This window comes from Cenococcum geophilum (assembly GCF_001692895.1).
Source record: "Cenococcum geophilum 1.58 unplaced genomic scaffold K441scaffold_17, whole genome shotgun sequence".
In the NCBI taxonomy this organism is placed as follows: domain Eukaryota; kingdom Fungi; phylum Ascomycota; class Dothideomycetes; order Gloniales; family Gloniaceae; genus Cenococcum; species Cenococcum geophilum.
In genome coordinates, this window is record NW_027137575.1 from 449,249 (window position 1) to 502,358 (window position 53,110).

Here is a 53,110-nt window from a genome sequence, read left to right on the forward strand (position 1 = left end):
CCAAATTNNNATANCTTAAAAACTACTAAACTATTTACTATGCAACTTTAATAGAAGCTGTAGAGTGTATATAAAAGTCTAAATCTAAATTATTAGAATTTATTATTAAGTGGTTGTTAAGATATTATATTATAATTTTTATAATTTTTGGTAGGGAAATAGACTTGCCGGCTCAATAGTTCTGCCGGCTTAATGGTGGAATACGTTATACTTTTACTAAGTAGTTAAGCGTTTCTTAAAGCAGAGAAATTGGATATTAGTTTTAAATAATACTTATATTTAGGGCTTAATAATTAATATAAAACCTTAAGCCTCCTTTAGGTTTCTTAATAAATAGTATAGCCCGCGAAGCCCTATTGCACGCGTTTACGTCGCCGCGGGTGGAAACATTATCTGGAATCCTATTCCTCTTAATAGCCAAGTGTAGAGGCGATAGTAGAGAGCCGTCGCAGCGCGTGTAGCGCTATCGTTCGACTCTATAGTAATAAGCCCGCGACGCGTGCAAAGCATCACCCTTAACAACACTAAAAGCCTTACTGCCTCCACTTAAAGCTCTTATTCTACCATCTAGGGAGGCCCATTAAGGGAAACTGGGATATAAAAACCACCTAATATATAACTACCTAGCTCGCAGCCAGGCCTAAAACTAGCCTTATTTAGCTAGTTAACGTAAACGCGTCCTAGGCGTATAATAGGACACCCTTAGGCTTATACTAGCTCTAAGATCGCGAAGTAAGCGTAATAAGGGCGTAGGGATCCTCCTTTTATAAGAACTTGTTAAGGTTAACGCGTCGTAAATACTTTATACAAAACTTATTAAGGCCCTAAGGCTACCACGAAGAACTTATTAAGGCCCTACCTAGAGAACTTATTAAGGCCCCTCTATAAGGGCCCATTTGGTATCTAGTACAATTAGGTAACTTAGAAGAGGGTCTTAATAGGCGTAGTGCGCGCAACCTGGGGGACGGTAACGCGACGGCGCTATAATAGCGACGTGACGGCAATCAGACGGCCTAATGAGGTGGAAATATAGGTAAAGCTCTAGGTAGGGAAACACAGGCCAGCTTTAATAGCCCTATAGCGTTTAACTTATAGTTGACTTATAGGCGACTCACAGGAGGGTTTTAATAGGCGTAGTGCATGCAACCTAATGCGTATATATATAAGGCGACTTATAGGAGGGTCTTAATAGGTATGGTGCACGCAACCCAATATATATATATAGGGGAGGCTATAAGGGAAACACAGGCCAGTTAGATAAGGACTTAATAGTTAGAGATATAGGCTAGCTTATAAAAGGGGGGGACATAAGCTTAGTTAATAGGAGAGGAGAGAGTAGGTTGTTTAGTATAGGACCTAGTATCTCTACAGCCCCTCTCCTATAAGATACGGTCGGCCTATTATAGGGAAACCCTTATAGGCAACGCAAAACGGGAGCTAGTAGTATAAAGGGTATTGCGCCCCTATATTACTACTAGCCTCCTATAAGGCGTAGTACGTAGTAGCTATTACTAGCTTTAGGGACCTTACCCCTTAGCTAGGCTCTAACCCCTAATGCACCTAGTATATAGGTAGGATTACGTCTTAGCCAGAGAAGATTACTATATAGCTTAAGAGAATGGATATGCGTGTTAGTATATTAATAGACAGAACCGTTCGCCTCTAAGGCGGCTTACTAGTAAGATATGCTTAAGGAGTAAATAGGAGTTACTTAGGTAGGGGAGGCTTTTTTAGTCTAGGCTTTAACTATAGAAGGTACCTAAGGCTTTTATATTACAGAATGCAGCTATAACACCCTTATAGGATTACGCCAGTAGGCACGTAAGAAGGGAGTTACGACCCCTAGAAACGGCAGCTTATGCCTATACCGGCGGAAATAATAAAGAAAGGCGTAAAACTAAAGGCTATAGAAGGCTCCTAAGCTGTACAAAAGCGTACTAACTCTAAGAGGAGACTCTTATATAGACCGCTAGGGGGCGGTCTAGTACTTAGGCTAATCCTATTATAAGATACCTAAAAGAATAGTGAAATTCCCTATTAATTAGTGGTGGCAGCTAACTGCTTATAGAAAGCCCTAGGCCCTTAGGCTTGGTAAAAGAAAGCTACTTAAAAACTAAGGTAGAGGCCTAGATAAGCAGGCATATTAAACTCTACTATATAACTACCTAATAATAGCAACACTCTTAAGAATAGGAATAATAGGACTAAAAGACTAGCTTTACTGGGTGGGTGTCCTAGTAGGTAGCCTAAGATGTAAATATAGCTGGCTAAGACAGACACTAAAACACGTAATACTGTTATGCCCCTTATACACCAACTAAAAAGTAATGCTCTTAGTAGCTAGTATAGAGAACTATAATATACTACTCTTAACACAAAAAGGCCTTAAGGCGGTTACCTAGTAGCTTATTAGCTAAAATATATTAAACCAGTTCCGGGTTATAAAGGAAATAGTAATAGAGGGCGGGGGGGCGAGCAACGGGCGCCCCCTAATAACTCTATAGTAGTAGAGTAAAGTTTACAATACTAGCACGTCCGTAGGCTTATTACGGCAGCAGTGGTTCCTAAAGAGGTTAAAAAGTAAGGTAGTAGAGCACTATAGGTAACTTGTAGGCGCCTTATAGGCGCCTTATAGGCGAGTCCTAAAAGGCAGGGAGATGGATTATAGGGTTTTCTTAAATAGAGTTTTCTCCCTATATATATATAAGGAGTAGTCCGCGTAGGCCTAATAGGGATCTAAATCGGACGTTAAGCAATGAATAATAATAATAATAATAATAATAAATAGTATAGGTAAGGTAAATAGTAATTAACTAGGGCAGATAAATTCTTTCTTTAGGTACTCTTTATGGTATTATTATATTATAAGCAGCTCTTTTCATAATATACTATATAATAGGCTAAACTTTAGCGTTATATTAGGTTTAAGTTCCATTTTAAAATCATGCTTATCTTAGTATAGGGGTAGTTAGTTTATAAATTGTTCCTTAAACATATTAATTAAATTATAGTATTCTTTAGGTATAAGAGGTTAGGGGTTAATATATTACTTTGGTTTTAACACCTTTTTAATATCTCCTAGTATTATAGTAAAGATCTTATAGTCTTATTTTCTTATTAATAAATAAAAGGGTGCGGCTTATACTATATAAAATTTAAGGGGTTTTAATATATTATCTTCGCATTCTTTACTATAATTAGTAGTTATAACTTTATTATATTAGTTTAAGGTTTATAGTAAGGGTAATTTATATTATATTAAATTTAAATAGTTATATATATATTTATAGGGTAAGTAGTATTTTAAGTAATAACTTTAGTAGTAAGTTATACGGAATTTTAGTATTTCTTTAACCTAGCTAATTAAAGGGTTATATTATTTTAGCTATTTATATCTAAGTATTACCTTATAATACTTTAAGAGTATTATAAATAAAGAAACGTATTTAAGGTATTCGCCTATCTATATCCTTATAAGAGCGTAGTATATTAATTTACTATATATTAAAGTCTTACTATTAAAGCCTTATAGGCCTTAGGGCTTATTAAGTTTCTTTAAATTTAAGCGTTAAGTTTTTAAGTAGTTTATATTAATAAAGCCTATATTAGTAGCTTTGCTATTTATAAGAATTTATACTTTCTTCTATTTTTTAAGTATTTAAATTTCGCTAAGTATATTAAGGGAGTTATGTTATATATTAGCGCTAAAAGAGCCTAGATACTTATACTCTTCCACTTCTTATTTTAAGCCGTAACTTAGCCCTAAAATAATTTATTTTCTAAATTAACTAAAGGTAAGATGCTTTATAGCGACTAAGTATAATTTATAAAATAAGTATAATTTAAGGACTAAGCGGAACTACATTAGACCTTTTAAAAAGGTAAGTTTAGTAATTTCTTTAAATATATCCCTTTTTACTACATGTAAAGCATTCTCTATTTATAGCTTATGTTCTTTATTTATTAGTTCTTAAGGGTATATAGGATTAAGTAGTATTAAGGTCTATAGGGTTATATATAAGGCTTTTTAGTTTTAAAAATAGACCGCGCTTTAAGGTATATACTAGGTTTATAAAGTTTTAAACGTAAGGTATAGTTAGCTTTAGGGAATAAGTTTATTTATTATATTAAAGGTCCTTATTAATTTATTAATACATTATAGCAAATTTAGGTAAATTCTTTAGCAGTTCTCTACCTACTAACTATACTCTAATTTTATCTAAAATAGCTTAACGGAGAGTAGTAACTCTAGCGGCTTTATTCTAATCTAGTTTACTAATAAAGCGTAAATTTTTTTAAAAAGAAGCTAGTAAAGTCTTAGTTCTATTATTATAGGTTTTTAAGTTTAGTAACAGCTATATATTTACAGCTAGCGTTATTATATATTTATTTTAATAGAGAGATAAAGATTTTTAAATTAATAAAGGTGCTATTATAGAAGAATAGGTCTATAGTTTATATAGCATCTTTACTTAAATAAGATATTCTATAGCTAATCTTACTAGCTTTAATAGGGTATTAGTTATAGTTTATTAAAAGTTTAAGATGGAGCTTAGTTAAAAAGGAATATAGGTTATTTTAATTTCTATTAAATATTAGAGGGTTAGGGAGCTTTTTAGATTTTATAGTAGGTATTAGGTTTATTATAGGTACGGATTAAGCTACCGTTACTAGTTTAGGGTTTATATTTAATAGATTAGTTTTATATATAGTTATTTTAATTTTATTTATAGGTATTACTATTAGGGTTTTTAATATAAGTGCTTTAAGGTTATAAAGTTCTTTATGGATTACTTCTATTAATTACTAGTACTAAGCTTCTAATATCGCTTGCTATTAGGCTAAAGCATCCGTAATGGACTGTTATATTATAGTTAACTATTCCCTAACTAGGGCTATAATGCTTATAGTTAACGCGAAGGGTTTAAGTTCGTTTACTATTTTAATAGTAGTTATTTTAATATAACGTAATATAAGGGCGTAAAGAGACTTTAGGAAGATTTAAAGGAATAATATAAATTCTATCTAAATCTAAGGGTATATAGCTCTTACTAAGAATAAGACGTTGCATAAAGAAGAGAAAGGAATAATAAGAGAATTATATAATTAAATAGTTAGGGGCTTAGTGGTCGATGCGTGCGCATATACGCACGCGGTCTTCGACGGACTTTAGTAAAATTTAATTAATCTGGCAGAATTTGGCAGAATTTAGTTAAAGCGTTGGAATTTATCTGTTAAGTGTTTTACCAAGACATTCCTACTATAACTAGGCTAGTCCCGTTACAATATAAAGTAAATACAAGAATATAGTATAAGAATAACTATAGTATATAAGAGCCATAATACTTTTAACCTTTTATATTTTCTTACTATCTAGGTAGAAGTAGTAAGAGTTATATCTAATAATATATTTATTAAGAGACTACCTAAAAAAGCTAATAAACGCCCTATTATCTAGTGTTATGGGAAGAATACTAGTATAAAGCCGGAAATTAGGAGTAGAAAGGCAAGTATAGTAATCCCGGTAACGACTAGAAAATCCTTATTAAAAATAGTTTTTAAAATATTTATATAGAATCTCTATAAGAATAAAGCCTAATTTTTAGTTAGTAATTTACCTTAAGAGGCTATACGTATAAACCGTAATAGCTAGTCTAGTATATTAAGACAGCTCTAATAACATATATAATAACTTAGCTAAAATAGGAGATATGTTTTTAAGCTAGTAATAAAAGAAGACTCTAAAAAATAGTTTAGAGAGGAAGGAAGTAAAAAAAAATTAAAAGCGGAAAGAATACTATAAGGTAGTTAGCAAACAAAGCTATAAAAGCACTACTTAACTTAGAATAAGTAAATAAATAAACTTAGCGCCAATAAATGCTATAATAGGAAGTTTATATATTATTTTAAAAAGTAGGGGTATCCTATTAATAAAGAGATTAACTAAAGTTAAAAGGGGTAAGAAAGCAATAAAGCGACAAGGTAATAGGGTAATAGGGTAATAGGGTAACAGGGCGGCTATAAGGCTAGGTTATAGCCTAATTCCCTCTAACTACCTTTATAGAATATTATGCCCCTTAATAGCAATCTCTTAGCAATCCTTTAGGAATCTTTTAGAACTCCTTTATAACTTCTTTAAAACTCCTATATAACTTATATAGAACTCCTTTAAAACTTCTATAGAACTCCTCTAAAACTTCTATAGAACTCCTCTAAAACTTCTATAGCGCCTTAAGAAACTAGCCTCCTTAAGCTAAAAAAAGGTAGCGAGAGTGGCTAGGGTCTTAAGATCAGTTTTAATAGCTGTATTTATAGTACCGCCTTCTTAGGCCTTAATATCTCTAAGTACCTCTTTTACTAAGGTATAGGCTTGTTTAGCACGCTTTCTATTTCTAGTACTCTCGCCCTAGCGGCTTATAATTCTCTATTTAATAAGCTTAACCTACAGCCTATATATAACATACTAACGTAATACGCATTATCTAGATTCTCGCTCTTATTCCTCCTAATATTTCCCTATTTTATAGTCTCGCTAATAATAAGCCTTAGTTTTACCTTCCTTAGTATCTATATAATAACTCCTCCAGTACCACAATTCCTCCTAATTATAGGTAGCCTCTTTACTTAGTAATAAAGCTTAGTAAAAAACTTTCACCACACATGCAACCTTACCAAAAGGAAGCGCCGCACTTTAAAACTTACGCATACCCATCTTACCACCAAAAACAATGGATTTTCCAACTTTCAAGACCCAATTCCTACTGCTTAGCGAGCTATAGGTGGATTTAATTGTCGTTTTACCCCCTTTCCCTAACGTAGTCTGCGGGCAAGTGGGCCATGCGGGCATGTAGGCCACCCCACTAAGTTACCGAGGGCAATATAGCGAATTAATCAACCACGAACAATTGTATTCGGTATAGCTATCTACTAACTAGTTGTCTAACGTCTAGGACATGTACGTGCCGTGTGTTCTAATGATTTGCACATGCTGCACTTGCGTGGTACTCGTTGCGGTCGCTCAGCCGCTACCTCTGCTGCCCCCCCCGCTGCACCTCCCTGGACAGCTTGTGCACGAGAGGCCCCTTCTGCTCCTAATAAAATACCCCCCCTAGCTATATACGTGCACTTCTTTGCCCTCTTCCTTTTCTGGCGCTAATTTTCTATACATAGCTTCTTATTTTCGCTTGCAAGTAGCACAGCACTTAACATTGCCATTTCGCATCCCTTAATAAGCTAGCTAAGAGCTTCTTCTATTGGACTTGGTGGGCTATATATACGCCGTTTAAAATAACGCCTAATTAGGGCTGTCTACTGTTGTAGGCCAGTGATATTATAAGGCGTTTCAGCTACCTAAGAGGCATTTAATGGCCAACGTTGCGGTAGTAGTGTCTAATATTCGGTATATAGTAGCGATAGTACGCGATCTGGATCGTATGGGACTAAGCTAGTAGCTGCGAATCCTACCTATATATTATTCCGATATAGTGCTACCTACCTAGCCTGCCTATATAGTGGTAGGAATTTGTATTTATTAATATAGTTAACACTATGGGCTATAATCTATTTAATAAGGTTTCCGTATAATTACTTAAGGACCAAGAAACAGCCTATATCTAGTGGCTGCAGTAGATATAATAAATGCGCTAGTATACAAAGGATAACTATTTAATGATCCAGGTAGAACTAATCAAATTCAGGTAATACGTGGCTATTGTGGCCATTTAGTACTAGCAGCCGATGCGTGCCAACAGTACAATCCTTTGTATACTTATAGAATAGATTTAGCTAGGCTAGGCCAATCTTATTTATTATTTAGCCATTATTACTAACACCAATTAACCAGTTATATGGTATAATATTATCCTTATACCAGGCTGCCTAGTATATTACTACCTTAAAGATAATAAGTAGTGGAATTATAACCCCTAGGGCATTAATAGCTTTAATAATTGTAACCTATTCTCAATTGCCTAGCTGTACTAATCTAGGCCGGCTAGCCCTATTAGTTCCAGTAATAACTTTCGCAGTTATAATAATACCTATTTAGAAGCTAGTCTTATTAAAATTCTAGGTATCTTTATTAAGAATCCTATATTATATTTTTATGTCTTAAATGCGTTTAAACCATCCCCGAATAAGTATAGGATCCTTATATTTAGTACGCTAGTAGTTATACTTGCGATTTTATTTAGGTTAAAGGTTGTCGTGGCGCTTAATAAATTTATATACCCATTGTTACGGACGCTTTAAGTACGATGTTATAACTACTTGGAGAAGAGACGGAAGAAGCTAGTTGGTTAATTTAGGCACGGTCTAGGATGGAGCCGATAGAACTATATGACGAGGAATGGTAGCCAAGGTTATATAATGTGCTATATATTAAACGAGAGGAATAAGAGGAACTTACGTACCTTACGTATAAGACGTATATTACGTATAAGAAGGATTTTATAGGAGTACGGTTATATATTTAAGGACCCTTAGTCCCTACCTAGATAGTTCCTTCCTTATAGTAATTCTTAGAATATAATTAGAGTTAATCTATTAGGCAACCACTCCACCAGTTATTATTACGTTGTTAACTTTTATACTTACATTTCCTATATACCTAGCCCATTAACGAACCCGTTGTAGTTCTTGCTACGAGGTTCCGTTATATAATTACTACCTAGTTACGGTATTAATATAAGAAGTTAAACAACATACTACTAAAAGCAGCCACTACGACGCTATTAACGGCAGCAACTACTTTAAGGACAGGAGGTGATACCAGTATAGCGGATACTAACTTACAGCAACCTATGACGGTCGGATAGCTACAGGAAATAGTTAACTAGCTAACAGCTAATAATATAGTATTAGAAGAAAGACTTAACGGGATAGGAGCAGTAAAGATTAAGCTACTATTAATTAAGAGATTTATAGGAGAGAGGTTAAAGCTTAAAGGATTCCTTATATAGATGCACTTTAAGGTCTTATAGGAGGGAGCAAAGTTACCTATACCTGTGGATCGGATAGCCTATACAGGACTATTCTTATTAGGAAAAGCACTTAAATAGTTTAAACTTTACCTTACGGAGATACAGGCAAACGGAATAATAACCACTAACTAAAACGTGCGATTTATATTCTTAAGTTGGGAAGGATTTATAGAACGACTAATATAGATATTTAGAGACCTAGAAGAAACAACTATAGCGGAAAGAAAACTCTAGAACCTTATATAACGAACTTTAGTAATTAAGTATATAATATAGTTCCAGATACTAGCAATATAAGTAGAGTGGAATAATAGGGCGCTTATAGTATAGTATAAATAAGGACTTAAGGCTAAAGTCTAGGACGCGATTATCCTAATAGAAGATGCGGATACCCTAAGGGATCTAATAGATTAGGTAATTAAGATTAATAATTGGATCTACTAAAGGGAATAGGCTAAAAAAGGCTAGGATAGAGTTCTATAGTTATATAAGGCGCAGAGTACGCAATAACAAAAGCTAAGTTAGAAATTATGGTATAGCGCAGAGCTAATAGACCTAAGTGGTACTAAAGAAGCCTATAAGAGATGGAGCAAACTATGGAAACCTAGAGGATAAGGATTAAGTAATTAAAGGTCTAAGGAGTAGAGGCTGAATTAGGGATCTTAATAGCAGAAGACATTTAGGCGGACTCCATAATAAGAAAAATGGTTTAAAGAAGGAGCTTATATAAATTGCGGAAAACAGGGTTATTACGTTAAAAACTATAGAAGTAGGTAGAGTTACTACGTAGTAAAAGGTATAAGACTAGTAGACGACATATACGTATAAAGGGACGATAATATACTGCAAGGAATAAAAGAGTGTTTAATTAGAAGTTTTGCGTTTTGTTATAATAATACATGCTAAATTTATAAGGACGCTAAGTATGGCGCAAGCTATTAGCTATAAGAGCTAGCACCTATAGGATATAGAGGAACTAACGAACTAGTTTATAGATTAGATATTAAGGACGATAAATTTAACCTAGGCGAAATATTCTATAACAATAAGGTAATAAGGGCCGCTTACTAGGAGCGAGTAGACCTTAGAGATATTATACCAGAGGTAGAGGATAATTCTATTATAGAATAAGGAACATTAGTAGGGATCAAAACCCCACTAGATACGATGTCTATCGCTTTGTAAGACGTAAGAGAAGTAAAATAGCAAACTACTTTAGCACTTGATAAAGGCAAAAGGCTAAAGGCTTAAGATTCTTAAGATGAGATAAGAGACGACTAAGATTCTTAAGATGAGATAAGATAAGCTTAAGGACCCATAATAGACAGAAACCGATAGAGTAGAGCAGTAGCTTAGTTTAAGGACATATAAATAAGCTTAGGATAAGAATTCCTAACGGTATAAGATTTTTAAGATAAAATAAGTAAGATTTAGAACTCTTAAGACGAGATAAGGACACTAGTTAAGCCTAGTTAGACTAAGGTAGGGGCTAAGCTTAGGTTAGAAGCAAGCTCGGGATTAAAGAACCCAAGGGGTTAAGAATTTGGAGTATAAATTAGAACACCTATAGACCAGAGGTAAAGAGCTTCTTTATAAATTAGAGAATCTGCGGTATAAATAGTAATTAGACTAGGAGACAGATATATAAACCTAGAGGATTTACTAGTTAAACAAAGTGTTCGGACTAAAGATTAAAAAATTAATACTAGGATTAAGAAGTAAGACAACTTTAAAAATTAGAGCGTAAGGCGCAAACTAAAAAAAACCATAGAAGAGTTTAGGTAAAGAATTATTATATAGCAAGAACAGAAACTAGACAAGAGATCTAGCACATTAGGACGTATAAAGGACAGAGTACTAGTATAAAGAATTACTAATAGGCTAAAAGTAAGTATACTAAGAGCTAAGTGGCTTACCGAACTAGAATAAGAAGAGGATTTAGGGATTCCTACTAGGTTTAAGAAACGATATACTAAAGGCTATTACAACATAGTAATAAAGAGATATTTCCTTATAGATAGACCATATATACTCTAGTAGCTATACCAAAAGTGGTATAGACAACGACGCAATAATAAGTGGGAAGATTTCTATATATAGTTAGATAAAAAAGTTATCTAGGACCACCCAATTATAGAGAAGGCCATAACGCATATTAAAGGAGCCTTAATTATAACGTTAAAGGATCTAGAGGAATATTTAGAGGACTAGAGAAGTAAGAGGCGTATCTTAGTACCTACAAATAAAGTTATAATGTTTAGATTAGCATAATAAAGGTTTAAACTTAGGGATGAAGATAAGCTAAGAGTTGACCTAAAGCACCCTATACACTATATATTATTATAGATTGCGTATATAGACAATATGTGCGAAATACATAAGAATCTAAAAGAAAAAAATTAGAAATACCCTATAGGGATGTACTGGATAACGGATAAGTAATAGTATAGGAATACTAAATATATGCATAGATGGCATCCAATAAAAATCTAAGAGGAAGGAAGTTTAGTACTTTAACCAGAAAGATTCTTTATAGAAGAATGCTTAGATGGACAATAGTGGTGGGAATGCCTAGAAAACACGTGTCTATAGTATATTAAAAATAAAAAGCGAATTAGGTATTGGCTAAAGAGTAAGCTAAGTGCACTAAGATTAAGTAGCTAATAGTTAGGAAAAGTAGAGGCCCATAGAACTAAAGGGAGCTAGTAGTAAAGCCTTAGACCCTTAAAGGAATTTAAGAATAACACCTAAATTTATAGATTAATTAGTAAGATTAGTAGTTTAAAGCGCTAATAAATAGTAAAGCAACGCGAAACCATATTTTACTAGTAGCAGTTAAGAGAATAGGGCTACCTTATAGATAAAAGGAGTAACCTTATCTATTAGTTATAATTTTAGGAGATCTAATAACCTATAAAGGAGGGATTATTAATCTTAAAATAGGACCTATTTAAATAACTATTAAAGGAAGATAAATTAAGATATCTTTTGATATCCTACTATTAGGACGGGATAAGGTAGTATTAGGTATACCTTAGTTATAGGAATATAATCTAAGGATTAATTAGATTATAGGTTAGGTTAATATTAGAGATACTTAACGCCGTAGGATGTAATAATAAGCTAAGTTGGTATAGTACTAAGTAGAAGCAACCTATAAAGAAACAGAAAAAGGACTAAGTTATATACTAAAGAGATACTATAAGTACGGCAAGAAACTATAGTCACTAGAAAGTAAGAAGCTGTTAGAATATATAGTATAGGACTATAAGATAGAGTTAAAACTAGAAATAAGTCTAAAGTTCTTTCTAATCTATAAGCTTATTAAAGAAAAGGGTAGAGCGTTAAAAGAGTTTGTCTAGGAAAATCTATAAAAGGGATATATTAGACTATTGTAGTTATTAGCGGGTTATCTAGTACTATTCGTACTAAAGAAGAATGGTAAACTAAGGCTGTGTATTAACTATAGATAGTTAAATAGTATTACTAGGAAGGATAGGTATCTTTTACCCTTAATTAGCGAAATCTAAGATAGGATAGGNAATNNNNAAATCTTTANNAAGATAGATCTAANATNGGNGTACNATTAGATTNGNATTAANNAAGGNNANAAATNNAAGGCAGCCTTTAGGTTAAAGGAAGGACTATATAAACTATTAGTTATGCAATTCGGGCTTATAAACGCACTAGCAACGTTTTAGAAGCGTATTAACAATATATTAGAAGAATATTTAGATAAATTTATTATAGTATACCTCAACGATATTATTATCTACTTAATAACTAAGGAAGAATACGGGGAATATATTAAATAGGTTTTAAAGAGACTATAAAAAGAACAGATGCTAGTAGTAATTAAGAAATACGAGTTCTTTACTAGGAAGACTAATTTTATTGGATTTATTATTAAACTAGGCCAACTTAGTATAGATCCAAAGAAGATTAAGGCTATAGTGAATTAGTAGGAACTAGAGAACGTTATATAGTTAAGATTATTTCTAGGGTTTTGTAATTACTATAGAAGGTTTATAGCGCAGTGGTTAAAGGATATTAAGCTATTTACGCGGTTAATAAAGAAAGAAGAACTATGGGTATAGGGAGAAGAGTAAAGAGAACTCTTTAAAAAAGTTAAAGAGTTATTTACCTAGGAGCTAGTTTTTAAGATCTATTAACTAGGACTAGAGACGGTTATAGAAACGGATGTATTAGACTATATATTAGGGGCGTGCTTTATATAAAGGTATTAAAATAGATAGCACCTAGTGGCATACTACAGTTGGAAGATAATACCACTAAAGTTAAACTATAACATCTATAATAAGGAGTTGTTAGGTATAGTTATAGTATTAAAGGAATAGAGAGTATTCTTATAAGGTATAGAGAAACTATTTATAGTTAAAACGGATTATAAGAACTTAATAGGATTCCTAATAACAAAGGAACTTAACTAAAGATAGGTTAGATAGGTAGAGATGCTTATAGAATACTATTTTAAGATTTAGTATACTAAAGGTATAAATAATATGCAGGTAGATGCTCTGAGCCGTAAAGCTAAACTATAAAATAAGGAAAAGCTATTAGGGGCTTTATTGCGAAAAGATATAGACGGATTAATTAGGTATAATTATCCAAAAATTATAGTAACTTAAGAAGATAATAAACTAGAGAAAGTCTATGAGATACTAAAAAGCTTTTAGGTATAAAGAATTCTAGAAGTATAGCTAGAAGATTTATAGACGGATATATACGAAAATTAAGAAGTAAAGTATATCCTAAAAAGTATAGTAGAGCAATTTATGGAAGACTTCTATAAGGGACTAACCTAAGGATATAATGGAGCTACGGGCTTAGTATTAAGACTTTAGGAGGAGTACATTATTGACGGAATCTAGAGGATAGCTAGAAAAGTTATAAAAGAATATTTAGATTACTAAAGGAATAAACCGACGAGGTATAAGCTATATGGAAGGCTATAACCTATCAAAATACTAGAGAGACCATAGGAGGTTATATTATAGGACTTTATTATTAAGTTACCAAAATTAAAAGACCCTATTACTGGATAAGATTATAACGCGATCTTAGTAATAGTAGATAAGCTTATAAAGTGGGGATACTTTATAGTATACACAGAAGAAATCTTAGTAGAAGATGTCGCTAGAATCTACGTTAAAGAAGTATTTATAAGACATAGAGTACTAAGTAAAATTATATTGGATAGAGATCTAAGATTTGTAATAGTATTCTAGGAAGTGTTCTTAGCGGAGCAAGGAGTTTAAGCAGTAATTTTTACCGTATATTATCTATAGACAGACAGTTAAACGGAAAGGTTAAATTAGACGCTAGAGTAGTATCTAAGGTATTATATTAATTATGCACAAAATAATTGGGTATCGCTATTACTAGTTACGCAATTCGCATATAATGTAACACCTTAAGAAGGAATAGGTATATTACTATTTAAGGTAAATTACAGATATAAGCTAAGAATATTGTTATTACTACGGCAAGTAAAGAAAATAAGTAGTATAGCTAAAGAGAGAATAAAGATATTAATAAATCTTTATATAGACCTTACGGAATTAGCAAAGAAAGTATAAGAGAGAATAAAAAAGTACTATAATGCTAAGAGATCTAAGGGACCAGATCTTAAGGAGGGAGATAAAGTATAGCTACTATACAAAAATTTTAAGAGTTGACGACTAAGTAAGAAATTGGACTACGTTAGACTAGGACCTTTTAAAATTATATAGAGGATTTTACCGGTTACGTTTAAGTTAAACCTACTAGCCAAAATAAAGATCTACCCTATATAGCATATCGCAATGCTAGAGCTAATATATAGGAATATTAAGCCACTGGTTTATAAAGCAGACATATATAGAGGATAAGAAGAAGACAAATGGTAAGTATTGAAGATTGTTAATTATAAGAATATTAACAATAAGATATAGTACGAGGTTAAGTAGATAGGCTACACTAAGACTACCTAAGAGCCACTAAAGAATTTAAAGAACGCTATAGGAAAGGTATAGGAGTATTGGAAGAGATTAGGTTAGGCAGTATTAATAAAAAAGGATCGCTAAAGAATAAGTCACCTAAGGGGGACTTAAGAAGAGCAGTTGCCGAACTACTTAGATCTATTTCCTTCTCTATTAGAAGAGAATCCGTTCTTTTATTACCTAGTTCCTGTAAACCTTATTCTATAAGTTTCTACTCCTTAAAATAAACCTTCTTACAAACCTTCTTAAGATAAAGTAGATAAGTAAACGCCGCAATTTAAGTATCTAGGGCCTTCTGTTCCGCGTTATAGGAATGTTCTAACTTAGTAAGGGCTTATAATAGTTTACTATCTAGTTATATAGCAGCAGATTAAATATAAGACCCTAAGATAAATTAATTAGGGAACTAGATGACTATTAAGAGTAATAGGTCGCGTATATTTAGCATTAGAAGTAGAGCGAATATTATAGGACGAACGAATATTCGCTTTAGTACACTTTAAGTAAGAGGATGGTTGTTACGAAGATGGGTTCGCCAACGTAATATAAACTAACCCCTCTTTTAAATAACGAGAATATGGAGATGGTATGATCTTACTAAGAGATAATATTACAGTAATAGTGCGAGCACGATGTTGGGCGTATAAAGAAGAAATTGCTTTAGGTATAATAAGCAATAATATTAACTAAATTGATTAGATGGATATTATACCTCTAGTAAATAACTTAGAGATGTTTTAAATCTTTAAGGACGAAGATAAAGAGGAGGGAGATAGTATTACGGACGCTTTAAGTATAATGTTATAACTACTTAGAGAAGAGACGGAAGAAGCTAGTTAGTTAATTTAGGTATAGTCTAGGATAGAGCCGATAGAACTATGTAACGAGGAATAGTAGCTAAGGTTATATAATGTGCTATATATTAAACAAGAGGAATAAGAGGAACTTATGTACCTTATATATAAAATATATATTACGTATAAGAAGGATTTTATAGGAGTACGGTTGTGTATTTAAGGACCCTTAGTCCCTACCTAGATAGTTCCTTCCTTATAGTGATTCTTAGAATATAATTGGTGTTAATCTATTAGGCAACCACTCCACTAGTTGTTATTACGTTGTTGACTTTTGTACTTACATTTCCTATATACCTAGCCTATTGACAACCCTATTGTAGTTCTTGCTATAAGGTTTCGTTACACCCATCGCTCGCCAACTGGTTGTAATCCGACGTGCTAGGTAGCTAAAAGGCTAGCCATCTCTTGCACGGTAGTAGCCCTAGGTGGCATACCGCGTTAATCTATTAATAGGATCTACTGCTTAAGGCTCTCTTCTTATACTAGTATAAGACGGCGATTTAAGGCAATAGAACCGCGTTTTGCTTTAATGCCTTTGTCGCGTCGCTAGGCTATAGTTCGGGGCACATCGTATGTGCTAATAGCAGCTCGGAAGCTTTGAAATTGGCCTTACTTATAGGCATTAATAGCTAGAATAAGTCTACCCTCTTAAAAAAGAGGATTTTGTTGTTGTGGTGTAGCCATTAAGGTAATAGTTAAGTAACGCGTCGCGTTTTTCACGATATTTTAATGGGGTGGCCTATATGCCCGCATGGCCCACTTGCCCGCAGACTACGTTAATAGAAAATTCTTCTTAGGGGTGGTCCTAGCTTGTAAGCGAGGCACGGACAGGAATACTAAAACTACTACTACTACTACCACCACCAATACCAGGGGTCTAGGATTACTACTACCTTTAAACCTAATCTCCCCAGAAATCCTCTAGTAGGATTAGTAAGGAAAAAGGGTATAAGGATAGTAAAAACTAGAAAACTCCCCCTGTAAGATGCCAAGGCCTACTAAGCCTAAAAAGAAACCTCCTATAGAGATAAGTGACGACAACGAGTCTATAGGCGAAACCCCTATAGAAAGAAATAATAATAGATTTCTATTTTTATCTTCTTTTCTTTCTCCTCCTAGCTTATCTAAGAAGGGAGAGAAAAAAGAACATCCTTAAACTTCTCCTAAAAAAGAAAACCAAAAACCTACAAAAAAGAAACTAATAACTACTACGGATGGCACACCTAGTATACTTATACCTTTTCCTCCCCTTTTTCTAGAATAATACCTACAAAAAGCTCTAGAAAGCCTAACCCAGGCATATAAAGGGCTAGAAGAAGAAGAAAAAAAAGAACAAGTTAAATAGCTAGAGGACTATATAAGGAGTATCCTAGTAGGAGAAAATCCCTTTATAAAAGGAAAAGAAAAGGAAAAAGATGTCCTAAAAGGGCTAGTAGAAGAAGTAAGGGCTCTCCGTAAGGAGGTAGCCCCTACTAAGGAAACTTACGTAAAAAGACTAAGGAAGAACCTCTCTTCCTCGTCCTCCCTACCCCCCTTACTACTACCTCCTTCTAGTAGGAGTCCTCCTACTTCTACTAGAAGTAAGAAAAAGCAGTTATAAGAAAGGAAGCTAGTCCTAATTATAGATGAAAAGGACTAACCTCTAGATATCTTCTTAATACGAAACAAAGTCAATTAACTATTTACATCAAAACCGCAAGTAGAAAAACCAGTACTAGCGTCTATAGCTAGAACTAGAGGAAAATAAAATATTCTCCTTACTACTACAGAGGAGTATAATGCAGATTTCCTAGTTAAATATAAGGAGATCTGGNATAACTGCTTTACCTTCTAAANAGAACAAAAACTAGAACTATGGGTTTAANTTATAGCCNATNGGGTTCCTACCCTACCTTTCCTAGGAGAAGGAGGCTCTAAGCTTCTAAAAGAAGAAATTGAGACCTTTAATCCTATAAAGATACAAGGACTACCTAGATGGATNTTATCTAGCGAAAAAAGACANAATCTACAGACCAGATTTGGCTCTATAGTTTTTACTATAGAGAACGAAAAAAAAAGATAAGAAATCCTTAAGCAAAAAGAGATATCAATTGCAGGTACAGCTACTAAGGTAGTAAAATACCTCGAAGTCTCTCCTACTACGCAGTGCACGAGTTGCCAAAAAATTTGGCCATATAGGAGACAGGTGCTCTACTAGGGCCTGCAGATACTGTACGGCTGCATTTATCTAAAGACTATTCCTGTTCTACCTATATAAAATAACAGGTAAGCCTTACCAGCATACCACCCCTCTTTGCATTAATTGTAAAGAAAAACACTTTGCTAATAGTAAAGACTGCGAGACTCTTAAAGCTGCTAAACTAGTACGCGAAAGAGATTCTATGGAAGAATAAAACAGATAGGATTCTAGAAGGAGGCAACTCCTACTAGACTCTTAAAAAGATATTAGAGAGTAAAAGAATAGAAATAAATTGCAAAAGGANANNGANAGGGGTTAGGATTTCTNATAGTTTTTCTTACCATTTTCTTATTCCCTAGTAGTTGTAGTATCTTAGTGTTTTACTAGGAAACTATAAACTACTAGGATATAGCTACTAGTACATATTAAGCTGCCTAGAAAGGATTTATATATATAGAACTATAGCGCTATAGCCCAAGGCTGCATGCGCAGTATTGTATATAGTATAATATAATAGATATAAAAAAAATTAAAAAAAAAGCTTAGTAAAGTCCGTAACCTTAGAGATTTACGCTAATTCCCCTATAGTACCTAGCGGCTTCCTATATAAATAATAAGTATTTATTATTAACTACAGTAGGGATAGTTTAAGGCCTTCGGTCCCCTATATAGCAGGAACTATAAATATCTCTCCTATACTATATAGAATACGTATTTAAAGGTGTAAAAAATTATAAGTAATAGAACCTATCTAATCTCTACCTACTAAAACTTAAGAATCTAGTATAACCCTATATATTGTAATACCTTTAATACAAAAACGCGGTTACTCTATAATCTCTAAACCTTACTAAAGTAAGCGGAATATTAGGTATTATCGGACTAAGAATAATATATAAGCTATAGATTATATATTATCTCTTAAAAATGAGAGAGAGCCTTTAAAGAAATTTCTATATCTATTCTACACCCGCTATTTTAGTAAGTTATATAATATCTAAAAATATATAAGGAAGTTCTATAAAGAAAAGAGTTATCTAGATAAATACTGCTATATATATAAATAAGAGTTCTAAAAACTGTTAAGTTTTACCCGGTATATAAATATTTATAAATATAAGGTAATGCCCTCTAGTTCTTAAGTAGAGTTTAAGTAATTAGTATTATAGCCACGCAGAAAGCTATTTAGGCGCACGTTAAGTATAGCACCCTTAAGTTCTTTAGCGGAACCAATATAGCTACCTAATTAGAACACGTTTAATACTACGCCCTTTAATTATAATTGGGACACATTTAATACTATACCCTTTAATAATTTACCAGAGCTAATGTAGCCGCTATCCTTCTAGGGTAATTTAAGCTCGTTAAGTATAGTAGCTACTAATTCTTTAGCGGAGTAAGTATGGTTATTTTATTAGAACACGTTTAATACTACTCCCTTTAACGATCTATAAGAGCTAATGTAGTAGCCGCCCTTATAGGATAACTAAAACACTTTAAATATAATAAGGTAAGTATAGTTATTTCGCTAGAATATATTTAATACTACGTCCTTTAATAATTTACTAGAACTAATACAGCTGCTATTCTTTTAGGATAATTTAACTCTATTAAATATAGCACCCTCTAATTGTCCAGTAGAAGTATAGTTGTTTTATTAAAACACGTTTTAACGCAATACCCTTTAACCTTCTATTAAAGTTAATATAGCAGTTATTCTCCCTAGAGGGTCCTAGTATAATAAATATATTACTCTCTAATTTAGACTTAAATATTATAGGCCTGGCGGAAGCCTTTTAAAATCCCCGCTATAGCCTAGCACTAACTAAAGCGTATTAGCGTAACTTATAGAACCGCCTCCTAAGCTTACTAAATCGCCCCCCTTCTAAACTAAATCTACTTTTAATTATATACTACTAGTTCTCGTCTAGGCTTAAAGTAATATTTAATACTTTAGTAGAGGGATATATAGGAGGATCTGTAGCTAGCTATAAGCGATGATTTTTATTCCTTTTATATACCACTTAATATAGTTACCGCTTCTAAACTATATATTTACCACTTCTAGAGTAATTATTTCTAAACTGCTCTAGAATCTTATTACTAGTTTAATTATTTAGTACTCCATGTCTAGGACACCCGGTCTATATATATAAAACTATAATCGCGTATACTAGAGAATGTAGTTCATTCTTAAGAAAAGGTCTTAATTATAATAGCTAGTAATAGTAAATAAAGCTAGAGGGAGTTTAGTAAATACGAAAATATTTATAGGGTTTAAGAGTATATATATATATTACCTCCATTAGCCTTAACATCTACTATTTTCCTAGTAGCTACTCTATAAGAATATACATTAACCTAAAATATCCATATAACATTTTAATCTCCTCCTAAATAATAGTATATAGCCCCTATAAGATCTTTAGTAGAAGCTATTTTTTCCTATTTATAATCGCGCCCTAACTCTTTATAGGTTAGAGCAGGTTTAGATAAAAGGTAAGCAGTAATATAAAAGCTATTATCTTAAGCTAAGAAAAGTATTGTTTTAACAGCCTAGAGGGATATTAGTCTTACTTATAAACTTTAAAAATAGCTTACCTTATTTAAAATAATCTCCCTTTTAATAAAGCTTAATAACTCTAATAACTCCACTAAAGGGGGCTTAATGCTTATAGCTCTTTTAAGAATAAGAAACCCGTCTTCTATAAAAGCTTATAAAGCCTTACTAAGATCTGCTTTTATAAAGAGCCCTTGCCTACTGCGTTTAACAACTTTAATATCTATATACTTATTACTTAGTCGTTTTACCATTAGTTTAAGGTTATTATTATTTTACTACTTAAAATTTAAGCTATGTAGGGTAGGTTTAGTGGGGTATAGCTATAATCTAAAGCCTCTAGTATACGTAATGCTTTGCCTAGTAAGATTAATAAGTATTATTGTATATTGACTTTAATAACTAACTATTAATATTTAATATCTCTGGCTTAAATATATATAAGCTTATTTTATTACCCCTTTAGGTAATACTTACTATATCTAACTACTTTAGGCTAAAATTAAAGAAGACTTAAGCTTAAGCTTAAGCTAAAATAACATCCTTAGGGAAGTATTTAAATTCTTATATATCGCGAAATACTAGTAGTAAAATTTAGAGAAGCGTGCTAGTTATAAAGTAAGGGCTATAAAATTGATTCCTTAATTAGACTAGGGGCAACTAAAGGTCTAATAGGTATTAAACTCTTAGTTTAAAAATAAAGAAAGTTAGGTTTAGAGGGGAAATAACCTTATTTAGGTGCTAACGTCTATCCTCTAAAATGACAAGTAGATTTTAGAGATAGAGGTCTTAGGGATTACCGTAGAATCGCTAGGGGATTCCTATAGGGGTTTTAAAGAAGTCCTATAGGAGTCTTATAAAAGTCTTATAAGGTTATTATAGGGCTATAATAGAATTACTAAGAGATTACTAAGGGATTGTAAGAGGAGTTAATACAAAAGGTAAATTTTTAAAGGTTTAGACTTATAAAATATACCCTAATATAAAAATATCTAGCTAGTTTAAATAATTTCCTTATAATACCTTGTAGCTAAATTATATCCTCTACTCTATCTATAATTTTAATTAACAGTCTGCTATACGTTTTAATAAGCTAACCGCCTAATCTTTTTAGCTGCTTTAAAGCTTACGGCAGTTTCTATCTAGGTAGTTATCTCTAAATTACACCATAAGTAATAACCCTAAATTAGATTAGAAGGTCTCTATACTTATATCCCTATAATATTAAAAGGACATAGTTTATAGGTCTCTTAGTATTTTAGGCACTACGTTTTTACTATATTAATAAAATAGCCGCATTTAAGCGTTATTTAAATATAGTCGCACATTTTATAAGGTAATAATAACGATTTTCCGTCTAGGTAAAGTATAGGCAGACTTTACCGCACATATAACCTTACTAAAAGGTAGCGCTACACTCTAAAACTTATTTATACCCATCTTACCATTAAAAACAATTGATTTTCTAACTTTTAAGACCTAATTCCTACTGCCTAGCAAGCTAGAGGTGGATTTATTTGTCATTTTACCCCCTTTTCCTAATAGAAAATTTTCTTTAAGGGTGGCCTTAGCTTATAAGCGAGGCACGGACAGGAATACTAAAACTACTACTACTACTATTATGGAGGTCCTTAATAAAAGTTCTTACACCTTCCTAATTAGGAAGTTTGGCTTACCGCCCACTAACTACCCTAAAAATTCTGATGGTAGAATAACTTCTATAGCCTTATTAACTTTATTACCAATACTAACGCCACTAGGTCCCCTTAATGCTTTCTAAAATTACTTAATAACTCCTTTAGCTTAAGTATTGCATTGCTAATTATGGGCTTTTATTAGCTCGTAACTAGGGCTTAGGCCCTAGCTATAAAGGCTATAAAAGTAACCCTTTAATATATTAAATATATTACTGAAATTAAGCGCCGAATACTATAATATATCTTTAAAAGGGCCTATAGTTATAGCTAGGACCCTTTCTCTTATCCTTTTATTCTTAACGGCTATATTATTAATACTCCTTACACTAAATTAAAGGTTAAAATTACCCGCGAGTTTAAACAGCGAATTCTTAAGAAAGTTACTACTAATTAATTTGGTAGAGAGAAGTCCTATATTAGGTAAAAACCTAAGTAAATAGTTATATAGCTGTGAGGCACAGGCGACTCGCATATAACTCGCCTATAAGGTATATGCGCTACACATACCTAGGGAAATCCCTTCCTTACCTTACACCTTAGACTCCTCCTTTCCCTTAAGGATTTGTCTACTGTACAATATACCCTATTATTCTATTATTAGACTCCCTATCTATATCCTTACCTTATATTTAAATCCTTACCAATCCCTTTAGAATGATAGCTAGTTTAATTCTTCCACTATAATGCCTTTTGTCACGGCACTGACCTAACGCGTTGTTATGGCTATGCGTATGCATAAGCACGGACCTGACCCTTAAGCGACGTATATATATACCACCTTACCTCCTACATAAATCCTCATATAACATCGTTTGTTAATTATATATAGTTACCTCGTACATCGTACCTTAACAGTCTGTACGTACTATAACACCTCCGAAGACAAGATTGACGCCTACGCTTAACGGTAACATGCCTACAATATAACCACAAAACGCCTTAGGATCTAGTGCTAAAAGTATACTAGCAGAATCTACGCAACCTTCCAAACCTTAAGACGATTAGACATCTATAAACGCTAAAAACTAGTTTAACTTATATACCTAGGCCTAATAGGAGCTTAGTAAGGTTACTAGCGTCCTACTAAATACTACTAACCTAAAGGAGCTAGACAAGCTAGCTAATAAAATAGCTAACTTATAGAGCATTATTAATTTAATAAAGCCCTCCTATTACCTCTCTAGTAATAAGTATAAGTCGCGTATTAAACGTATATAATAAACAAATCTCGACGCCCTGGTTAAGAAGTTACCACCTAATATTAGTAGCACTACTTAACAGAAGTTTAACTAGTGGATTGCTGCAATTAAGAATCGATTTAAGATCTATAACACTAACTATAACTATAAGCAACGTACGCGCTAGGCCATTAAAGGTTTTATAAAAGAGAAGACAGTCGCCTAACTAGTACATCGCCGCCTAGGTGCTAAAGATAAAGGCCCTTTACTATAGGATAAACTTAAGACTATAGTATAAGACCAGATTAAGAACCCTATAGTAAGACGCTTTAAAAATGCTACTATATACTATATAACTATAATAAAGGAGAACTAGAAGTTTAACACCTTCTTAGCCCGTATATGTAGCTTAAAGGACCTCTTCTTATACACCCCTTTTATTAACCCTAATTAACAGGTAGGCTTTTAGTTCTTATACCTCCTAACCTACCTATAAGCAGAGCTCTTCCGCCAGAACTTTGCTGTACAGGTAAGAACCGCTAAGAACCTCTTTGTAGAAATCTACTATATAGAGTAACTACTTAACACTATAAAGCTTACGGAAGATTACGTAGTTAGTAGTAGTAAATCCTTATGTTTAAAGCGCGGTTATACTTAAGCTCCGTAGGATTAGGTTTAAAGGACAGAACTTTAAAAAGGTAACGCTTTCCTAACCAAACTCCAGAAGAGACTACTTAACAGCTAGATAGCTTAAAGGACCCCTTAGACGCTAGCGCTATAAATATAAGTTACTAAATAAACGTAAGTAGCTACTGTAAAGAGGATTAGGATACTGTATACCCTAAATATATATTATATATAGGTATATTATAACCTAACGTTAGAGAATAGGGCTAGGATACTATATACCCTAAATATATATTATACGTAGGTATATCGCGACATAATGTTAGAGAATAGGATTAGGATACTATATATCCTAAACATATATTATACGTAGGATATCGCGACCTAACGTTAGATTTGGATAACGTATACCCCTAAACATATATTATATGTAAAATATCGTAACCCGACGTCAGAATAGGACTAGAATAACATATACCCTAAACGTATATTATACGCAAGATATCGCAACCTAACATCAGATTTAGATACCGTATACCCCTAAATATACACCTTATATAGGCGTATCGCAACCTAATGCTAGATAGGGAGAAAAGGAACATATTATAGTATATATTACGATAAATACGCCCTAGGGTAAAGTTCGCCTACGTATTTAATATAATAATAGGTACTAAATTAACCTTTAATGCTATATAAAAGTTGCGGGTTATAGACCTTATAGGCGGTCTTAGTGCTATTATACTAATAACCTAGCGCTAGCGGACTAGAGTATTCTGTTATTCTTACTAAAACTTTAACTAACCTAATGGCGCTAGACCCTTAGCCTAGGTAATAGTCCCCTATAATAACCCTATAAGTAACCTACATATTATATATTATTTTACTAGCACTGGCTTTACGCAGAGCCTTATACTACGGTAAGTAGTAGTAGTAGCTACCTTAGCTAAAATGGTTTATAGAATACCCCTAAGTTACTAGTCTATCTATAGAGTATAAGGGACGCCTTTATATACTCTATACGTGACTATCTAGGGGCGGGCTCTTACTAGCAACACCTAAGGACTCCTAAGGTACAATAAGGTCCGGCCTTACTAAAGACCTTCGTAAATACCTAGGTACTATAATACCTACTAACGCTTAAATCGCGCCGCTATATACCTTATAGTAAGCTATAGCCCCTAAGGCCCCTATATAAGCCTAGCGGTATTACTTACTTAACTATTACGGATTTCTCTAAGGCTAAGACACCTCCTTATCCTTATAGACCGTTTTATAAAACTAGTATACTACTACTTAGCTTTATAGCTAAAGCGTAAGCAAAAAGTAAGTACTGCTGCTAAGATATAGCCTATATTAAAGAAAGGCAGAGGACGTTTTAAGGGATTAAGGAGTAAGCTAACGCTTATAGTAAGAGTTGCGGTATATATATGGGGTGAAGCTTAATTTATTAATATCCTATATAGGCTATACTTTAACGCAACCTAGCTATACTAGTAACTTATAGGCAACTCGTAGGCGACTTATAGGCGACTTATAGGCGCACTACTAGTAACCCTAAAGTAATTAAAAGTACTCTCTCTAGACCTAGTCCGTTACTCTATACTACCTTTATAGACTATTTATACGTTAGGTAATAGGTCCGTCTATAACTAAGGTCCTTTAACTAGGGTCTTTAACCTACTAGTAACCTACTAGTAGTAATATATACTAATAATTTATACTAAATAGGTCCGTTTATAACTAGGGTCCTTTAACTAGGGTCTTTAATCCACTAGTAACCTACTAATAATAACCTATACTAATAACTTATACTATTCCACGCATATACTATACAGATAACGCATAAGGCTAAAGTATAGGTTAGCGGCGGGTTTAACGGGTATATAGCTTTACTATCCTAAACTGGCTGTATATAAGTAACCTATAACCTACTTATAAAGTATATATAGCACTACGCCTATATAGCGCAAGGCTAAAGTAAGGGTTAATGGCGGGTTTAATAGGTATATAGCCTTACCGTCCTAAATCTGGCTATATATAAGTAACCTATAACCTACCTATAAGGTACTAGCAACCTACCTATATAAGCAAGCTTTTAGAATATTTCTTATCTACTAAATTTAGGCGATAGTATTAAGCTACTAGCTCTACCTATTAAATGGACTAATTAGGATTTTCTATACTAGGCATATAAATCGCTATTAGCTTAGTAAAATGCAGGGAAGTTTTAGCAAGCCAAATCTAACTAATTAGACAACTTTGACCGGCGGTCGAAGTTCCTTAATATCTTCGCGCCGTAAGTATACTACCTATCTCTCTATGCGCAAAATTAAGACGCTCTTTCCCCTCCAAATTTTTTCCTTATTAAGGTTTTTTATGGGGTTTTATTAAGGCTTAAGTATATAAAGGATCGGGGACGACCCTTTTTAAAGGGGGGGGCATTATTAGGTGAAAACCTAAGTAGATAGTTATATAGCTGCGAGGCACAGGCGACTCGTATACGACTCGCTTATAAGGTATATACGCTACACGTACCTAGGGAAATCCCTTCCTTACCTCGCACCTCAGACGCCTCCTTTCCCTTAAGGATTCGTCTACTGTACAATATACCCTATTATTCTATCATTAGACTCCCTATCTATATCCTTATTTTATATCCTACGCCTATATTACTACAGAGTGTAGCTACTCTACTTAAACTATCTAGCGGGTTCTTTAACGCCATAGATATTAAAAGACGAAACCTATAAGGAAGCCTTGCCTTTTATAAGAGATAAAGGAAGCTCGCCTATAGTTTACCTTACAATATAAGCATTAAACAATTAATAATTAGAAGGCTGTTATCTGGAGCAACGAAACTAACGTTATTTTAGGCTATAGAAGAGGTGGATATAAGCTCTAGTGTTTAGCTAAAGAGAAGGTAAATAAAAAGGCAATTTAACCTCGATTTCCTAAAGCTACTAAGTTTATATTTTAGGGCGCGTTCTTATATAATTAGAAGGCTCCCTATTATATATAGAGGCCTAAAACTATATAAGAAAAGAAGGCTTTAAAGATTAAGCTTTAAAAGATTAATAAAGTAATTAAGCTAGAGCTTCGCGTGGCTTAGTAGCTTACTACTAGTATACAACGACTTAGGCTTCGCAATAAGCTAGGTAGAAAGCCTTAATTCCGCATAACTAAGGAGAATAGCGCTTTCTAGAGAAACGGGAAGAAAGGGGGCATTAATTAGTATCGCTACCTTACTACTATCCTCCTTCCTATTCTTATTCCTTTTAGTATTAAGTGCTAGATTAATAGCCTAGATACTCTTATTTAAGAGGATAAAGCTCCATCTTATATATCGCATTATTAATAGATCTACTTTAATACAGTAGGCCTCTAGCGCCTTCTTTAGCCCAGTAATTTACCTAATTTAAATATAATCAAACTAGCTTAGGCTTATTTTAAACAAGTTACTATATAAAAGGGAGCACTAAAAACTAGAGTAGAAGCTAAGCGAGCATAGTAAAAGGCTTAGGAGGAGCTTAAGCAGTAGCGAATTTAAGCTTAGATTAAACGAATTCCACGTTATATTAAAGAGGTTATTCGCTATAAAGGAGGCAACGACTATTGTAAAGGCGCTGCTAACTATTAACGCGATTAGAAGGCGCTTAAACGTATAGATTAATATTAGCGCTAGGCTATTACTTATATGCGACAGCAGGTGCTTTTAAGCCTTAATTAAGTTAATTTAATAAAGCCTTTACTAAGTAAGCCTAAGCCGCTAGAGCTTCCGGAGCGTATAAAAATAGGACCTTAACTACCGCACGACCTTTTAGATCCGGAGCCCCCACACAGCAATTACAACCCAAAGTAGCGTCGCTAATATCGACCTAAATGGGCCCTCTAGCTACCTACTTAATTAAAACCTCCCTCTAATAAGCCTCCCCTTAAGCCTCTGCTACCCGTTAAGCCTTCTTCTTCTTCTTAGCCGCTTAATCTTTAGAACCGACTGAATATAAAGGGTAGAAATGCAAAGACGGTAACGTTTAAAGTTAGCTTTATAGAGCCTTAGCGGTAAAAGTAGCAGCGGCAGGAGCAACAGGTTCTAGATAGGTAGGAGGATCAACACTAATTAGTAGATATTAGGTGGCGTATAGTTAATTAAACTACAAGGAAGTGGGTAAGGAAGAAGGACCCTACTACTACCTCTATAGAGGCTGTAGGTAACTATATAGCCTCCGCCGTAGACGTTAGAGGAAGGTTTTTAGAGCCGCCCGTAGATCGTCCTTTAGAGCCTCTAAAACACTAAGCGTCTATATAAACGATTAACAAAAAAGCAGAAAGAAGGCAGTAATAAAAGGTTGCTACTTAACTAGAGGACCTTATAGAGTCGGTAGAGGAGCTAGTATAGAGTAGGAACCTACGGTCGCGTAAAGCCCGTAACCTTAAAAACACCTAGCTTATTAATTAATCAATTAATTACCTATATATTGCCTTTTATTTAAAGCTTTAAATGCAAGTTTTAAGCCTCTAGTAACAAAATTTATAATATTTTAGTAGGAGGTGAGCCAAACTTCCTAATTAGGAAGGTGTAAGAACTTTTATTAGGGACCTCCGTACTATAGAAGGGTACGACCTCTTTAAGATAGGAAAGTTATAGTGCTATCTGTCTATCTGTCTATTCGTCAGTTGGTTAGTTAATTAGTTAGTTATAATTAGTTAGTAAAATAGTTAGTAAAAAAGGAAGAAAAGAGTGTATTTTTAATAACTAATAAGGTCGTAATATGTATATAATAGAGGGAAGAAGAAAGGAAGCTGAAGGCTCTATAAATATAGGAAAATGCTAAGATAGTAGGCGACGTCTAATCTATACTACTACACTACTAATACTAAAACTATAAAATAGGAGCTAGTTTTTCTACTACCTTTTAGCCTAATCTCCCCAGAAATCTTCTAGTAGGATTAGTAAGGAGAAAGGGTATAAGGATAGTAAAAACTAGGAAACCCCCCTATCCCTTACACCGATAACTCTGTCCGTAAAGTGGTGGCTCGTGCGCAACCAACCAGAAAGCTTTCTTTATAGGCGGTTGGCGTTCTGCTAGGAACACCAAAATAAATCTCGGAGGGGCTCTTATAGATAGGCCAAACTTTAGATATTAAATATAGCACTAAGATAGTGCGGAATCGCAAATCTAATAATAAGGACTTTGTTGCATAGATTTAATACCCTAAATAGACGATATATAGGCGAAGAAGAAGCCTCCTAAGCCGTTAGCACAGCTTTAATACTTATGCATCTTGATTTTGGTGTTCTCTTATACAGACCACCTTCTTACGGACCTTATTGGTGCAAGGGATAAGATACAAAATGCTAAGGCCTAATAGGTTAAAAAAAAGAAACCCCCTATAGAAATAAGTGATAAAGAGTCTATATTTACCTTTTCTCCTCCTTCTCCTCCTCCTAGCCTGTTTAGGACAGGAAAAAAAAGAGGATATCCTTAGTCGTCTCCTGAAAAAGAAAACTAAAAACCTATAAAAAAGATAATAAAACTAACAACTACTACGGATAGTACGGCTAATATACCTTCCTATTCCATTTCTCCAGAATAACATCTAAGCTTTACTTTAGAAAGCCTAAACCAGGCCTATAAAGGGCTAGAAGAAAAAGAAGAAGAAAGAGAAGAAATAAAAGAATAAGTTAAACAGCTAGTGTACTATACACGAAGTATCCTATTAGGAGAAAATCCCTTTACACAAGAAGAAGAAGAAAAAGAAAAAGAGAAGGCAAACGATGTTTTAAAAGGACTAGTAGAAGAAGTAAGAGCTCTCTATAAGGAGGTAGCCCCTATTAAAGAAACTTATATAAAGAAGCTAAAGAAGGACCTCCCTTCTTCGCTCTCTCTACCCTCCTTATTACTACCTTCTACCCCTTCTCCTTTTAGTCGGAGTTCTACTTCTACTAAAAGTAAGAAAAAGTAGAGTAGAGTAGAAACTGCCCTATTAGTGCTTAAAGCTTAAGGATATATTCTCTAAAGTAATATTTAATATACTCCTACTTTACTAACCGTATAATTATAAGATTAAAATTAAGCCAGATAAGGAAACCACCCTCGGCTATAGCCCCCTTTATTAATAGCCTACTGCTAAATTATAGGCCACTAAATAGTACCTTATTAATAACCTAAATAAGGGCTTTATTAAGCCTAGCTAAGTCCCTTTCGCCTTACTAATTCCCTTTACTAAAAAGCTAAACGGAGGACTTTGCTTTTATATTAACTACCATAAGCTAAATAATATTAGTAAGGTTTTTAATAAGCGAAAATCTAGCCAATAAAATATTGGCATTTGTCAATATTTACAGTGTCGATATTGGAATATTGGCAATTTTTGGATAAAATTATTATAATAGAAATATACCTATTTTAAAAATAAATATTATACAAATTATTGGCATAGATTAGCAGTTTTATAATATATTCCCGCGTATAGAAGTATTTATACACTATAAAATATCTTAGCACGCACTACCTTACTGTTAGGTGACGAAGTCACCTCGCCTATATGTATTGTTCCGCACAGCCGTGTCTGGCATCAAGCCAGTCACTCGTTTACCTTTTGTAGGTTTGTGTGGCTAAGTGGTGCGGAGCTTATCACCTCACACTTACTAAAATCGATTAATTTAAATATTAACTACCCCTAACTATACTACAACTATATATAATTAAAGCTCTATATCTCTAATATAACCTCTTTACTCTACTATCTACGTTATCTATAAGTAGCTAGTTATATAATAGCTTTATAGTGGCGCAGTAGAAGGGTAGTTAGATTTTTTGCGATTGTCCGCGTTACTAAAGCTTTGCAAAAAGCCCTGCACAAAGCTCTACTTAAAGCTCTGCTTAAAACTCTGCTTAAAGCCCTATATAGAGCTCTAAAGCTCTATTAACACGCAGCACTAATATACTAGGAAGGTTCTATAATTGGCCGTACGAACGCCTATATAACTAGTTGCCATACAATCGTCTCTATAAACGGCTCTATAAATGTCGCATAATTGCTTATATAAACTCCTATACGAACGCCTATACAATCGATTAATTAAACGTCTATATAATTGCCTATATAATCGTCTATACGAACGTCTGTCACGGAACCCTACCGTAGGGGCCTCTATAGGAGAGCCCCGTGCTCTTACATATACCTCGTGTATAGCTTATATTAGCTACGCGTAGGTATATTACCTTCTTACGCCCTTAACCCTTACGATCGATTACGTAACGTCTTGTAGACTCCTTAAATACATACGCTCTATAGCTACTGCCTACATTCCAAAATATTACGTTGCGCCTTTTTACTACTAACGCTTAGCCTATAACTAATTCTATGTCTATAAATTACCTCACTTTATACTTTTAAGGAACCTATAATAGTAAGACAATATTCCTTACTAGCTACTATATTAAACCTAAAGAATAATCTAATACCTATATTTAACCTACGACGCCAATTAATCCCAAGAGAATTTAATTTATTAGCCCTAGCCTTAACCCCTAAAGAGATGGATACTAATAATATCTTATCTTTTATTAACTATATAACTATAAATAAGTAAATAGAAGGGTTACTACCTATTAAAATTAAAATACAAGACGCCGAGATGTTTGTAAAAATAGTAGTATAAGACCCTAATAAATACTACCGCCTTCTATAGAACTACTACCTAAAGCTTATATAAGCTAAGATACGTATTACCTAAGATCGCAATATTATCTAAGACCTATAAGCTTATAAGGCGCTCGCTAATAATATACGTTAAGAAATTAAAGACAACCTCCGCGTATCTAAACGCGATATCTAATAGTTAAAGAAAAATAAGATTATACTAATTGCTACAGTTACTAAAAAAGAAGGCATAATTAAATACCTATAATCTTAGCTTAATGAACATATTTATAATAACGCTAGATACCTCTTTACTATATATAACGCCACCTAAGTCTTTACGCCCCCGGCAACTTTACCTACTTAACGCTTAACAGAGGGTTAGTGCTAAGTAGCTTTACCTAATAGGAACCCCTACTAAAGCAGTAATAATAAACGCTATAATAATTGGACCTAAACTGCTACCGTAGGGTTTAATATACGCTACCCTAATCCCCTAGTCTTTTAGGGAGACTGTAAGAAATATAGCCACTAGAAGATATAAATCCGTAAAAAACTAACCCAGAGCGCCTGCCTTTTTCCTATAGAAGATACTAAGATTGGCTATATTATCGGGCGAATAAAGGGTATACTATTTAATAGACTCTTTGCCTAATAGGAAACTAATAGTCCCTAAAAGTAGTAGTCTTGCTAAGAAGTTCTTAATAATCTTATTTAATATACCGCGACTATAACTTACTAGCTACTAACCGAGCTAAACTATAAGCCCTAAAGATAAGCCCTACTAAATTATTTAATAAGTTTTATATTAAATTCTAGAAATACACTAGAGCCCTTACCTAAGACGATACTAAAGACTAGAAGGATCTTCTTAAAAAAGTTACTTATTGCCTTAGTTATATAGCCGCCAGCTATAACTATAATAATATTTATAAGATAGTAGTAGCCCTATAGAAGATTAAACAACAACTAAATTAAATTACTACTACTAATTTTTACCTAAAGACCTCTTTATAGAAGCCCTTTAGGCCTACTAAACCTATATATACTAAGCCACCAATACCTACTACCTTAAGTACCACTAGAGCTAATATTAACCTCTCTATACTAACCTTTCCGTAAAAACTTCTAGATGGAGAGTATAAGCTACTTTAGAAACTAGGACGCTACTATAAATGCTATTAAGAAGGCTATTATTACGATAACCTAAACTACTTAATAGCTAGGTTTAGTACCCGCCGCCTAATATCTAACCTAATACCCTAAATACTAAATACGTTATTATACGCTACTACTATATAAGATAAAGACGTAGTAATAGTAGTAGAGTTGGATACGGAAGCGGAAAATACTAAGTCCCTACCCTAAGTTGTGGGTTAGGACGCCCTAATAATAGAGGGATTTATATATTAGCCTACTTAATAAATAACTTAGTAAAGATAAACGGACGGAAATAGATAGTTTTACCTATAATAGAAACTACTACTAAAAAATAATATAAAATCTATTTTATAATTAACTGCAGAGCTACTAATAAATTTATAAATACCTAATTTATATGTACTTATAGCCTATCTACCTTACCCCTTACTAAAGCCCGCGCCTTATAACTTGCTAATAGTAGTTCTACTATATAAAAGATTACCTACATAGTATAACTCTATTTAGATATAACGGGCACCAAAAAGAGCTTTAGGCCTATATTACACTACTTACTAACTACCCTATTATTCTTAGAATAAGCTAGCTTAAATAATATAACCCTACTATTAACTAGGAAAAGAAAAAAGCAACCTTTAACTCTAAATACTATAGAGAAACTTGCCTAGGACACAGCCTAACCGCCTCTATTTACTTACTAGGATATTAACCTAAGAAACCCCTTATTACCCCACCTATAACTAACTACTACTATATAAGTGCCGCGGCCTTCTACCGTATAGTATATAGGAAAGGCTAGACCGTTACTATAGCCTCCTAATTATAACTATATAAGCTTAATAAAGAATAAAACTACGTCCTCTATAGTAATAAGATAGACATAGTTAACCTTTTAGAAGATAACGCCCCTGCGAAACTCTACGGACTTTTACCTTTAGACTTTAAAAAGTTTATAAAGCTTAAAAAAGGACTTACTAATAAGGAACTCTATAAGCTCCTTCCTAAAAGGTACTATAACTTTATTAATATATGCTTATAAAAGAGCGTAGATATACTCCCCCCATATTAACCTAATAACTATACCATTAATATTAAATAAGGAAAAATGCTACCTTATAAGAGACCCTATTTAATATCTAAAGATAAACTTCTAGTTATAAAAAAGTATATTAATAAACACCTTAACAAAGGATTTATCCGCCCTAGCATATCCCTAGCAGCCGCCCTTATCCTTCTTACTAAAAAGCTAAAAGGAGGTATTTAATTCTGCGTTAACTATAGAGGACTTAACGCTATTATAATTAAGAACNNATACNNNNTACCGCTTATACGTAAGACNNTNAAGCGGCTTAGTTAAGCTAAAATCTATACTAAGCTTAATATTATCGCCGCCTTTAACTATTTCTAAATATAGGAAGGTAACGAATAGAAAACCGCATTTGTATTACGCTTCGGCCAATCTAAATATACTATTATACCCTTTAGCGTATATAACGGCCTAAGTACCTTCTAAAGCTATATTAATAACGCCTTATAGGACTATTTTAATAACTTCTATTCTGTATATCTAGACAATATACTTATCTATAGTAATAACCCTTTTAAGCATATTGAGTACGTTTAAAAGGTTTTAGAGCGCCTTAGGGACGTAGAACTTTATATTAATTTAAAGAAGTATAAATTCTTAGTTATAGAAGTAAAATACCTTAGACTAATTATTACTACTAAGGGTGTCCGTATAGACCCTAAGAAAGTACGTATAATTACTAAATAGTAAGCCCCTAACTATATTAAGGACATATAAGCCTTCCTCGGTTTTATTAACTTTTATTAGAAATTTATATACAACTTCTTAGGCGTAGTAGCACTACTTATAATATTAATACGAACAAAGGGCCTTTCTATAAAAGGAAGAAAAACGCACCTACGTTTTACCTAAACGCCTAAATTCAAGAAGGCGTTCTAAGACCTTAAAAATGCTTTTACTAAAGCACCTATCCTAGCTTACTTTATACTAGGATAATAACTCTATCTTAAAACTAACTTCTTAGACTACGTTAACGCAGGCGTCCTTTCCCAGATAGGTGATAACGGCCTCCTCTACCTAGTCGCATTCTACTCGTTTAAGCTTATACTATAAAAGTATAACTATAAGATCTATAATAAGGAACTTCTTATAATTATATAAATATTTAAGGAATTCTAATTAGAACTCTCCTTAGTAGAACCTAATTAGCCAACTAAAGTCCTTATAGACTATTGTAATTTTAGATACTTTATAACTATAAAGCAGCTAAACTAACGCTAAGTATACTAGAACGAGTTTCTCTCTAGTTTTAACTTTAAAATTATATATAGACTAGGAGTATAAGGTACTAAACCTTATAGCCTAATACGCCGCTTATAAGACCTTCCTTAGTTTAAAAATAACTCTTATAATTAGTTCTAATAATAAACGATCCTAAAAGCATAAAATTTAGCCTTAGGTATACTACCTATAATAGAGCTAACTATACCTTAGCTTTATACCATAGAACTAGAGTTACCTCCTAAAATTAATAAGCTTATTACTACCGTATATAACATCTTTATTAACCTATTACTGCATTAACTTATTACGGTAAAGATCGCTAGCGCCTATACGCTGCCTACTAACCTCTAAAGCTTAGGCTAAATTAATATAGCAGCCTTAAAAGTAAAAGAGAATAGGCTCTATTATAGAGGCCGCCTATTTATCCCTAACTTAGAAAATTTACAATAGTAGCTAATCTAAATGGCCTACAACCTCTAATTAAGCGGCTACCTAGGTAGAGGAGGAACCTATAAGCTTCTTAGCCAATACTACTTCTAGCTAAAAATAATAGACTTAGTTAAACGCTTTATAGGCGCCTACTATAGTTATAAGCGCGCTAAGGCCTTTAATATAAAGTACTAAGAACTACTATACCCTCTACTAGTACCTATATAATAATAGGCAGATATCGCTATAGATTTTGTTATTAACCTACTACCTTATAAACAATACGGCCGTACCTATAAGAACATCTTTATAATAATATGCCGACTTATAAAAGAGCGCCACTATATCCTAACTAAAGGTATAGCCGTTAGCAACGTTACTAATACCTTCCTTTACGAAGTTTACTAACTATATAGGTTATCTAACTTAATTACATCCAACTAAGGTATATAATTTAACTCCAATATATAGAGATAAATCTGCTAACGCCTTAGCATCTCTATTAAGATATCTATATCCTTTTATTATAAAACTACTAGGTAACTAGAAAAAGCTAATACTAGTATAAAAGTGTACCTATAATAGGTAGTTGCCTATAGTTAATATAACTAGGTAGATTACCTCCTATTAGGTAAATTTGTAGTAAATAACTATATCTTAACCACTATAGGACTTACCCCGTTCTTTGCAAATAAGGGTTATTACCCCTAATCTAGTATAGAGCTACTAGAACCTATTAATAAGAAACTGCTATATAGAAAACGCTTTAAGACGCTACTTACTAACTAGCATGCAGACCGTATAAAAAATCTACTTAACTACTATAAGGGAGAAATGGCCTGGGCTTAAGCAAAGTAGGCCTACTTTACCGACTATTATAGAACGCCACTACTAAAGATGTGTGTTGGCGACCAGGTATAGCTAAATATATATAATATCTCTATGCAGAGGCCTATAAAGTTACTTAATTATAAGAACCTCGGCCCCTCTCTAATTAAACGAGTTATTAATAGGGGAGTTGTATATAAGCTAGAACTCCCGCCTACCCTAGCCACCCATAGGATATAGCCTATATTTTACCTATAGCCACTATACCTCTATTAGCCTAACCCCTTACTAGGGCAGATATAGCCTAAACCCCTACTAGTACTAATCCGAAATAAGAATAAAGATAAAAACCACAAGAAGTAGACTATTAAACGAATTATTAACTCTAAATACTTTAGTAAAGGTAGAGGACGACGGCTCTACTATAAAGCTAGATATACAGGATTTAACATAAATTAGCTAGAATGGCAACTATAGAAAGACTTTAAAAATGCGAAGGATCTAATTAGCGACTTTTACTATATAAACCTACATAAACTAGGCCTAAGTAGAGATTTTATACCTAATCCTCTATAGGAGCCCTTATAGAGTTAAACCGTTATATATTACTACGTAAGGGAAAATTGCCGTTAGATTATAGTAAAGTGCGATTATATAACCAGAATATTATTAAAATGTCTAGGAACTTTAACCGGCGGTTAAAATTGTCTAATTAGTTGGATTCTTAGATACTAAGCCCTATTATATAATATTATTTTAAGCCTTTAGCAATACCCCCCTTTCTTCTTTTCTATACCTTAAGTGTCCCTTTTATATATATATAGTAACTATAGCGTCACCGGAGCTCAGCCTCTATAGGAGGGGGGGTAGTTTTACGGCACCCTACCGTAGGGGCCTCTATAGGAGAGCCCCGTGCTTTTACATATACCTCGCGTATAGCTTATATCAGCTACGCGTAGGTATATTACCTCCTTACGCCCTCGACCCTTACGATTAATCGCGCAACGTTTTATAGACTCCTTAAACACATACGCTCTATAGCTACTACCTACGTTCCGTAATACGTCTCTATAAACGTCTCTATAAATATCTATATAAACGCCTGCACAAACGCCTATATAAAGCTCTACTTAAAGGTCTATACAGAGAAGCTCTATTAAAGCTCTAACCAAACTTTACTTAAAGCTCTGCTTAAAGCTCTACTTAAAGCTCTACTTAAAGCTCTGCTTTAAGCTCTACTTAAAGCTCTGCTTAAAGCTCTACTTAAAGCTCTGCTTAAAGCTCTACTTAAAGCTCTGCTTAAAGCTCTACTCAAAGCTGCTTAAAGCCACTCAAAGCTCTACTTAAAGCTCTGCTTAAAGCTCTGCTTAAAACTCTACTAAGGCTCTATACGGAACTCTTTAAAAGCTCTACTTAAAAGCTCTACGCGAGGCTTTGCTCGAAGCTCTACACGAGACTCTATTCTAAGCTCTACTAATACACAGCACTAATATACTAGAAGACTCTATAATCGTCTATATAAACGGCTCTATAATTAATTAATTTATTAATTAATTGCCTATATAAACGCCTATACGAACGTCCGCACGTCTATATATCTATATGTCTACACACCTATACGCCGTACGTGGCTTTGTATAAGGCTCCGCGCGAACCTCCGCACAAAGCTCTACTAAAACTCTACATAAGACTCTGCCTAAAGCTTACCCCCTACTGCAAAGCATAATGGAGGGATAGAATTTGCGAAGCAAATCCCTACTAACTAGTATCTATAGGTTAAAAGTCTTCTTTTACTAGCAGTTTAGTAACTCTTCTATATTAATGGAGTCTAATATAGGTATAAAAGGTAATAAGTCTGCTTTAAAAGCTATAATATTTAATAATTTATCCGTATAATATTAATGTAAAAAAATTTTATGGGGTGCTAAGAAGATCTGCAAATATTACAAATATAGCCAATACTCGCCAATATTCGCCAATATTAATTAGTAACAATATTGATCAATCTAATTAGCAATATTAATATTAAAAACCTTACTAAATAATATAACCCATAAAGACCGTTATCTACTACCCTTACTTAAGGAAACGTTAGCCTAAATAAGTAGAGCTAAAGTTTTTATAAAGCTTAATATATAATAGGCCTTTTATTAAATTAGGATAGATCCCAGATCTAAGGACCTTATTATATTTTAGACCTATTACGGATTATATAAATATAAAGTGTTTCCTTTTAGACTAACTAACGGACTAGCTATATATTAACGGTATATAAATAATATACTCTTTAACTACCTTAATAACTTCTATATAGCTTACCTAGATAATATAATAATTTATTCTAAGAATAAGCTTAAATATAAGGAGTATATCCGTAAAGTCTTATAACGGCTCCGCAAGGCTAGGCTCTAGGTTAATATTAAGAAGTTAGAGTTTAGCGTTAAGCGTATAAAATACTTAGGATTTATTATTAGTATAGATGGAATTAAAGCCGACTTAGAAAAAACGGTAGTAATTAACTAATAGGAACCCCTATGGACCGTAAAGGGAGTATAATTATTTTTAGAATTTTATAACTTTTACTAATACTTTATTAAGAACTATAATAGGATTGCCTAACCTCTTAACTGCCTTACTAAAAAGGACTAACCCTTTAATTTTAATACCGTATATAGGAAGGCTTTTAATAAGCTTAAAGAGCGGCTAATTTTAGCCCCCTTACTCGCCTATTTCTACCTAAAATAACCCTTAATGCTAGAAACTAATGCCTTAGATAGTGCTATAGCTAGCGTCTTTTCCCAGAAGTAACCGGACGGGAAATAGTACCCTATTATATACTATTTAAAGACTATAGTAAATACTAAGCTAAATTACCCTATCTATAATAAAGAAATGCTAGCTATTATCTTTAGCTTTTAGCACTAACGTATATAGCTAAAGGGGGCTCCTAAGCCTATTTAGGTAGTCTTAAATTATAAGGCCTAGAATACTTTATAATAACTAAGGCCCTTATAGCCTAGCAAGCACGCTAGGTAGACGTCTTATCCTAGTTTAATTTCCTAATTATATATAGGCTAGGCGCTACTAACTATACGGACGCTCTTATAAGATATTGTCACGGAACCCCACCACAGGGGCCTCCATAGGAGAGCCCCGTGCTCTCGCGTACACCTCACGTACAGCTTATATCAGCTACGCGTAGGTATATCACCTCCTTACGCCCTCGACCCTTACGATCGATCGCGTAACGTCTTGTAGACTCCTCGAATACATACGTCTTGTAGCCACTGCCCCGTCCCGTGACATTACGTTGCGCCTTTTTACCACTAACACCTAGCCTACAACTAATTCTACGTCTCTATAATACTACAGGCGCTACCAAAAGCAGTATGCCTATAAGTTACCTCACTTTATACTTCCAAGGAACCTATAATAGTAAGACAATATTCCTTACTAGCTATTATATTAAACCTAAAGAACAATCTAATACCTATACTTAACCTACGACGCCAATTAATCCCAGGAGAATTCGATTTATTAGCCCTAGCCTTAACCCCTAAGGAGATAGACACCAATAATGTCTTATCTTTTATTAACTATATAACTATGGATAAGTAAGCGGAAGGGCTACTACCTATTAAAATCAAAATATAAAACGCTAAGATATTCGCAAAAATAGTAGCACGAGAATCTAATAAATACTACCGCCTTCTATAGAACTACTACCTAAAGCTTATATAAGCCGAGATGTATATTGCTTAAGATCGCGATATTATCTAAGACCTATAAGCTCGCGAGGCGCTCGCCAATAACACGCGTTAAGAAACCGAAAACGACCTCTACATGTCTAAACGCAACGTCTAACAGTTAAAGAAGGCTAAAATTGCACTTATTACTACAGTTACTAAAAGAGAAGGCACAATTAAATACCTACAATCTCAGCTTAATAAGCACATTTATAATAACACTAGATACCTCTCTACTATATACAACACCACTTAAGTCTCTACGCCCTTAGCAACTTCACCTACTTAACGCTTAATAGAGGGTTAGCGCTAAGCAGCCTTACCTAACAGGAACCCCTACTAAAGTAATAACAAAAGCTATAACGACTAAACCTAAGCTGCTACTGTAGGGTCTAATATACATTACCCTAATCCCCTAGTTTTCTAGGGAGACCGCAAAGAATATAGCTACTAAAAGATACAAATCCATAAAAAACTAACTTAGAGCGCCTGCCTTTTTCCTATAGAAGACACTAAGATTAGCTACATTATTGGGCGAATAAAGGGTACACCATTTAATAGACTCTTCGCCTAATGGGAGACCAATAGCCCCTAGAAGTAGTAGTCCTACTAAGAAGTCCTTAATGATCTCAACCTAATATACCGCAACTACGACCTACTAGCTACCAACTAAGCTAAACTACGTGCCCTAAAGATAAGCCCTACCGAATTATTTAATGAGTTCTATGTTAAATTCTAGGAATACACCGGAGCCCTTACCTAAGACAATACTAAAGACCAGGAAGATCTCCTTAAAAAAGTCACTTATCGCCTTAGTTACGCAGCCGCCAGCCACAACTACAATAATGTTTATAATATAGTAGCAGCTATACAGAAGATTAAACGACAACTAAATCAGATTACTACTATAAACCCCCGCCCAAAGACCTCCCTATAGAAGCCCTCCAGACCTACTAAACTACCAACGCCTACTACCCTAAGTAATACTACTAGTCCTAATATCGACCTTTCTATACCAACCTTCCCGCAGAAGCTACTAAACGAAGAACGCGAGCTACTCTAGAAGCTAAAGCGTTACTATAGATATCGTTAAGAAGGCTATTATAGCTATAGCCTAAACTACCTAATAGCTAGGTTTAGTAGCCGCCGCCTAATACCTAACCTAATACCTTAAACACTAAATACGTTGCTATGTGCCACTACTGTATAAGATAAAGACGCAGCAACAGCGGTAAAGTCGGATACGGAAACGGAAAACGCCAAGTCCCAGCCCTAAGTCACAGGTTAGGACGCCCTAATAATAAGGGGATCTATATATCGGCCTACTTAATAGATAACTTAGTAAAGATAAATAGACGGAAACAGATAGTTTTACCCATAATAGGAACTACTGCCAAAAAACAATATAAAAGCCGTTCTATAATTAATTGCGGAGCTACTAATAAATTTATAGATACCCAATTTATATATACTTATAACCTACCTACCTTACCCCTTACCAAAGCCCGCGCCCTATAACTCGCCAACAGTAGTTATACCGCATAGAAGATTACCCACATAGTATAACTCTACCTAGATATAAATGGGCACCAAGAAGAACTCTGGGCCTATATTACACCACTTACTAACTACCCTATTATCCTTAGAATAAACTAGCTCAAACAATATAACCCCGCCATTAACTAGAAAAAGAAAGAAGTAACCTTTAACTCTAAATACTATAGAGAGACCTACCTAGGACATGGCCTAGCCGCCTCTATCTACTCCCTAGGATACCAACCCAAGGAACCCCTTATTACCCTACCCACGACCAACTACCACTATATAAGTGCCGCGGCCTTCTACCGCATAGCACGTAGGAAAGGCTAGACCATTACCGTAGCCTCCTAATTATAACTATATAAGCTTAATAAAGAACAGGATTACGTCCTCTATAGTAACAGGATAGATATAGTCGACCTCCTAGAAAACAATACCCCCGCAAAACTCTACGGACTTTCACCTTTAGACTTTAAGAAGTTTATAAAGCTTAAAAAAGGACTTACTAACAAGGAACTCTATAAGCTCCTCCCTAAGAGGTACCATGACTTTATTAACGTGTGCTCACAAAAGAGTATAGATATACTCCCCCTACATTAACCTAATAACTATGCCATTAATATTAAATAAGGAAAAACGCCACCCTATAAGAGACCCTACCTAATATTAAAAGACGAACTTCTAGTTATTAAAAAGTATATCGACGAACACCTTAATAAAGGGTTTATTCGCCCCAGCATATCCCTAATAGCCGCCCCCATTCTCCTTACTAAGAAGCTAGAAGGAGGTATTCGATTCTGCGTTAACTACAGAGGACTTAACGCTATTACGATTAAGAACCAATACCCCGTACCGCTTATACGTAAGACTCTTAAGCGGCTTAGCTAAGCCAAAATCTATACTAAGCTCGATATTATTGCCGCCTTTAACCGCCTCCAAATATAAGAAGGTGATAAATAGAAAACCGCATTCGTATTGCGCTTTAGCCAATTTAAATATACTGTTATGCCCTTTAGCGTATATAACGGCCCAGGCAGCTTCTAAAGCTATATTAATAACGCCTTATAGGACTACCTTAACGACTTCTACTCTACGTACCTGGACGATATACTTATTTATAGTAATAACCCTTCTAAGCATACCGAGCACGTTTAAAAGGTCCTATAGCGCCTTAGGGACGCAGGACTTTATATTAATTTAAAGAAGTGCGAATTCTTAGTTATAGAAGTAAAATACCTTAGACTAATCGTTACTACTAAGGGTGTCTATATAGACCCCGAGAAGGTACGCATAATTACCGAATGGTAAACCCCTAACTGCATTAAAGACGTATAAGCTTTCCTCGGTTTCGCTAACTTCTATTAAAAATTTATATACAACTTCTCGGGTGTTATAGCACTATTTATAGCAATAATGCGAACAAAGGGCCTTTCTATAAAAGGAAGAAAAACATATTTATATTTTATCTAGACGCCTAAATGCGAGAAGGCGTTCTAAGACCTTAAAGATACTTTTACCAAAGCACCTATCCTAGCTTACTTTATACCAGGATAACAACTCTATCTCAAAACTAACTCCTTAGACCACGTTAACGTAGGCGTCCTCTCCTAGATAGGCGATAACAGTCTCCTCCACCTAGTCGCATTCTATTTATCTAAGCTTATACTATAAGAATATAACTATAAGATCTATAATAAGGAACTTCTCGCGATTATATAAGCGTTTAAGGAATTCCAACCGGAACTCTCCTTAGCAGAACCTAACTAGCCAACTAAAGTCCTTACAGATTATCACAACCTTAAGTACTTTATAACTATAAAATAGCTAAACCAACACCAAGCACGCTAGAACGAGTTCCTCTCTAGTTTTAACTTCAAAATCATATATAGGCTAGGAGTATAAGGTACTAAGCCTAATAGCCTAATACGCCGCTTATAAGACCTTCCTTAGTCTAAAGATAACCCCCGCAACCAGTTCTAACAATAAACAATCCTAAAAGCACGGAATTTGGCCCTAGGTATACTACTTACAATAGAGCCAACTATACCTCAGCTCTATACCATAGAACTAGAATTACCTCCTAAAATCAACAAGCTTATTACTACGGCATATAACACCTCTATTAACCTATTACTGCATTAACTTATTACCGCAAAGACCGCTAACGCCCATATGCTGCCAACTAAACTCCAAAGCTTAGGCTAGATTAATATAGCAGCCTTAAAAGTAAAAGAAAACAGGCTCTATTATAAAGGCCGTCTATTTATCCCTAACTTAGAAAATCTACAACGGCAACTAATCTAAATGGCCTATAACCTCCAATTAAGCGGCCACCTAGGCAGAGGAGGAACCTATAAGCTTCTTAGCCGATACTACTTCTAGCCTAAAATGATAGACTTAGTTAAACACTTTATAGGCGCCTACTACGGTTATAAGCGCGCTAAGGCCTTTAATATAAAGTACTAAGGACTACTATACCCTCTACCAGTACCTATATAACGATAGGCAGATATCGCTATAGATTTCATTATTAACCTACTACCCTATAAGCAACATAGCCGTACCTATAAGAACATCCTTATAATAATATGCCGACTTATAAAAGAGCGCCACTACGTCCTAACCAAAGGCGTAGCCGTTAGCAATATCACTAACGCCTTTCTCCGCGAAATTTACCAATTACATAGGTTACCTAACTTGATTACGTCCGACCAAGGTATATAGTTTGGCTCTAATATATAGAGACAAATCTGCTAACGCCTTAGCATCTCCGTTAAGATATCTATATCCTTTTACTACGAAACTACTAGGTAACCAGAAAACGCTAATGCTAGTATAAAAGCGTACCTATAACAGGTAGTCGCCTATAGTTAAAATAACTGGGTAGATTACCTCCTACTAGGTAAATTCGCAGTAAATAACTACGTCTTAACTACTATAGGACTTACCCCGTTCTTCGCGAATAAGGGATATCACCCCCAATCTAGCATAGAACTACCAGAACCTATTAATAAGAAACTGCTATATAGAAAACGCCTTAAAATACTACTTACTAACTAGCATACAGACTATATAAAAAATCTACTCGACTACTATAAGGGAGAAATAGCCTAGGCTTAAGCAAAGCAGGCCTACTTCGCTAACCGTTATAGAACGCCACCACTAGAGATGCGTATTGGCGACTAGGTATAGCTAGATATATATAATATCTCTATACAGAGGCCTATAAAGTCACTCAATTATAAGAACCTCAGCCCCTACCTAATTAAATAAGTTATTAATAGGGGAGCCGTATACAAGCTAGAGCTCCTACCTGCCCTAGCCACCCACGGGATATAGCCTATATTTTACCCATAGCTACTATACCTTCACCAGCCTAACCCCTTATTGGGGCAGACACAGCCTAAACCCTTACTAGTACTAATCCGAGATAAGAACAAAGACAAGAACTATAAGGAGTGGACCGTTAAACAAATTATTAACTCTAAATACTTTAGTAAAGGCAGAGGACGATGGCTTTACTACAGAGCTATATATATAGGATTTAACATAGATTAGCCAGAATGGCAACTATGGGAAGACTTTAAAAATGTAAAGGATCTAATTAGCGACTTTTACTACGCGAACCCACAGAAACCGGGCCTAAGTAGAGATTTTATACCTAATCCTCTATGGGAGCCCTTATAGAGTTAAACCGTTATATATTGCTATGTAGAGGCAAATTACCGTTAGATTACTATCAGATTGTAGTAAAGTGCGATTATATAACCGGAATATCGTTAAGATATCCAGAAACTTTAACCGGCGGTCAAAGTTGTCTAATTAGTTAAATTCTTAGATGCTAAGCCTTATTATATGACGTTATTTTAAGCCTTTAGCGATACCCCCCTTTCTTCTTTTCTATACCCTAAGTGTCCCTTCTACATATATATAGTAACCACAGCATCGCCGAAGCTCCGCCTCTATAGGAGGGGGGGTAGTGTCACAGAACCCCACCGCAGGGGCCTCCATAGAAGAGCCCCGTGCTCTCGCGTACACCTCGCGTACAGCTTATGTCAGCTACACGTAGGTATATCACCTCCTTACGCCCTCGACCCTTACGATCGATCGCGCAACGTCTTATAGACTCCTCAAATACATACGTCTTGTAGCTACTGCCCCGTCCCGTAACAGATATAAATAGGACCTAAATAACTAGATGGCCGTAAAAATCTTATTATAGATCTAGATACTACTATAACTAGAGTACCTTAACCCTTAGATATGGGAAGAACTAAGTACTAAATCTTTAAGCGCTAAGATATATCCCATTAACCCCATAGAATTTAACCTAATTAATAAACTACTATAAGTAAACCGTACGGCCCCTTCTCTATAGGAGTACCATAAAAAGGCAAAGAACGTTACTAGCCTATAGTCCCTTAAAAGTGGACTACTTTACTAGAAATAGTTAGTAATAGTAGATAAATAGAACTTACGGACTTAGCTTATTACTAAAGCACATACCTAGGTTTTTATAACCTACCCTAGACAGAATAAGACTTATAAAATTATTGGTAACCGCTATTACTGGCCTAAAATAGTTATAAATATTAACCGTTATATACGGAATTGCAATAACTATTATAGGTTTATAATTCTACGAGATAAGACCCTAGGATTATTAAAGCTACTTTTAATACTAAAACGCCCCTAGTAGTATATCTTTATAAACTTTTATAAACTACTAGTAGACTATAACGGGTATAATATAGTTATAATCCTAGTTAACCATTTTGGCAAACGCCCTTTTTTAATCCCCTATTATAAGAATATTGATGCTAAAGAGGCGGCCTAATTATATATTTACTATATCTACTAAATTTATAAACTACTAGATACTATTATATTGGACCATAGGCTATAGTTTATATTAGCTTTTTAGAACAAGTTTGCTTAGATTTTAGGGATTAGTGTAACAATTGTCTGCTAAATGTATTAAATTTTACTAAAGTTAGTTAAAGACTGCGTATATACATACGTACGCATCGACCATTAAGACCCCTAACTATTTAATATATAACTCTCTTATTATTCCTTTCTCTTCTTTATACAACGTCTTATTCTTAGCAAGAGCTATATACCCTTAGATTTAGATAAAATTTATATTATTTCTTTAAATCTTCCCTAAAGTCTCTCCGCGCCCTTATATTACGTTACATTAAAATAACTACTATTAAAATAGTAAACGAACTTAAACCTTCTGCGTTAACTATAATACAACAGTCCTTTACGGATGCTTTAGCCTAATAGTAAGCGATATTAGAAGCTTAGTACTAGCAATTAATGGGAGCAATTCGCGAAGAACTTTATAACCTTAAAGTACTTATAATAGAGACCCTAATAGCAACACCTATAAATAAAATTAAAATAACTATATATAAACCCGACCTATTAAATATAAACCCTAAACTAGTAATAGTAGCTTAACCCGTACCTATAATAAACCTAATACCTATTATAAAATCTAAAAAGCTTTCTAGCCCTTTAATATTTAATAAAAATTAAAATAACCTACGTCCCTTTATAACTAAGCTCTATTTTAAACTTTTAATAAACTATAACTAATACCCTACTAAAGCTAGCAAGATTAGCTATGGAATATCTTATTTAAGTAAAGACGCTATATAAAATATAGACCCATTCTTCTATAATAATACCTTCGTTAATTTTAAATCTTTATCTCTCTATTAGAATAAATATATAATAATATTATCCGTAAATATATAGCTATTACCAAACCTAAAACCCTATAATAACGGAACTGAGACTTTACTAGCTTCTTTTTAGAATTTTTAAGCTTTATTAGTAAACTAGATTAAAATAAAGCCGCTAAAGTTACTGCTCTCTATTAAGCTATTTTAGATAAAATTAGAGTATAGTTAGTAGATAGAAAACTGCTAAAGGACTTACCCAAATTTACTATAATATGTTAATAAATTAATAAGGACCTTTAATATAATAAATAAACTCATTCCCTAAAGCTAACTATACCTTATATTTAAAACTTTATAAATCTAATATATACCCTAAAGCGCGATCCGTCTTTAAAACTAAAAAGCCCTATATATAACCCTATAGACCTTTATCTGCACAAGTAGAGGTTATAAATTGTATTACGCGCAGAGCGTATGCGGCAGGGGCCGTATAGCGTAGCGTAGGTCACCTGACCACCTACGGCCCGATAGATAGCCCGACCTTTACTACCCCTTTCTTTCTCTTTTAGTAGATGAGAGGAAGAACACAAATAAAGAACCAGTTACCTTATATTGCAATTGCAGTACCCCTAGGTAATACCAACAACCTTAATACTACTTAATCTTATATACCCTTAGGAACTAATAAATAAAGAATATAAGCTATAAATAGAGAATGCTTTAGATGTAGTAAAAAGGTATATATTTAAAGAAATTACTAAACTTACCCTTTTAAAAAGGTCTAATGTAGTTCCTCTTAGTCCTTAAATTATACTTATTTTATAAATTATACTTAATTGCTATAAAGTATCTTACCTTTAGTTAATTTAGAAAATAAATTATCCTAGGGCTAAGTTATGCTTTAAGATAAAAAGTGGAAGAGTATAAGTGTCTAGGCTCTTTTAGCGCTGATATATAATATAACTCCCTTAATATACTTAGTAAAATTTAAATACTTAGAAAATAGAAGGAAGTATAAATCCTTATAGATAGCGGAGCTACTAATATAGGCTTTATTAATACGAACTACGTAAAAACCTAATACTTAAATTTAAAGAAACTTAATAAGCTCTAAGGCCTATAAGGCTTTAATAGTAAGCCTTTAATATATAGTAAACTAACGCACTATACTCTTATAAAGATATAAATAGGCAAATACCTTAAATACGTTTCCCTATTTATAATACCCTTAAAGTATTATAAAGTAATACTTAGATACGGATAGCTAAAATAATATAATCCTTTAATTAGCTGGGTTAAAGAAATACTAAAATTCCGTATAACCTATTGCTAAAGTTATTACTTAAAATACTACTTGCCCTATAAATATATATATAACTATTTAAATTTAATATAATATAAATTACCCCTACTATAAACCCTAAACTAATATAATAAAGTTATAATTGCTAATCGCGGTAAAGAATGCGAAGATAATATATTAAAACCCCTTAAATTTTATATGTACCCTTTTATTTATTAGCAAAAAAATAAGACTATAAAATCTTTACTATAACACTAAAAGATATTAAAAAGGCGTTAGAACTAAAGTAATATATTAACCCCTAACCTTTTATACTTAAAGAATATTATAATTTAATTAATACGTTTAAGAAATAATTTATAAACTAACTATCCCTATATTAAAATAAGTATAATTTTAAAATAAAACTTAAACCTAGTATAACGCTAAAGTTTAACCTATTATACGGTATATTGCAAGAAGAGCTGCTTATAATATAATAATACCTTAAAGAGCACGTAGAGAAAGGATTTATTTGCCCTAGTTAATTACTATTTACCTTACTTATACTATTTATTAAGAAACCTGTCGGAATGTATATGTCAGAATATATGGACAGAGGTACGCGGTCGCGCGTCTCTGATCAGTCACCCTTATAGTAACTCATCAGCCCCCTACTTAGGCACTGCGATCCTTACGATCCTTTGCTTTCTACATCAACAAGAACAACAACTATTATACTATCTACGAACCGTAGCTACGTAATATCACCTTGTGTAACCAACACTAATTAGTAGTTAACTTTACTGTTATACTATAGAGTAGCTAGGTATTCCACTAAGAAGAGATAAGCCACTGTACTAGTGCTACTCGTGCTAAAGGGAGCTGTCTTTTAAGGTTAGAACTGGTCCTAAACCTTAAATAGAACTCTTCCACGAATCTAAGAATCTAAAGGCCAGAACTGGTCCTAAGCCTTTCCCAGATTATAGATTCTTGCGTCTATTACGCAGAACAATACGCTTTACGAGTCTTCGCGATTTAAGGCCAGAACTGGCCCTAAGCCCTATAATCGCAAATATACGTTATGAACGCGTACCAAACAACGAACGCGTACTAAACGATAATCCCTATACTAATAATACTTCCCTCCCTCTAAAAACATGGCTACGCCTACCTTAAATAACTGGGAAGACTCCTTACCACTAGGGGTAGCTTTATACGCGAAACTTATCGACGAAAATTAGGACGAATTTACTATTAACATAATAACTTATACCGCAAAACAAGTTAACGGCTTTCTCTTATACCGTATTCTATTTTACCAAAGTAGATACTACGCCGATTTATAGCTGTAGGAATATTTTAGGGAGGATTTTATGGGATGGACTGCCAACACCTAGGCACTTGGTAATATTTATATTATTTAAGATTTTCGAGACTTCCTTTGGGAGAAAGGAGTATTTGTCCCTATAGATAGGGGTAATATTGGAAACAATATTCAGAAGTAAGTTCTTAATGTAAAAGAAGAACATAAATGGACTCCGTAAGAGATTAAGCACCAACTACGCGCTATAAAGAAGCTTAACTCTTGAGGGAATCCTAACAACGGACAGCCATAAGCAACACCTTAAGTTCCTTAGGCTGCCGTATCTTAACCCGTGCCTTAAGCTCCGCATTAAGCTCCGTATTAAGCTCCGCAACAAGCTCCGCATTAAGCTCCGCAACAAGCTCCAAAGCAACCTCTGTAGTAACCTCCGCAAGAACCTCCGCAAGAACCTCCGCAAGAACCTCTGTAAGAACCTCCGCAGTAACCTCTGCAGCAATCTCCGTAGTAATCTCCGCAGTAATCTCCGCAGTAATCTCCGCAATAAGCCTCTACTTCTCTACAAACATTTATTAAGCTTTAGAAGATTTAGCGTGAAGGGGAATTCTAAGACTCCTGTAGTTCCCAAGGTAGCTATAAAGGTGGCTACCAGCGTAATCTAGACAGGAAGTTCTTATGGAGGGTACCGTGAAGAGAGAGTAATATAGGGGGGGGGGAGCGGTTGGAACGGCATAGTCACGCAGGCAATCTACAAAAGAAAGAACTGCTAGTATCTATGGTAGCTACGAATCCGATGATAAGACTCTATGCCAATCTGCCTATGGAACCGACCCTATACTGGCACCGCACTGCTATATGATAATAACTATAAGTCCGTACCGTACTGCCATATACCATTGACAAACTAATAGCGCCGCTATGCCTACTATTACGATACCGATCGCGCTGATACGCCTGCGATCTACCAACTGAACGATCGTGCTGATATATATGCGATCCCGATTACCGTTGTGCTGATAAGAATAACCCGAACAGGACTAGGTAGAGCTTTGCTCCCTAGAATACGACCCCGTTGCCGGCATTATACTGCCGCCTAAACGACTCGTCGCTGGTATTGTACTGCTATTACAATAGACCCTTACTGCCCTGCCTGCAGCCAACCGACTTCTATTACTTCCACCTCCAGCTAAACCGACACCTTACTGCCTTGCTGCCTTGCTGCCTTTCTGCAGCACCACAAGCATAAAGAAAGAACTGCTAGTGTCGGAATATATGTGTTAGAATATATGGACAGAGGTACGCGGTCGCGCGTCTCTGATTAGTTACCCTTATGGTGACTTATTAGCCCCCTACTTAGGCACTGCGATCCTTACGATCCTTTGCTTTCTATATCAACAAGAACAACAACCATCATACTATCTACGAACCGTAGCTACGTGATATTACCTTGTGTAACCAATAAAACCTAAAGGAGGCTTAAGGTTCTATATTAATTAAGCCCTAAATATAATTATAATTTAAAACTAATATCTAATTCCTCTGCTTTAAAAAATATTTAACTATTTAGTAAAAGTATAATACTTTATAAAGCTTAATATAGTTACTGCCTTTAATTAAATCTATATTTATAAAGGAGATAAAAAGTATACGGCTTTCTATATATAATAGGGACTTTTTAAATACCTAGTAATGCTATTTAGTATAAAAACGGTCCTAGTACGTTTTAGTAATATATTAATAATATACATTACGAATTCCTTAATATATTTATTACCGCGTATATTAATAATATCTTTATTTATTTATTTTTACTTTTTAAGTATTAAAAGCATATCTAAATAGTCCTTAAACGCCTGTAAGACGCGGGCTTATAATATAATATTAAGAAATATAAGTTTTACACGTCTAAAGTTACGTACTTAGGCCTAATTATATCCTATAACGGAATTAAAATAGATCCTAAGAAAATTACTATAATTATAAACTGGGAAAGTCCTAGTAGTATATAAGATATTTAAGGATTTTTAGGATTTGCAAATTTCTATTAATTACTTTTTAAAAATTATTTAGCTATTAGTAAACTTAATAAGGAAAAATATATAACCCAAATAGACTATTAAATATAAATAAGCTTTTAATGACCTAAAATATTATTTTATAACTACTTTAATCTGGACCTTAAATATATTATTAAAATATACTTATCTAATTATATACTAGGAGGAGTATTATCGCAATATAATAAGAATAGTGAGCTATATTTAGTAGCCTTTCTCTTTTAAAAACTTACTCCTATTAAATTAAACTATAAGATTTATAATAAGGAACTGCTTATAATTATTAGGTGTTTTAAATAATAGCGTCTAAAACTTAAAGGATTATTATTCTTAATATATATATTAACGAACTATAAAAACCTATAGTACTTTATAACTATAAAGTAATTAATATAGCACTAAATTTATTAGGCCGAATACCTCCTATAATTTAACTTTAAGATTATATACTAACCTAGTAAACTTAATTAGAAGCTTAACTTATTAATATAATAATTATAGAATTTACCTACCAACGCCTCTAACGAACGGATTATAAATTAATTATAAATTCTACTACCCCCTAAATGCTTTAAGAAACTATACCCTATATTTCTAAATATGGAGCTTAATAGGAATAAATTAGAAATTAATAAATTAATAGAGTATAAATATAAGAACGACCCCTAGATAGTAGATATAATAAAAGCGATTTAAATAGGGAAATAGCAATATAAGGATATTGTTCGGGTCACGGTGGGGGGGGGTTTTGGTTTCAATCGATTTCTTCTTCTTCTTCTTCTTCTACAGGTGGAATTTGGTGGATCTCCTGAGCTCGCTTAGCTCACGTGGTAAACCCAATTAGTTACAAGCAACCGTGTCTACTATATTACAGAACCTTATTCAGACACTGGCAACAACTAGGAAATAAGAGAAAAAGAAGTACCATGCCCCGATTGGCTAAGTCGCTTATACTATCCTCCTTGTCTCCTGTTCTCTCTACCCATTCGGTGGCCTATAGCTTAAT

The 53,110-nt window shown here is 33.9% G+C and overlaps 1 protein-coding gene across 1 annotated transcript; it reads left to right on the forward strand.

The window, feature by feature from the left end:
- Nucleotides 1-34,924: 34,924 nt before the first annotated feature.
- K441DRAFT_556965 (uncharacterized protein) lies at nt 34,925-39,379 on the forward strand (the record flags this gene model as incomplete). Its single annotated transcript, XM_067643353.1, has 2 exons — nt 34,925-34,999; nt 39,284-39,379. Coding segments are annotated over 2 exons (171 nt in total), but the record flags the coding sequence as incomplete, so codon positions are not given.
- Nucleotides 39,380-53,110: the final 13,731 nt, after the last annotated feature.